This window comes from Loxodonta africana, chromosome 15 (assembly GCF_030014295.1).
Source record: "Loxodonta africana isolate mLoxAfr1 chromosome 15, mLoxAfr1.hap2, whole genome shotgun sequence".
Lineage (NCBI taxonomy): Eukaryota > Metazoa > Chordata > Mammalia > Proboscidea > Elephantidae > Loxodonta > Loxodonta africana.
In genome coordinates this window covers 63,018,901-63,090,989 of record NC_087356.1, presented here as the reverse complement: position 1 = coordinate 63,090,989, position 72,089 = coordinate 63,018,901, and the positions used below count along the sequence as shown (strand labels likewise).

Here is a 72,089-nt window from a genome sequence, read left to right as displayed (position 1 = left end):
ATCTGCAGCCCTTTGCTTTATAACATCATTATGTCACATCAAATCTGCTCCCTGCTAGTGGCTGCGGTCTACATCATGGGGTTGATTGGCTCAACGATAGAGACTGGCCTCATGTTAAAACTGTCCTACTGTGAGACCCTCATCAGTCATTACTTCTGTGATATCCTCCCTCTCATGAAGCTCTCCTGCTCTAGCACCTATGACATTGAGATGACAGTTTTCTTTTTGGCTGGATTCGACATCATAGTCTCCAGTTCAACAGTCCTTGTCTCCTACGCCTTCATCCTCTCCAGCATCCTCCATATCAGGAGCACAGAAGGAAGGTCCAAAGCCTTCAGCACCTGCAGTTCCCACCTTACAGCAGTAGGAATGTTCTATGGATCTAGTGCATTCATGTATCTAAAACCTTCCACAGCCAGTTCCTTGGCCCAAGAGAATGTGGTCTCTGTGTTCTACACTACAGTGATCCCCATGTTGAACCCTCTAATTTACAGTCTAAGGAACAAGGAGGTGAAGGCTGCCATGCAGAAAACACTGAGAAGAAAATTGTCTTGATGCAAATATTATTACCCTTTCTCAGTTTTACAATTAAGTTGTTATAAATACCAGAGGAAAGTCCAGTCCTGGATGAGGAATATCAGTTCTCCACATGGTTGGTGAATGTCTTCCCTCATTCTTCTCTCTTTTTTCGCAGCCTCTCTTATGTCTTAGTATTTACAACCAGCTATTTTCAAGTTCATATTTTCTTTTATTTGCAATCTATTCTCTCTATTCTGAGCCCTTTGCTAAACATTGACTAACTTAATTGTAATTTAACATAAACTTTAAGCATTTATTTTGAGAGTCATTCATTATGTATTACCTTCTATTATTACTACCTTGCAGCAATAGAATTGTTCTATGAATCTGCTGCATTCATGTACTTAAAACCATCCATGGTAAGTTCACTCGCCCAGGAGAACGTGGCCTCCGTGTTCTACGCCACAGCAATCCCCGTGTTGAACCCTCTAATTAACAGTGTAAGGAACAAGGAGGTGAAGACTACCATGCAGAAAACATGAAGAAGAAGAGTGTTTGGTTGCAAAAGTCATTATTCTCTCTCGAGTTGAAAACTGAGCTATAAATATAATGGGAAAGTACTCTAAAGATTTACACACACACTGATAAAGACCAAATATTTCTCAACATGACTGATTAAGTGCATCCACACACCTTTCTCTCCCCTTTTTACTTTCATGTATTTCATGTTTGACTCTGTTTCAGGCTTGCTGATTTCAAGTTTATGTTTTCCTTCTAGGTAGAATCAGCTTTCTCTATCTTTGGCCCTCTCATAAAAATTACCTGTCTGGATTATAATGTAAATTAAATCTAAAACTTTCATCAATGACTTTCAGAGGGATGTTTGATTTAATTTCCTCTATAGAGAACATATTACCTAAACTAATTCTCATAATTCACCCTTTGGTGTATACAAGACAAACAGAGATGAAATTGAAAATCACCAAGAAATAACACACAATCGCTTCTTCAACTAGATTTCTCCTTTCTCTTTTTCTCTTTCTCTCCCATTTTACTTTTACTCTCTACTTACTCCTGCCCAATATCTTCTAAATGGTCCCTTAATTCAATTGCCACCACCACCATCATCAACATAGCATCAAATAGTTTTGAATCCTAGGAAGTCTTCTAAGTGTTTTAGTTAATTTTTTCATTTTCTGAAATGAGAAAACTTTGATTTAAAGAGGTTAAGTAATTTCTCAGGCTTACATAACTGGTAAACTTGCAACATTTGGATTCAAACCCACAACTCATTATCCTCTTTCTCTTGTCTGCTTATCCTAATTATAATTTTCCAATTTCAATCTCCTTTTGAAAATAACTTCCCCTATTATACTATCTCTCCATTCCTTCCAGATGCCCAAGGAGATATTAGGCAATGCTGCAGTCTTTGTTACTCCCTAAATAACTGATTGATCTGCATCTCCCGCCAACCTGACTCAGTAAATCCAATTGGCATGTGGCACAGTGTCTTCCCAGTTTTGCCTGGAACAATATCAGAGATTGATGTAAAAGTATCAGTGGCCATGCACAGCAAAAGATGCGTAGAAATTCTCTTAATTGTTATTTATTATTGCCTTAGAAACAATAGTGTATCAGTATTTGTCATTTTTAAGTATCTTAGGCACTACGGAGCCCTGGTGGTGCAGTGGTTAAGAGCTTGGCTGCCAAACAAAAGGTTGGCAGTTCAAATTCACCAGCTGCTCCATTGAAAACTATGAGACAGCTCTACTCTGTCCTGTAGAGGTGCTATGAATTGGAATCAACTCGACGGCAATAGGTTTGTTTTTTTTTTTTATTTATACTGCATAAGACAGACATGAAAAAGTGAAATAAAATCTATATTTCTCAAGTAGATAGAGATTTAATACTGAAGATTATATTCTCAGTTTTTGTGTTAGTTTTTAAATAATGTGATGAATAGGGATTAGGGAGGCCTACTGGACTATTAACTCCAAAGAGGCAGCAGAATAGATATGACCTAGAGGTCAGAAAACTCGTACTGCTGCTGTCACTATTGTCACCGTGAAAAATGCCTCTCACACACATAAAACTGGTACGTAAACAACAGAAATGTAGACCAGCATTCTAGATACATGGGCCTACATAAACTTGCTTGTCAATAGCACTTCCACCTGAAGGTTGGTTGCCACATCACTCCCACCCCCCAAAGCTCACATGACTGCATTTAATTAGTAAAACAAATTCATACTCAGAACTCTAGCTGCAAAAGGCCTCTGGAATTTTTAACCACTCTGAATAGGAGTGCAGAATGGAGCCATTCCAAAATGTCTACCATATTCACTTTCTCCTGCATGTCCTCTCCTAGAACTGAGAAATCTACCACCAATGAATTTAAAGAAAAATAAACTGGAACCCATTGCTGTCAAGTCAATCCTGAATCATAGCAACTCTATAGCGTAGAGTCGAACTGCTCCATAGTTTCCAACACTGCAAATCTTTACAGAAGAATATCTTTACTACTTAAGGTGAGAAATGCTTCTCTTTTTAATAAAAACTTCAACATTGAGACCCATAAAGCAAAAAAATTGGGTGCATTTGATTACATCAAAGCTAAGAAATCTTATTCAGCTAAGTATCCCCATGGATAAGAGTAATAGATAATGGAATAGAAGAAGATACTTGTTGAGTCTAAAGCTGACTAGTGATTCATAAGCAGAATATACAAGTAAATCCTGAAAATCAACAACAAAAAACTCAACAGAAAAAAATGGCAACATATAATAACAGGCAATGTATATAAGAGAAAATAAAAAATGCTGCCAAATGAAGCGATGTCCAAATACATTACTAGTCAGAGAAGTATAAATGAGATTTCTTTTTGTACCTACCAGATTGGCAAAAACTAGATCTAGTGGACTTCTAGGAATGTAAAATCTTCATGTACTTGTAGCCATAATGGATAGTAATATAATATTAGTTGGGGAATTGTAGTATATGTATTCCTAGAATCTAGCACTTCAAGAACAGGATAGGTATCCCAAAGTAATACCCTTACAGGTCAAAAAGGGGCATGTAAAAACATGTTCACTGTAGCACTATTTGTATAATAAAGTTGTTCAACATCTGTGTGGAGAGTAGACAGATAAAATATGGAGGCACATCATGAAGACTGAAGCAATGAGGTAGCTGTTGACATAGCAACATGGATAGACCTTAGAGATACACTGTTGTGTAAAAAGGTACAACATATAAAACATAATTTATTTGTATTAAAATACATATTAATACCAATATACATTTGTGTGGATCCACAATCTACAGCCATGGAAGCAGCAGTCAAAAAATCAAAAGACACATTGCATTGGGTAAATCTGCTGCAAAGGACCTCTTTAAAGTGTTGAAAAGCAATGATATCACCTTGAAGGCTAAGGTGTGCCTGACCCAAGCCATGGTATTTTCAATCACATCATATGCCTGTGAAAACTGGGCAATGAATAAAGAAGACCAATGAAGAATTGAAGCCTTTGAATTGTGGTGTTGGAGAAGAATATTGAATATACCATGGACTGCCAAAAGAACAAACAAATCTGTCTTGGAAGAAGTACAATTAGGATGTTCCTTAGAAGCAACAATGGCAAGACTGCGTCTTACATACTTTGGACATGTTGTCAGGAGGGATCAGTCCCTGGAGAAAGACATCATGCTTGGCAGGGTACAGCATCAGTGGAAGAGAGGAAGACCCTGAACGAAGTGGATTGACACAGTGGCTGCAACAATGAGCTCAAGCATAACAATGATTGTAAGGATGGCTCAAGCCTGGGCAGTGTTTGGTTCTGTTGTGCATAGGGTGGTTATGAGTCAGAACTGACTCAAAGGCACCTAACAACAACAAATGTATATATGTATATTACACATACCCCCATGCATCTGCCACTTTGTCTTGCTGTGGGAGTATATGTGTACATGTTCTGAAGAAGCAAAGGTGGCCAAATTTCACTAACATACTTTGTACCGGTTTTCAGGATGGGTCAGTCACTGGAGAAGGATATCATGCTTGGTAAAGTAGAAGGCCATTGAAAACAGGAAAACTCTTAACGAGATGGATTGTCACAGTGGCTACAATGGACTCAAGCATAACAACAATTGTGAGGACAGCACAAGACCAGGCAGCATTTCCTTCTGTTGTACATAGGGCCACAGTGAGACAGAAGCAACTTGACAGCACCTAAGAACAAAGGAAATCAACAAGAAAAAGACAATCCAATCAAAAAATGAGCAAGTGACCTGAATAGAATTTCTTCAATAAGTACCTAAAAAGATGTTCACCATTATTAGCCGTTACCAAAACCAAACCAAACCAATTGCCATCGAGTGGATTCTGACTCACGGCAAACCTATAGGGCAGAGTAGAATTGCCCCATAGGGTTTTCAAAGAGTGGCTAGTAATTGGAACTGCAGACCTTTCGGTTAGCCGAAAAAGGCATAACCACTGCACCACAAATGGTCTCCATAGCAGTAGGTTTCGTTTGGACATAAGCTGTTAGGGAGATGCAAATCAAAACTGCAATGAGATACTTCTTCATTCCCACTAAGGTGGCTAAGATAAAAAAAAAAAAACAGAAAGTAACTAAAGTTAGCAATCATGTGGAGAAATCAGAACCCTCATCCATTACTACTGACAATGACACCACTACGATTGGTGTCACCCAGTACAGTAACTGATGGGTGGGCAGGGCAGCCAGTGAAGCCCCCTAAACCCACCACCTTGAGTACAGCAGATCTGTCCTGCCCCACCCTGGCTCCTCAAAGAGCACAAGGTCACACAACCACACTCCTCCTGGTCCACACCCTTTGTCTCCCTGCAGTTTTTCCCCTTTCCCATTGGGCAAGATGAACACGATCCTCTCTTGACTGGCAGGTGAGAGGAGTTGTGATGATTAACTGCACTGGGTTACTGATGACACCACACTAGCAAGCCGGTGCCTTGGGAGCCTCTCCCCTGTGGCACCTGCAAACCCACTGCCACCACTGACCCTGGGGTCATTTTGGTTTCAGTCTCCTGACAATGTCAGAGGGTGAGATCTGAATCCCTCACACCCTCCTAGTGATGCCACTGGCTGGTGGGTAGGAAAAATAATACAGCCACTGTGAAAAATGGCAGGTGTTCTTCAAAAAGTTAAACACGATGATATCTATCATATGACCCAGCAATTCCACTCTTAGGTATATACCAAAGAAACTTGAAAGCAGTGATACAAATAGAAGCTGTACAACAGTGCTCATTGCAGCACTATGCATAATAGCCAAAAGGTGGAAACAACCCAAATGTTCATCAACAGGTAATGGAATACTATGCAGCCATAAAGAGAAATGAAGTTCTGATGCATGCCACAACATGGATGAACCTTGAAAACATTATTGTGAATGAAATAAGTCAAACAGAAAAATACAAATATTGTATGATCTCACTAACGTGAAATGCCTAGAATAGGCAAATGTATAGAGATCAGAGTTTAATAGTAGTTGCCAGGAGAGACAGGGAAAAGGGGCAATCATTGTTTGGGTAGCATTGAGTTTTTTTTAGGAGATGAAAAGTCAGCAATAGATAATTGGTGATGGTTGCACAACATGGTTGATGTAATTGGTCTCACTGAATTGTACACATGAGAAATGTTGAAATGGCTAATGTTTTATCTATGTTTTTAAAACAATAAATAAAGGGAATCTTTCCTCAATCTGGATTTGGAGAGACAGAACAGTACAACTGTGATCCTGGATAATGAGGTTAAAAGATGCCTCTGCTGAAGGAACTGGGGCAAGGTAACCACTGTGGGACACCACAAGAAGGCAATGATTAAACAACACCCCATAAGTCCTGTTCCCTAGAAACACACCACATTTTTTTCCATTTTGTCAGGGAACTTCTGACCTTGTGTACTGCAAGTATATGGTCATTTGTCCAGTCGTGAGGAAAACAGAAACTATCATAGGTCTGCATTCTGGCAGGCAGACAACACAAAGAAGACTCATGTGGAACGGACAGGGGAAACTCCAGGGAAGATTCTGGGAAAATTGGTCCAATTATCTCTCCCCACTCAGTGAGCCAGCTTCCACTTCTAAATATTTCTTAAGCAGTGTTACAGAAGAAATTTATCATTTTTTTATTAAAAAATCCCTGTAGTTATAACAATTAAAATTTTTTTTTCAAACACAAGACTTTTAGTGTATTTTATTATTGTACTTTAGATGAAGGTTTAGAGAGCAAATTAGTTTCTCATTAAACAATTACTACACATATTGTTTCATGACATTGGTTGCAAACCTGACAATTTGTTAACACTGTCCCCTTCTCAACCTTAGGTTCCCCCTTACCAACTTTCCTGTCTCCTCCTTGCCTCTGAACTGGTGTGCCCATTTAGTCTCTCTCTCTCTTTTTTTTTTTTTTATGAGCCTGTCTAAACTTTGGCAGAAGCATGAATCTGAGGAGTGACTTCAGTACTGAGTTAAAAGGGTGTCTGGGGGCCATACTATCAGGGTTTCTCCAGTCTCTGTCAGACCATAAGTCTGGTCTTTTTTGTGAGTTGGAAATTTGTTCTACGTTTTTCTCCAGCTCCCTTCAGGACCCTGTATTGTGTCCCCCGTCAGAGTAGGTGGTGGTGGTAGGCAGGCATCACCTGGTTGTGCTAGACTCAGACTGGTGGAGGCTGTGGTAGTTGTGGTAAATAAGTCCTTTGGACTACTCTTTCCTTGTGTCTTTGGTATTCTTCATTCTCCCTGCTCCAGATGAATTGGGACCAAGGGAGTATCACAGATGGCTGCTCACAGTTTTTAAGAAGCAGACGCTGGGCAGGGCCAAGATGGCAGAGTAGTCAGTCATTTCCAGAGATCCCTCTTACCAAAAAGACTGGAAAAAACAAGTGAAACATTCGTATATATGACAAGCTAGGAGCCCTGAATATCAAAGTTAGGAAATCAGGCTGAGTGGCAGGGGGAGGGAGAAACAGTTTAGCAGTGGCAAAGAGTTTCTGGACCTGACTCGGAGGGACCAGTACCCCTCAGGCATGATCCCCTTGAGGGACCATGGCAGGGATGGCAGTAGCATTTGGGAGAGAATTTTATCAGGGAGAGACAGTGAGACACATAGCCCACTCACACCTCCGGAACTAGAAAAGAATGCCGTTCTTGGCAAAAGCTAAGTACTTGTGATAATTTTTCCATGCCCCCAGCCTCCAAGCTGGCTTTGGTGGATGTTGATTCCCCTGGGCCTCAGATAGGTCCTGCTGTACACCCTGAGCCATTCTTCCAGCCGTGGAGAAGGAATAAATTAACACTTCTGAGAAAAGATAATCTGCCAGCTCCACTAAGCTGGGGAACTAAAGACAGAAGTAGGTCCTGTCCAGACACAAATGATCTGCAGACTTTGAATGCATTTCAACCCTGCATGGACCTGTGTAGGCCCATTTCAGGAGATTAGGCCCTTGTTACTGCAATGCTGTATGGGCTTGAGATCTGACTTCAACTGTTTCAGCTGTGCAGTGGAGAGGTTTTTTTTTTTTTTTGATGTTTGGCACCACTTTGCCTATTAGACAGGGTGTCACCTACCCACATCAGGGACCTGAGGACTGGTGGCTCCACCAACATCACCTATCCACCTGCAACAGGGCTCCAGGGATAAATGGTACCACCAGTCCTTACAACCAAAAGCATTGGGTGCCCATGGTCCAGCAGCAGAACCCACCTACCTGTGTTCTATAGGGAACAGGGATGTACTTTCCTCAAAGACAATCAAGGAACAGTTGTCAGCCCCCTGCCTTGCTCAGAGTGTGATCCCATGCTGCACCAGAAACCTGTGCCTATGCCAATCACACCTGTCCCTCTAAGACTGTAGGACAGAGCCTGTACCACACATTTGATGACCATTTACCTGGACACCTGAGCTGAATCCATACAAGAAAAGTGAATGGACTTCTAGGCCCATAGACCTGGTAACACCTCTACCCATCTGGTGACTGGATGTTAGAGCTTCAAAGGCATAAATAATCAAGCTAGCTCACTCAAGCAGCCTGTTTGGGTATATCAAAACAAATCAGAGTAAGAACCTAGGGTATAGTAAACAAACATAAAATAAATATTAGAACAACTTATAGTTGGCTCAGAGACAACAGTGAATATCAGTTCACATAAAGAAGCAAAACCATGATAGCTTCAACAAGCTCTCAAAACAAACAATCAAAGAGTCTTCTGGATGAACACGTCTTCTTGGAATTACCAGATGTACAATACAAAAGATTAATATACAGAACTCCTTAAGAGAACAGGAGGGAGATCAGGCAAAAAGCAGAACAAGCGAAGGAACACACAGCTAAAGCAGTTGAAGAAATTAAAAAGGTTATTCAAGAATATAATGAAAAATTTAATAAGCTGCAAGAATCCATAGAGAGACACCTAACAGAAATTCATAAGATTAACAATAAAATTGCAGAATTAGAGAACTCAATAGAAGGTCAGAGGAGCAGAATTGAGGAAATGGAAGGCAGAGTTCATGAAATTGAAGATGAAACACTTGTCGCCAATATATTTGAAGAAAAATCAGATAAAAGAATTGAAGAAAATGAAGAAACCCTAAGAATCATTTGAGACTCTATCAAGAGAAATAACCTATGAGTGACTGGAGTACCAGAACAGGGAGGGAAATCAGAAAATACACACAGAATTGTTGACTTGCTGGCAGAAAACTTCCCTAATATTGTGAAAGATGACAAGATATCTATCCAAGATGCTTATCAAACCCCACATAAGGTAGATCTCAAAAGAAAGTCACCAAGACATATTATAATCAAACTTACCAAAACCAAAGATAAAGAGGAATTTTAAGAGCGGCTAAGGATAAACAAACGGAAACCCCGGTGGTGTAGTGGTTAAGTGCTATGGCTGCTAACCAAGGAGTTGGCAGTTCGAATCTGCCAGGCGCTCACTGGAAACTCTATGCAGCAGTTCTGCTCTGTCCTACAGGGTAGCTATGAGTCAGAATCAACTTGGTTTGGTTTGATTTTGGTTTGGGGATAAATGAAAAGTCACCTACAAAGGAGAGTCAGTAAGAACAAGCCCAGACTACTAGGCAGAAACCATTCAGGCAAAAAGGCAATCAGATGACATATATAAAGCATGAAGGAAAATAACTGAAAGCCAAATATCATACATCCAGGAAAACCTTCTCTCAAATATGAAGGTGAAATTAGGACATTTTGAGATAAACAGATGTTTAGGGAATTCATAAAAACAAATCAAAACTACAAGAAACACTAAAGGGAGTTCTCTGGTTAGAAAATCAATAATATCAGATATCACCTTAAGACTAGAATACAGGACAGAGCAACCAGATATCAACCCAAGTAGGGGAAACAAAAAAATAAATCAACACTTAAGAAAAAAAAAATTCAAAACAGGGAAACAGCAATGTCATTATGTAAAAGATAACATTAAAACAATAATGAGTGACTAAAAAATGTAGGCATAGATTTTCATATGGAGAGGACGTAAAGGCAATATAAAGAAATAAAAGTTAGCTTTAAACTTAGAAAAATAGCAGTATATATTGAGGTAACCACAAAGGAGACTAACAACCCTACTCATCATAAATAAAATACAAGAGAAACATAAAGACTCAGCAAAAACAAAATCAACAACAACGAATAAGAGGAAAAGACAATTTATAAACATAAACTACTCAGTACAAATGATTAAATGGAAAAAAAACTGTCAACAACACACAAAAAAGACATGAAAATGACAGCACTAAACTCATAAAAAAAAAAAACAAAAAACTCATACCTATCCATAATTACCCTGAATGTAAATGGGCTAAATGCACCAATAAAGACATAGAGAGTGGCAGAATGGATAAAAAAAAAAAAAGTGGTCCATCTACATGCTGCCTACAAGAGACACACCTTAGACTTAGAGACACAAACTAAAAGTCAAAGTTTAGAAAAAGATATACTAAGCAAACATTAATCAAAAAAGAGCAAAAGTGACAGTACTAATTTATGCCAAAATAGACTTCAAGTTTAAATCCACCACAAAGGATAAGGAAGACACTATATAATGATTAAAGGGACAATATGCCAGGAGGATGGAGGACATAACCATATTAAGTATTTACACACTCAATGACAGGGCTTCAAGATACATAAGTAAACTCTAACAGCATTGAAAACTAGACAGCTCCACAATAATATTTGAAGATTTCAACACACCATTTTCTGTGAGGGACAGGACATCCAGAAAGAAGCTCAATAAAGACACGGAAAATCTAAATGCCACAATCAACCAACTTGACCTCATAGACAGGTACAGAACACTTCACCCAAAACCAGTCAAGTATACTTTCTTTTCTAGTGCACATGTAATATTCTGTAGAATAGACCACATATTAGGTCATAAAGCAAGCCTGAACAGAATGCAAAACATTGAAATATTACAAAGCATCTTTTCTGACTATAAGCCCATAAAACTGGAAATCAGTAACAGAAAAAGCAGGGAAAAGAAACCAAACACATAGAAACTGAACAACACCCTGTTGAAAAATGACTTGGTTACAGAAGAAATTAAGGAATTCACAGAACACAATGAGAATGAAAACACTTACTATCAGAACCTGTGGAATACAGCCAAAGCAGTGCTCAGAGGTCAATTTATGTCAGTAAATGCACATATACAAAAAGAAGAAAGGGCCAAAATCAAAGAATCATCCCTACAACTTAAACAAATAGAAAGAGAGCAACAAAAGAAACCCTCAGGCAACAGAAGAAAGCAAATGATAAAAATTAGAGCAGATTTAAATGAAATAGAAAACAGAAGAACAATTGAAAGAGTTAACAAGACCAAAACCGGGTTTTTTGAAAAAATTAACAAAATTGATAAACCATCAGCCAAACTGACAAAAGAAAAACAGGGGAGGAAGCAAATAACCTGAACAAGAAATGAGATGGGCAATATCAGAACAGACAAAACTGAAATTAAAAGAATTATATCAGATTACTATGAAAAATTATACTCTAACAAATTTGAAAACCTAGAAGAAGTGGATGAATTATTAGAAACACGCTACATACCTAAACTAACAAAAACAGGTAGAACAAATAAATAAACCCAAAACAAAGCAGAGATTGAAAAAGTATTTTAAAAACTCCCATCCCCCCCCCCCAAAAGAAAACCTGGCCCTGACGGCTTCACTGGAGAGTTCTACAAGACTTTCAGAGAAGGGTTAACACCACTACTTCCAAAGATGTTTCAGAGCACAGAAAAGCATGGAATACTCCCAGATACATTTTATGAAGCCAGCATATCCCAGATACCAAAACCAGTTAAACACACCAAAAAAGGAAAATTATAGACCTATACCCCTCATGAACTTAGATGCAAATATCATCAACAAAATTCTAGCCAAAAGAATTCATCAGCATATAAAAAAAAAGTTCACAAGGACCTAGTGGTATTCATACCAGGTATGCAGGGATGGTTCAACACAGAAAAACAATCCATGTACTCCATCATATAAATAAAACAAAAGACAAAAACCACAGGATCTTATCAACTGATACAGAAAAGGCATTTGACAAAGCCCAACACCCATTCGTGACAAAAATTCTCAGCAAAATGCGAATAGAAGAAAAACTCCTCAACATGATAAAGGGCATTTACATGAAGGCAACAGCTGTCATCATCCTAAATGGAAAGAGTATATGCCCAGGCACTTCACCAAAGAAGACATTCAGGCAGCTAACTGATGCAGGAGAAAATGCTCACAATCATTAGACATTAGAGAAATGCAAATTAAAACTGCCATGAGATACCATCTCACTCCAACAAGCCTGGCATCAATCCAAAAAAAACACAAAATAGTCAATGTTGGAGAGGGTGAGGAGAGACAAGAACACTTATACAATGCTGGTGAGAATGTAAAATGGTACAACCACTTTGGAAACTGATTTGGCGCTTCCTTAAAAAGCTAGAAATAGAACTACCACATGATCCAGCAGTCCCATTCCTTCAAATATATCCTAGAGAAATAACAACTTTACATGAACAGATATATGCACACCCATGTTCATTGCAGTACAGTTTACAATAGCAAAAAGATGGAAGCAACCAAGGTGCCCATCAACAGATGAATGGGTAAATAAATTATGATATATTCACACAATGGAATACTAGGCATCGATAAAGAACAATGATGAATCCGTGAAACATTTCATAACATAGAGGAATCTGGAAGGCATTATGCAAGTGAAATTAATCAGTTGCAAAAGGACAAATATTGTATGAGACCACTATTACAAGTACTCAAGAAATAGTTTACACAGAGAAGAAAATATTCTTTGATGATTGCAAGGGTGGGGAGGGAGGGAGGGAGCAGGATATTCACTAATTAGATAGCAGACGAGAACAATTTTAGGTGAAGGGAAAGACAACACACAGTACAGGAAAGGTCAGCAAAACTGGACTAAACCAAAAAAGCAAAGAAGTTTCCTGAATACACGGAATGCTTTAAAGGCCACAGTAGCAGGGATGGGGGTCTGGGAACCACGGTTTCAGGGGACATCTAGATCATTTGGCATAATAAAAATCTATTAAGAAAACATTCTGCATCCCACTTTGGTGAGTGGCATCTTGTGTCTTAAATGCTACCAAGCGGCCATCTAAGATGCATCAATTAGTCTCAACCCACCTGGAGCAAAAGAGAATGAAGAATACCAAAGACACAAGGTAATTATGAGGCCAAGAGACAGAAAGGGCCACATAAATCAGAGACTACATCATCCTGAGACCAGAAGAACTAGATGGTACCTGGCTACAACCCATGACTGCCCTGAAAAGAAACACACTAGAGAACCCCTGAGGGAGCAGAAGAGCATTGGGATGCAGGCCTAAAATTCTCTTAAAAACACCAGACTTAATGGTCTGACTGAGACTAAAAGGACCCCAGAGGTCATAGTCCCCAGGCCTTCTGTTAGCCCAAAATGGGCACCATTCTCAAAGCCAACTCTTCAGACTCAACTGGAGTGTAAGATAGAAAATGATACTGGTGAGGAGTGAGCTTCTTCACTCAATTAGACACATGAGACTATGTGGGCAACTCCTGTCCAGAGGGGAGAAGAGAAGGCAGAGGGGGACAGGACATGGGGAATACAGGGTGGAGAGGAGGTGCATGTTGTCTCATTAGGGGGAGAGCAACTAGGAGTATATAGCAAGGTGTATATAAATTTTTGCACAAAAGACCGACTTGATTTGTAAACTTTCACTTAAAGCACAATAAAAAAGAATTTTTTTTTTTTTGAAAAAAAAAGGGGGAATAAATAAAATGTCAGCACAGTAATTTCAGTGGGTGGGAGCAAGGCTGACTCAGCAAGGCCATGTGCCAGTGACTCTAAAGCCAAACAGTATGGCTTAGTCTACCTAGAATGGGTATGGGTGGAACACAGGGCTAGGTGGGTGGGAAAAAGAAAAGGAAAGAAGGGAAAGAGGGAGACGAAACAAGAAAAAAACAAAACAAAAATAAATATGGTGCTGAGGGAGCCAGCCATTGGGGTTAGGGTGAAATTGAGGTGGCAGTGAGCTGATGCTTCTCTCACCATGTGGCACAGCATGGCCCATCAGGAAAGGGCGGTGGCTGTGCAGGTCCTAGGTGGGAAGGAGAAGGAAAAGGGAGAAGGGGAAACATAAAGAAAATTAAAAATATGGCACTGAGGGATCCAGCCTCTGGCAGTGGTGCAGATCCAGGGAGGCTGTGTGCCAAAGGTTCTCTAGCCGAGGAGGATAGTACAGCCCATAAAGAAGGGGAGGGTGGCTCACAGGGCTAAGTGGGTGGGAGAAAGGAAAGGAAGGAAGGGGGAGAGAGACAAGAAACAACAACAAAAAGACAAACAAAAAATGGCACTGAGGGAGCCATTCAATGACGGTGGTGCAGACCTGGGGAGGCTATGTGCCAGTGACTCTCTAGCTGAGTGGTGCCGCACGGCCCTTCGAGAAAGTTCAGGGGTGGTGCACAGGGCTAAGGTGGGCAGGAGAAAGGAAAGGAAGGAAGAGAGAGAGGGAGAAAAAAATAGAAACCAAAAAAAGAACAAAGCAAGCAAACTAAAAAAATATGACTCTGAGGGAATCAGTTGGTGGGGGAAGTGTAGACCCGAAGAGTCTGTGTGCTAACGGCTCTCTAGCTGAACAGTGCAGTAAGGCCCTTTAAGAAGGAGCAGGGACAGTTCATGGGACTAGGTGTTCAGTGTTCAGAAAAAAAACAAAAAAAACAACTCTAGGACACAGTGATAAAATGGTGAATAAAAATGACAAGCTACTGAATGATTTAGCTGGTCTGAAATTAAATGAGTTCCTTGGAGTAAAAAAAAAAAATAAGAAAGCAGAAATCTGACAGTATTAATGAGGATGGAGTCAAGGCTTGCCTTTGAAGTATCTGCCAATCCTTGAAGGTCAGAAGTCTAGGTTTTCACATATGAACAAGTCTGGGATCCAGGAGGATGGAGGGTGGAGGGTAAGATTTGAGGCCACCTCACCTCCCCACCACCCTCATAAATCCATAACCAAGAAGTGAAAACTGAGTGAATGAACTGAAAAATAATTGCCCATACAGGGAGATGGTGAAGGCGCAAGTTTGCAGGCTGGTCTCAACCTTGGCTCTGGATGGAAAAGGAAGAAAAAAAACAGCTTAAAATCTTTGTTTCCTGAGAATTCCCAACCACAGTCTGCATTCACATGTACATGGACCTGGAACTCACGCTACCTACGTGGTGAAACCGAAGTCTCTGTGGCGCAATCCATTAGCGGGTTGGCCTGTTAATAGAAAGGTTTGTGGTTCAAGCCCAGCCTGGGGCATAAGTCAGGTTTTGGAATCCGTGGTGGCTAGCGGTTAAGTGCTACTGCTGCTAACCAAAGGGTCGGCAGTTCAAATCGGCCAGGCGCTCCTTGGAAACTCTATGGGGCAGTACTACTCTGTCCTATAGGGTTGCTATGAGTTGGAATCAACTAGACAGCACTGGGTTTTGGTTTGGTTTTATGTGGTGAAGGGAGCCCTGTTAGTGCAGCAGTTAAGAGCTACAGCTGCTAACCAAAAGGTCAGCAGCTCGAATCCATCACCTGCACTTAGGAAACCCTACAGGGCAGTTCTACTCTGTCCTATAGGTTTACAATGAGTCGAAATAGACCTTAAGGCAAATGGGTTGTTGTTGTTGCTGTATTATACAATTTATAAGAACCCCTGGTAGTGCAGTGGCTAAGCACTGGGTTACTAACTGACAAGTTGGTGGTTAGAACCCTCCAGCAGCTCCACAAGAGAAAAAATGTGGCAGTTTCCTTCTGTAAAGATTACAGCCTTTGAATCCCTATGGGGAAGATCTACTTTGTCCGATAGAGTTGCTATGAGTCAGAATCAACTCGACGAAACAGGTTTGTTTGTTTTTTTATTTTTGTACACTTTATAAAACCCCAAGGAAAAAAATTTTATTAAGGGGTGGTACATGGTATTATCAATAATGAATTAGAAATGTGGTAAGTGGCTGCATAGGCACAGGGGTGATGAAACCATTTAACTGGAGGAAATCAAACTGAGTTTCTAAGGTCAGAAACAGTCTTCCTGAGGAAGTGAATGAAATTCAGGTGGAGGTATGAAGGAGGTGTGGTCATTATTTGTCTTCCAAGTATTAGAATATCTCTCTTTTTCTGGAGAATCAGCCCTTGTTTTAGTCTTATTTGAAACACCTCCACTAATATGGCAAGGCACTTGCTTCTGGGACTCATGGGAGGTACAGCAGGAACATATCACACAACCTCAGTGGATAGAAGCATCCACTCAGGTTTAGACTTTGAGAGGGCAAAGACTAAGAAAATGTTTTCCACTCAGCAGTTCTGGAATGTAGGATTCTCTGGCCAGTGCAAAATAACCAGACTGCACCTAGACTGTGAACACAGCTGGATGCTAGCCATTTGTGGAAAGATTAAAATACGTCCTACTTTACACTGAAAAAAAATTAAAAGCACGGCTCTTGCCTTGAACGAATTCAAAACGAATCTTAATAATCCTCACTATTCACAATCAGAAGAGAAACCACAGAGCTTTCATCACAGAAAAGTAGACACCCTTTTCCTCAAGTTGTTGACCAGACGGTTCACCAGGGCTGCACATTGGTGGTGGAGACTGTGAATAATTTACCATAATTCATAGTTCCAAAAGAAGATCTGGGGTAAATGAATTTCCTAAATCCAAAGAAAATTAATCACAGATTAAGTGGAATCTGCAGCTGCTGAAGATTGGAACCTGCCTTCAGCATTGGGAGAATGAAGGATGATAATGAGAATGAAAATAAAAGATTCAGATGGTGAGGCTGGTATCACAGTGTTGACTAAAAAGTCCATCTGCTTGTGACAAAGGTGCTGACTAAGGAGAGGTGGAGAAGTGGGGCTAGGTTATTCAAGTCAAAATTAATGGTACTGTAATCACAGGAAAATAGTTGACCCTTCTGCCCTGGTTGGGCCATGGCACCAGCACACCCTGTAACATATGAATCATCAAAAACCAGTCTTTTGATCGTATACACAGAAAACCCTAAGGAATCCTCTAGAAAACTACTGAAACTAATAGAAGAGTTCGGCGGAGTTTCAGATTACAAGATAAACATACAAAATCACTTGGATTCCTCTACATCAACAAAAAGAACATCGAAATGGAAATCACCAAATCAATACCATTCACAGTAGCCCCCAAGAAGATAAAATACTTAGGAATAAATCTTACCAAAGATGGAAAAGACCTATACAAAGAAAACTACAAAGTACTAGTGCAAGAAACTAAAAGGGACATATATAAGTGGAAAAACATACCTTCCTCACGGATAGGAAGACTTAACACAGTAAAAATGTCTATTCTACCAAAAAAAAAAAAAAAAAAACCAAAAGCCATCTATATATACACTGCACTTCCGATCCAAATTCCAAAGACATTTTTTAATGTGATGGAGAAACAAATCACCAACTTCATATGGAAGGGAAAGAAGCCCTGGAAAAGTAAAGCATTACTGAAAAAGAAGAAGAAGGTGGGAGGCCTCATTCTACCTGATTTTACAACCTATTATACAGCCACAGTAGTCAAAACAGCCTGGTACTGGTGCAACAACAGGCACATAGACCAATGGAATAGAATTGAGAACCCAGATATAAACCCATCCACATATGAGCAGCTGATATTTGACAAAGGCCCAGTGTCAGTTAATTGGGGAAAAGATAGTCTTTTTAACAAATGGTGCTGGCATAACTGGATATCCATTTGCAAAAAAATGAAATAGGACCCATACCTCACACCATGCACAAAAACTAACTCCAAGTGGATCAAAGACCTAAACATAAAGACTAAAACGATAAAGATCATGGAAGAAAAAATAGGGACAACGTTAGGAGTCCTAGTTCAAGGCATAAACAGAATACAAAATATTACCAAAAATGACGAAGAGAAACCCGATAACTGGGAGCTCCTAAAAATCAAACACCTATGCTCATCTAAAGACTTCACCAAAAGAGTAAAAAGACCACCTACAGATTGGGAAAGAATTTGTAGCTATGACATCTCTGACCAGCTCCTGATCTCTAAAATCTGTATGAATCTCTTCAAACTCAACCACAAAAAGACAAACAACCCAATCAAGAAGTGGGCAAAGGATATGAACACACACTTAACTAAAGAAGATATTCAGGCAGCTAACAGACACATGAGAAAATGCTCCCGATCATTAGCCATTAGAGAAATGCAAATTAAAACTACGATGAGTTTCCGTCTCACTCCAACAAGGCTAGCATTAATCCTAAAAACACATAATAATAAATGTTGGAGAGGCTGCGGAGAGATTGGAACTCTTATACACTGCTGGTGGGAATGTAAAATGGTACAACCACTTTGGAAATCTATCTGGTGTTTCCTTTAAAAGTTAGGAATAGAACTACCATACAACCCAGAAATCATACTCCTCAAAATATATCCTAGAGAAATAAGAGCCTTTACACGAACAGACATATGCACACCCATGTTTATTCCAGCACTGTTTACAATAGCAAAAAGCTGGAAGCAACCAAGGTGTCCATCAATAGATGAATGGATAAATAAATTATGGTATATTCACACAATGGAATACTATGCATCGATAAAGAACAGTGAGGAATCTGTAAAACACTTCATAACATGGAGGAATCTGGAAGGCATCACGCTGAGTGAAATTAGTCAGTTGCAAAAGGACAAATATTGTATAACACCACTACTATAAGATCTTGAGAAATAGTTTAAACTGAGAAGAACACGTTCTTTTGTGGTTACGACAGGGCAGAGTGAAAGAGGGCGGGAGAGGGTTATTTACTGATTAGATAGTAGATAAGAACTACTTTAGGTGAAGGGAAGGACAATACTCAATACAGGGAAGGTCAGCTCAATTGGACTGTACCAAAAGCAAAGAAGTTTCCTGAATAAACTGAATGCTTCAAAGGTCATCGGAGCAAGGGCAGTGGTTTGGGGACTATGGCTTCAGGGGACATCTAAGTCAATTGGCAAACTAAATTCTATTAAGAAAACATTCTGCAACCCACTTTGAAGTGTGGCGTCTGGGGTCTTAAATGCTAACAGCAGCCATCTAAGATGCATCGATTGGTCTCAACCCACCTGGATCAAAGGAGAATGAAGAACACCAAGGTCACAAGATAATTATGAGCCCAAGAGACAGAAAGGGCCACATGAACTAGAGACTTACATCAACCTGAGACCAGAAGAACTAGATGGTGCCCAGCCAAAACTGATGACTGCCCTGACAAGAAGCACAACAGAGAACCCCTGAGGGAGCAGGAGAACAGTGGGATGCAGACCCCAAATTCTCATAAAAAGACCAGACTTAATGGTCTGACTGTGACTAGAAGAATCCCGGTGGTCATGGTCCCCAAACCTTCTGTTGGCCCAGGATAGGAACCATTCCCAAAGACAACTCATCAGACATGGAATGGATGGGACAATGGGTTGGAGATAGATGCTGATGAGGAGTGAGCTACATGTATCAGGTGGACACTTTAGACTGTGTTGGCATCTCCTGTCTGGAGGGGAGATGGGAGGGTAGAGGTGGTTAGAAATTGGCACAACAGTCATGAAAGGAGACACTGGAAGGAGGGAGTGGGCTGACTCACTAGGAGGAGAGTAAATGGGAGTATGTAGTAAGGTGTATATAAGCTTATGTGTGAGAGACTGACTGGATTTGTAAACTTGCACTTAAAGCACAATAAAAATTATTTAAAAAAAAAAAAAAACCAGCCTCGAGGTATCCTGGACTCAGTGATCAAAGGTCAGTGGTGTAAAACTGAAGCGAATGCTAATTACAAAGAAGCATAAAGGAAGAGCTGATTGTTTGACATCGCATAGGTTATATATTTTTCTGTCACAAAGATCATTATCATTTTGGAAGAAATGAAAGACAGAAAATACTTAGGAAGGAAAAGCTAAAAATAAAAAATTATATGGGGGCATTGAAGTAAATATCCAGCCTAGTAAGGGTAACCAAAAGGAGCTATGGTAGCACAAATGGTTAAGTTCCTGGCTGCCAAACAAAATTGTGGCAGTTCAAATAAACTCAGCAACTTCACAAAGATCTGGCATTCTGCTTCCATAAAGATTACAGCCAAGAAAACCCTATCGGAAAGCTCTATTCTAATGCATGGAGTTGCTATGAGTCAAAAATGACTCGATGACAAAATCAGGTTGACCAAAGAACAAAGAAAAGAGAGGGTGCTAGAGCTCTGATCCATCTGTCAACTCAGCAGGAATATACTAGTCACTGATGAGCCATTTTCCCTGACCAATTTCTTCTAGGAGTGATCTCTTGAGACAACAAAGAATAACAGTATTAGAGACAGAATCAATTCCTTATGTCCAAAATGAGAATTTCTGTTGCTGTAACATGAAAATTGCTAGTCTTGACAGAAGACAAGTTGAGTAATGTAGGAATATGTCTTTCTTTACCTTTCTACACTTTTCTGTGCCCTCTCCTTACAAATCCAACCATGGGTTCTAAAACTTCTCAGATCACCTTGGTTCCGCAAGACCAGACAAACCGTGTTGTCTGGGCTGTACCAGGGTGTGCAGATAGAAACCCAGTCCACAGTTCACAAACAAGGCAGCAACATATCAGCCAGATTCAGCATCCCTAGTTGCTCTGGGACTTGGCCTTGAAACAATAAGGAGAAATGTGAAGAGATCTAGATACACTACAATTTCATCCTCCTTCTGTTTAGTCATCACCAGGACTGAACAAGAGGAGAGGCAGTTCTTAAAACATGCAGTTCTCAAGGCTGCATTAGTGTCTTAGGCTGGGTTCTCTAAAGAAGCAAAACCAGTGAAGTGTGTGTGTGTGTGTGTGTGTGTGTGTGTGTATACAGAGAGAGAGATTTATCCCAAGGATATGGATAATGTGGTTGTAGAGGCTGGAAAATACCGAGTCCATTGCTCAAGCGTCAGACTGAAGGCGTATCTTGACTCATATAGCTGCAGGGGATGAGGAGCCCAAGATTAGCAGGTAAGATGGCAGACCTCTAGCTCACAGGCTACAGAGGCCTACAAATTCCAAGATCAGGAGGTAAGAAAGCAGGCCACTGATTCATAGGCTGCAGAGGATGATAAATTCCAAAACTGGCAGTTAAACTATTAACTCAAGTCTCAGGAACTGGAGGTCAGGTGGAGAGGAGCCAGATGCAGAATTCAAAGCAAGGGCATTGCTGGAACATCCATTTTATAAACTGGAGGCAGGCCACACCACCAAGGAAACTCCCTTCAACTGATAGGCTACTCTCAGCAGATTTCATCATGGAGGAGTTTACATCATTACATAACTGCCAAATTACATCATAACTGCCAAACCACTAAGAATCATGGTCCAGCCAAGTTGACACACAACCATAAGTACCACAGCCCACCCCTTCTCAATTTGGCACAGCTACACATCTCTTTAAACTGTGCATACTCTTCAAATAAAGGCAATTATAAAATCATACTTCCATGTGATTTAATACAACTAACACATGTACAACGGAAAACACACTATATCCATTTACATCTCATATTTTATAATTGAAGAAAACAAAAATATTTCATGCACACCTACAAGGAAGAAATACCCATAACAATTACAGTCGTCATTTATGCAACTGGTCATGTGGTCATAGCTGGCATTTAGAACAACCTTCTTCCACCATTCCATATGCCCTTCGCCCTCAGCAGGCACCTCAGCTGGTCATGGTTGTTTGCCTGATGTGGTGAACCAACCCTTCATTCTTGAAGGGTTTGGGCCGTTACTAGCCTTATTGAATTTGGATTGCTGTACTTTTCCTTTGGCTTTAGTTGGAAACTCTACGGGGCAGTTCTACTCTGTCCTATAGGGTCGCTATGAGTCGGAATCGACTCGACGGCAGTGGGTTTGGTGTTTTTGGGTTTTAGTCACAGAGTATGATACCACTAAGAAACATCCTAAGGGGTTTTCTGTATTCCACACATACTCTACATCTATTATGTAATATCAACTGGATTTCCTCATGGTAATCAGGATCAGTCATGCCAGTCAACACAGTAACTCCCTGCTTTGCCTGTTTAACAAGAGGCATGAAGAACCCAAAGTGGCTGGGTGGACTTCTTAAATCCAGTCCAATGGAATCATTACGGTGTCTCCTGGTAGGAGCATTTCTCCCTTTGGAACTAAGACCTTCACCTGCAGAGCACAGGGTCATGGTGACAAGAAGCAAAAATACTGCATGTGGGTGACTAAAGGTAATAGTGCTGCCATTCCCATTTCGATCCCTTGATTGCTAGACCCATTAATCCTGGCTATGGGAAAAACAGCTAAAAAAAAAAAAAAATTTTTTTTTTTTTTTAAATGGGAAAAACAGCACCATATTTTGGACCCTGGTTCAGAGCATATACAGTCTCCTGGAGAACATTACCCCAACCCTGCAAGGTATTGTCACCTAGCTGGCACAGTAATTTTGTCTTTAGAAGGCCATTCCATCATTCTATCAAACTGGTTGCTTCAGGAGAATGGGGAACACAGTAAGACCAGTGAATTCTATGACCATGGCCCATTACCACATGCAATTCCTCATGCAATTGGCTTGTGACTTCAGGTTGTGTTTGGGCCTGATCTCGTATATCCCACTTCAGTTTAATCATGTGCACATCCCACTTTACGACACTGTGGATCAAACAACATTCAGTTCCTGAGGGGCAATTCAGGCCACATGGTGACTTTGTGGCCATGGTTAACGGTTCAATCTCTACTAAGGCCCAATAACAAGCCAAAAGGCATCTCTCAAAAGCAGAGTAATTATCTACAGAGGATAGCAGGGTTTTCGTCCAAAAACCTGAGGGTCTGCACTGTGATTCACCAACAGGGGCCTGTCAAAGACCCCAGATAGCATCTCAGTCTGCCACTGACACTTCAAGAACCATTGGATCAGCAGGATCATATGGCCAAGTGGAAGAGCAGTTTGCACAGCATCCTGAACCTGTTGTAGAGCCTTTCCTTATTCTTGGCCCCTCCCAAAACTAATAAATTTTTGAATTAGGAGAAAAAATAGGCCAGACTAGCACACCCAAATGAGGGATAGGATGCCTACAAAATTCAAAGAGGCTGACTAGGTGTGGTGCCTTCTTTCCAGTTGTAGGATGTGCCAGATGCAACAACACATCCTTCACTTTAGAAGGGTTATCTGGGCATGCCCCACACCAGTGGACACCTAGAAATTTCACTGCAGTAGAAGGCACCTGAATTTTTGTCAGTTTGATTTCCCACCCTCTGGCAAGCCAGTGTCTCCCGATAAGTCTAGAGTCGTTGATACTTCTTCCTTTCTAGGTTCAATCAGCATGATGTTATCAATGTAATGGATCAGTTTGAGTTTTTGTGAAAGGTAAAGACAATAAAGGTCCCTACAGAGTAAATTATGACATAGGGCTGCAGACTTGAGATACCACTGCAGTAGATCATTGAAGCTGCATTGCTGGTCTTGCCTTCAAAACATGTATAGAGAAAAGGGCATTAAATGAAAGATCAATAGCTGCATGCTAGGTACCAGGAGATGTATTAATTTGCTCAAGCAGTGAAAGCACGCCTGAAACAGCAGCTGCAACTGGAGTCACCACCTGGATAATTTTTGATAAACCACCATCATTCTCCAAGATCCATCTGTATTTTCTACAGGACAAATAGGCAAGTTGAATGTGGATATAGAGGGAATCACCACCCCTGCATTCTTCGAGTCCTTGATGACGACAGTGACCTCTGCAATCCCTCCAGAAATGCAGTATTGGTTTCGGTTTACTATTTTCCAAAGCAGGGGCAGTTCTAATGCCTTCCGCTTAGCCTTTCCTAACATAATAGCTCTTAACCACTTTTCAGGGATCCGATGTGGGGGTTCTGCCAGTTGCTGAGTATACTATTTCAATTATGCATTCTGGAACAGGAGAAATCACTATAGGACGTGTTCAAGGACCCATTGAACCCTTGTGAGATGGAAATTACCAAGAATTCCATTAATACCCTGATCTCCATATGCCCCCACTTTTCCTGGGCCACATGCCATTTTGAGTCTCCTGGAATTAGTGTCCAGTTCAGAGATAAAAAAAAAAAAAAAAAAAAAAACTAGTAGGATCTAGTAATCCTCAAAAAGTTTGATTATTTCCTTTTCCTCAATGAATAGTTATTCTTGTAAAAGGCCATCGATCCTTTTGGGGAAGGCTGGGAAAAAAGTTAACAGTATTGATTTTGGAAGTGCAGTGAGGTCCTTCTTCAAGAGGACCTGGCCTCCTCTTCATTAAAGGGGTTGTGGTTTTGTAAATTGGCTCATGCCTGGGATTGACTGAGGGGTCATGACTATTCTCGCAATTCCAGTTAGACTACAGTTCACTTGACCTAGAATTCTTCCACTTGTACAGTTCAAGTAAATATTTCCCATCTCTTTCGCTACTAGGGACACCATGACTAAATAGCAAATGCCGTAAATCCATATGAGCCAGACTATTCTGATTACAGCCCACTTTGTCTTTGTCAAATGAGTGCTGCCACTTGGCCTTTACCATCATGGGGTCCTATGAGTCCCATTGTCATTAGGTGTCTTAATTCAGTTAGGGCAATTTCTACTGTCAAATTCAACTTACATAAAACAGCAATCACAGCAGTCTTCAAGGACGATGGGGTTCCGTTCACAAATTTGTTCCTCATCATTGTGATAAAAGATGTGTCCCCTGGGCACTGCATGTGTGGGTCTGTGTGACTGACCTGATAAATCCACTCTAACATGCCAATTTACATAATTTCTTTGGATACTGTATTCTATACCATACCGAGGAAGGTCTGGCACTTCAACTTGATTCAGTGCAGGCCACTGCACAATCTACACTTCAGCAAACCAACCAAATAAACTATTGAATGAAGAACCTGTGCTTATTGGCCCAATATCAGTAAAATCAGACTGATCCAACTTTATGTTCCTTGCACTCTCATCGCACGCCCTTATTAACCATTCCCACACATATTCCACACGTTTCTGTTTGAACATATTTGAAAACTCAAGCAATTCTTTTGGAGGATAGTGTACCTCCTCCTGGGTCACCATTTGTACTCCATCTTTTGGGGCCCACTGATATGTACATTAAGTTATAGGTCTAGAAGCAAAAATGGGTGGTGGGGATTTGTTCTGAGAACATTCGACAATGTCTTGCAAGGCATCTGCCTCAAGTAATGCCCCAGGCAATAACTCAGGCTCCTCCTCAGGGGATGACTCAGACAAAGGCTTTCACACAGCTGGATTAATCTCATCAGATACAAGTGGAGGGGCTAATGGTTTTAGTGGGGAAGGTGGTTTAGCAGGTAAAGATGGAATAATCTCTTTAGATGGGAGTGAGAGGTCTGGATCTATTGGCAAGAGTGATTCAACAGAATTTAGGGTATCACTGGCCCTAGCTTTCTGGTTGTTTACCCATATATCCCCATCCCAAGTTTCAGGATCTCATTTCCTCCTAATCAATGCTCTCACTTTAACGTTAGCCATCACTCGAGGTTCGGAATTCAGTTGCCATTGTATTTCAGCCACTCTTATGATAAGACTCTCCGTTTGGTTTTTGGCAATATTAGCTCTGTTACTACAAGAAATAAGACTTTTTTTCAAGGCAAGAGTAGCAACTTTGAGGTCATTTGTGTGGCATTTGAGCTCTGACTCTGAAGACCTGAGTTCACCTCTTTCTTACACCTGATTGTCTAGCAAAAGAAAGATCAACCAACCAGCTTCCTTATACTTCTCATAATGACAAAATTGTAGAAGTGTATCAAACATGCGATCATCAAGAGCCTCTCCTTTCACCAATGCCTGACCTATTAATGATGATGTTTTGCATATTTCTATTCCCACGTCATGGCACTGATTAACAGTGCCCTCTTTACTACTGGAGGCAGAGTCATCAACATCTTTAATATGAACCAGACATGAAAACCAGTTTAGAGAACTCATGCTGTCAATTTTGTTTCTCTAGAACCACTCTCAGTACCAAATATTTTAAATTGGATTCCTAGTAATGCAAAACCAGTGAAGTGTGTACGTATAGAGAGAGAGAGAGAGAGAGAGATTTATCTCAAGCAAATGCTCACGTGATTGTAGAGGCTGGTAAGTTTCAAGTCTGTTGGTCAGACACCGGGCTGGTGGCTTGTCATGACTCACATAGCTGTGGGGGCTCATGAACCCAATATCCACAGTTAAGATGGCAGGCCACTGGCTCACAGGCAGCAGGGGTGACCAATCCCAAGATCAGCAGGTAATCTGCTAGCTCAAGTTCCAAGAACCTAAGGACAGATGATGACAAGCAGATGCAAGATCCAGAGTGAGAGCCATGCTGAACATTCATATATATACAGAATGTTCATTATATACAGGCCACATGCCCAATCGAAGTCTCTTTCAACGATTGGCTGCTCATAGCAGATCTCATCATGGAGTTGACTACATCATTATATAACTGCAAAGCTACATTTATTTTACAGAACTAAAAAACTACATCGTAATGACCAAACCACTAGGAATCACAGCCCAGCCAAGTTGACACACAACCTTACCTTTCACAGTTAGGAAAAGGGACATGAAGAGACATGGGTCATGGGTTACATATGAGGGGATGGTCCTGAACATATCTCCTTCTTTTCCCTATTATACTGGAAAAACAAAAACCTAATTCATTTTTCTCTAGGTTATCCTGAGAGCAATTATGAGCTAAAGGCCATCATGTCTAATTAAGGCTATGACCAGATGTTTCTCTCCAATTGAAAGAAACAAACATTGTCTATCCATAACATTGCAAACATATGATGACTTTTAAGAAGTTTTTCTTCTACAGGTGAATATATCAGGAATCTGACCAGAAATCCAGGAAAGAAGCTTCTTTGGATTCTCTTCAAGGGAGGAGTTACTACTTTAAACAAGTCACTGAGCTGTTTGTGTTCACACATGAAACACACTTTGACTACTCCCATGCACAATTTCACCTCATCTCTGGGACTGCTTGCCCTGAGACAAGGCTTTTAGGTATCTATTTTTCCCTCCTCAATAAATACAAAAATACTGAAATTTTACAGAGTATATTTTCTGAACACTATGAAATTAAATTAGAAATTGATAGGAAAAATATATCTGGGAAAAATGATTAAATATTAAACAGCACATTTCTCTATAACAAATGCTTCAAAGAAGAAGAAAACATAGAGAAAATTGGGAAAAATTTTGAATTGAAAAGTAATGAAAATACAATAAGAATCTATCCAGTGAAATAATGCAATACAAAAATTGAGACAAAAAGTTCTACATAAAGTGATACTCATAGTATTATTAATACTAAAAAAGCATTGGAAAGTGGACACAATTTTAATGTTTAACAATGAGGGAAAACTTGAAAAAATATGATGGATGCCTACTTTGGTGAGTAGTACCTGGGGGTCTTAAAAGCTTGTAAGTGGCCATCTAAGATATAATTATTGGTTCCATCCCATGTGGAGCAATGGTGAATGATGAGAACCAAAGACTCAAGAATGCCCAAAGGACTACATGAACCAGAGACTCCACCATCCTAGCCCAGAAGAAGTAGACGGCGCCTGGCTACCAATACGGACCACTCTGACAGGGATCACAACAGAGAATTCCAGAGAGAAAAAAAAAAGCAGGAGAAAATTTAGAACAAAGTTAAAATTCTTGAAAAAAGACAAGACTTACTGGTCTGACAGAGACTGGAGGAAACCCCAAGACTATGGCTCCCGGCCACTGGCTAACCCAGAACTAAAACCACTCCCGAAGCCCACTTTTCAGATAAAGATTAGACAGGCCTATAAAAGCAAACAATAAAACATATGAGCAACGTGCTTCTTAAGTCCATCAAATATGCAAGATCAAATGGACCACCCTGGCCCAAAAGCAAGATGAGAAGGCAAGAAGGGACAGGAACTGGAAAAATGGACCCAGGAACCTAAGGTGGGAAGGGGGAGCATGCTGTCACTTTGTGGGGATTGCAACCAATGTCACAAAACAATATGTGTATAAATTTTTTAATGAGAAATTAACTTGAGCTGTAAACTGTCACCTAAAACACAATAAAATTAAAAAAATATATAATTCATCTACATGATAAAATCCATGAAAAAATATAATACAAAATATATTTATTGACAAAAATAGAGCTAACATTATAATGACAAGCTAAACAACCTTTTTAACATGGTATATTGAGTATGATCCCACTGAAAGAAAATTTCCAGATGAGATGCTCCATTCCTAATCTCTGAATAGTGGAGTGTACCAGTTAGCTATTGCTATATAACAACCACAAAATCTCATCAGCATACAATAATGAGTATTTGTTCCTCATATGTCTACAAGTTGATTGTGGCAGCACATCTTCTCTGAGCATGGGTGAGTGTTCTACTTCAGGATCTGCTCTACATGAGTTCGTTTTGAGAATCATTTGGGAGGGACAACAGTTATGACAAAGAAGCTCTTCTCCAGGCAATGGCAGAAGCACAAGAGGGCAAGCCTCACTGTGCAAACATATTTCAAGCCCCTGCTTAAATCACATCTGCTAATGTCTCATTGGTCAAATGGGTCACACTGCTGAGCTCAATATCGGTGGGGCATAAGACCATAAGAAGGGTACGGATACATAATACTACTAGAGGAATGAAAAATTGGGACCAAAAACACAAACTACCACCTTTAGGCATAGTATGCCTTTTTTCATGTGTGTTTCTCATTCCAAATTTGCAACAATAAATACGAGTTCCTTCAAGAGTCAGAAAAAGAAAAGAGCATTTGTTAAAATAAACATGTGCAGAAGTGTTTGCTGGATTGAAAATTCTTGTCTTCCTCATACTTTCAGCTATCAAAGATTTTCACTTCACTGTAGGCTGAACCAAACAGATGTGGAGGTGGTATGTCCATCAGGGGAGGACAGATCAGGAGAACAAAATGTCCCCCTCTGTCCACATATCGAGGCACCCAAGGTCAAGGATGCTTCACTCTCCTTCTTCTATTCTATTCCTCTTCTGTGATTGTATCCTCTTGTTTTTACCACTGCAGTGTGCTCTGTTCCACCCTCTTCTAAAAGAATCATTCTTAAATGCCCTTTATACAACTTTAAAAGAAGAGCACTAAACCAAAAAACAAAACAAAACCATTGCCGTGGAGTCAGTTCCAACTCATAGTGACCTATAGGACAGAGTAGAAATGCCCCATAGAGTTTCCAAGGAGCCTGGTGGACTTCAACTGCTGACCTTTTGGTTAGCGGCTGTAGCATTTAACCACTATACAACCAGGGTTTCCAGAGGGGCACTAGACACATATATATGAAGTACAGATTGAGGCGTATGTTATTCAATATGCATATACAATCTGTCAAGGATTCATATGAAATGGCAACAACTGTTCCTTCTAGGGAAGAGAATTTAGGAGAGGAATGACTAGATGGGAGGATGACATGTTTTCATTACATAACCTGAACTATACTGTTAATTTTTTTAACATGTAAAAGAATTTGTCACAATATATTATTTTTTAAATAAACTTAGACAAGAGCCTGTTTTTCTCATCAGAAAGCAGAGTCCCAGGAACATAAAATAATTTGCTTAAAGTCATGAAAAAGCTAGAGGAAGCGCTGATGACTAGATGAAGGAATTCCAGCAGGGAGAGAACTAGGATTTTGAGTACCTCACACTCAATATTCTCAAAAACCCCACGAGGTCAGAAGTATTTTCTCACTTTTAAAAATACAGAAATTAATATTCAGAAACATAAAGTATTGGCCCAAAGGCACACAAGTGCTAACCCACCGAGTCAAAATGCAAAGCTTACAGGATTCACAAGAAAGTTTACTACCTACCTTATATGGCCTATTCAGCTTACTCACCTGACAATCACCCCACAGGTCTCAGAAATCAGTTCCCTTTTACCATTGTGTGATGACTAAAGCCAATCTTTACCCCAACACTCTTAGTCTTATGACCTGTGTCATACCAAAAAAAAAAAAAAACTGGACACTCATCCAAACTTCCCATTTTTCCCAAAAGAAGATAACTTTCCAAAGGAATAACTCTTAAGTTAAAGAATATCCGCAGCACTTAATATATTAGGGATTTAAAAAAACAAAAAACCTTTACCACTAATGAATCATTTAGATCAAAGTGTTCTAATGTATTATATAAAGCTGCACTTCTCTTTACACAATGCCGTGGAATTATAAACCAGTCCCGAGATTAATTCTTTCTCTCCCATATATACCCATATGAGAACTGCTATCTGTTGTTGTGCACCGTTGAGTTGATTCTGACTCATAGGGATCCTACAATACACGGTAGAACTGTCCCATAGCTATCTCTTGTGCCTTAAGATTCAATGGAAACTACCTCTTGCTTAGTGCTGCCCTCATAACTAAAGAAACCAAACCAGTTGCCATCAATTCCAACTCATGGTGACTGCATGTGTATCAGAGTAGAACTGTGCTCCATAGGGCTTGAGATGACTGAATTTTAGGAAGCAGATCCCAGGTTTTTCTTTTCAGGCATCCCTGGATGCACTGGAACTTTACAACCTTTCAGCTAGCAGCCCAATGTATTAACTGCACCACGCAGAGGCTCCAATAACTAACTAGATCCCCAAAATAACTTACTGCTCTTTAGAGCCTCCAGACCCTTACTTGATTACCCTGTGCCACAAAATTTCTCAATCATAGCTCAAACACTCAAACTAACCCTTAAGAAAAAGCTCTAAACCAGACTTTTAGCCTTGAACTATATGTGACTTTTCATTCATCATTTTTTGAAGTCTTAAACCTGAAAAACTACTAATACCTTAGACAGGGTCCCTAGGGTTCCTTCCACACACAATCTCAGGAATGACCATGCTTGCTGCTATCTGGAGCCTAACATACTAGCCTCCCACACACCCCAATCTTCACACACTTCTCTTGTCATTCAGCCAAGATCAACTTAGGAAAAATTTTCACCTACTACCTTCCTGAAAAAAAATTAATGTTCGAAAATTACTTTTTGAGAAGTTAAATGACATTACTGTAAACAAAATCAGATTATGAAAGTGTTAAGGTATCATACCTTTAAAACACAATCTGTAAGGGTGGCAATAGAACAAGAAAACATGGCATAAAATAAAATAGATTGGGATTCAAGAGCCTGGAGTCCAGGGCCAGTTATGGCAACAAATAGTTGTGTGTCCTTGGGCAACATATGCAATATTTCTGAGTCTCCAATGTATGGTCTGTTAAATGAGAAGGCTAGATTTAATGATTTATATGATCCATTCAAGATGAAACAACTTTTGATTTTAGAAACAATCTGCATAAGGTAAAGAACCTCGGAATAGTCAAGGTGAGGTGAGGATTAGGGAAAAAAGGTCTGCGTTAAACCCTCATCCAAAAATAAAAACTTAAAATTCTCTTTCTGATTAGGGGAGAAAACACTAGAGCTTGGACAACTCGGTGAAAACACACACACACACTAAAGCAAAGTATTAGATCTTCTTCAAATATTTCTCCCTCCTCAAGAAAATGTTTTTCTTCTCAAGGTATTCCTCAGGGCAACTTTGACATCCTTATTCCTCAAGCTATAGATTAATGGGTTTAACAGAGGCACCACAATGGTATAGAACAGGGAGGACACTTTCCCTTGGTCAAGAGGCAAAAGGGAAGGTGGTTTGAGATACATGAAAGCCCCAGAACCAAAGAAAAGAGAAACCACAATTATGTGGGAGCTACAGGTACGAAAGACTTTGGACCTGCCCTCAGTGGAGCTAATATGGAGAATGCTGGAGAGTATTAGAGCATAAGAGATAAGGATGGTGACAATGGGCATTCCGATGCCAATGGCTACAACAATAAATACCACCAGCTCATTCACATAGCTGCTGTTGCAGGAGAGCTCAAGGAGGGGAAGGATGTCACACATGAAATGATTGACAAGGTTGTCAGCACAGAAAGTCAAACTCATTATGCTTCCCGTATGGGCCATAGCACCCAAAAAACCCATCACATAGACACCTAACAAAAGGAGAAAACAGACCTGCGGAGACATGGTGACCGTGTACACCAATGGTTTACAGATGGCAACATAGCGGTCATATGCCATTGCTGAGAGAATGAAGCACTCAGAGATAACAAAGAAGCACAGAAAAAAGAATTGAGTCATACATCCTACATGCAAGATGATGTTCTTCTTTGAGACAAAACTCATCAGCATTTTGGGGGTAATGGTAGTGGAGTAACAGAAATCAATTAAAGAGAGGTTAAAGAGAAAAAAGTACATGGGTTTTTGCAGATGAGAGTTCAGCCCAATCAGAGTAATCAAGCCCAGATTCCCCACGACAGTGATCACATAGAAGCAGAGAAATGAGAAGAAGAGAGGGATCTGGAGTCCTGGCTGGTCTGTTAAGCCTGCAAGGATAAACTCTGTCACAGAAGAATTCTTGGTTGCCATTGTCCTCTTGGGCACTCTGTGGGGATAACAGAAAGGAACCACTTAGAGGAAAAGAAATAACAACGCTAACATCGCAGCATGTGTCTCCCCAAACCCTTGCCTTCTTGGGAATGAAATCCACAGAGAGAGACTAAAATTATAGTAGAAAAGGCTTTACTGTTTGCTGTGGATCTGTCCTTACAGCACCAAGTGACTTGAACTGTCCAGAGTACACATGAGGGTAAACTTTGTCTCCAGGTTGAGACCTGTTGCTGCTGTGGAGAAAGGTAACAAAAACAAGGTGAATTACCTTTAGATCTTTAAGTCAGTACCTTTTCTATGTCCTGCCGTCTTGTGTCTCAGCTTCAGTTGCTGAAACCTGGGCCTCTTCTCTGAAGAGAGTCCTGACAGGCAGAAGTCACTGTAATTCTCATCAGAGCTTCCACCTCTCCATCAGGTTCTGGATCACAGCAAGAAGATGACTAGTCAGTAATTTGGAGAAAGGCTGGTCTTGAGAGAGATTTAGAGCAGTTGCCCAATAGAGATTTGTAGTTACCATCAAATTTACACTTCTTGAGAGTATTAAAAAAAAAACTCATTGCGGTCGAGTTGATTCCAACTCATAGCAACCGTATACTACAGAGTAGAACTGCCCCATGGGGTTTTTAAGGAGTGGCTGTTGTTTTTGACCTACCATGCTCTTAACCACTATGCCACCAGGGCTCCATTAGAATATAGGGGAGAAGAATTAGAGAAGTCTCCTTTCTTGTCAGAGCCAGGAGTAGTGCAATTAATTCCTGGAGTGAATTTAACTATGAATAAATTATTGAACGTGCTCTTTTGTTTTCTCAAGAGCTCTTAGCTCCAGTGGCTGTACATTTTAATAATAATCTTTTAAAGCTAACATTTATTTAGCAATTACTATGAGAGGCTATGAACTAAATGCTATGTGACAGTATTATTAATCCAGTTTCACTGAGATATATAACTAGCCCAAAGTGACAAAACTACTGGTTTGCAGCCAGAAGGGGGAACTTAGACAGCCTGACTCCCATGCTTTGTGCTGTTACCTGATAGATCAGGCCAGGCAGGCACCCGTCTTCCTTTAGTTCAGAGCCACAGCGCTATACTCTACTCTTAACCACAATTGTTTTGGGAAGGGAAATGGGGCTATTGAATAGATGGCATCTTTGAGGTCAGAACACTCTTTTCCCAGTTCTGATCAAAGATAAGAACCTATAATTTATTTTGTAGTTCTGCACTGAAGAACACAATTTCTAATTGCTTCTTTACCCAAAGGCTTCTTTCTAGGCCGTAGGGAAAAGAGAGCATCTTTCCCTAACCAGTGGATAACAGGTGATTTAAGTTTTATTTTGAATTACAAATTCTGATAAACTGATTATTAAGACAGAGACTCCCTAAGGATCATCACCTGAGATTACCTTCCCTAAGGAAAAAGAAATGTTTGTTTATACCCTTGATATTTTTTGATTTGGCTTTTATGGACTTAACACTTTCATTCAAGTAACATCTATTCAGCACTATTAAGAAAAAAAATCATTGTGAAAAACATAATTATCATTACCGTTTGCTGAGTGCACAACACTGTACAAGACACAAAACCCTTATACTAATGCCTGGCACCACAATCCAAAAAAACTATCCAAATGTAATCTTGTTCATTCCTCACAATAGTGATACCCATTGACTCAGAGAGACAATATGTTTCAGAGCCCACACTCATGCCTACACCTGTCTGACTTCAAGTCCCTTATTCTTAACCACTAGACTAAACTACCTCTTGATGAGAGCTACTGAAACAGGGTCCTTGCCTTCGTAGATCTGAAAGTCTTCACAGAAATCGAAATAGACTCATTGACTCGCATAAAAAGAAGTGTTTAGAACCAGAAATGGTAGTTTAGAAGAGCACATTCAATAATTTATTCATACTCTCATTCATTCCAGGAATTAATTGCACTACACCTAGCTAACAAGAAAGGAGACTTCTCTGAATCCTCCCCCCTATTTTCTCATGGAATATAAATTTGATGGTAACAAAGAATCCCCATTGGGCAACAGGTCTCAACCTCTGCCAAGACCAGCCTTTCTCTAAATTGCTAACTAGTCAAAATTTCCCTCGACAACCCCTGCTCCCACCCACATTTCCTGAGCACTTCTCTCAACTGACTTTTAAGGTACTCAAAGCTCACAAGTTGAATCCCAGTGCATCAAATTCCCAAGAAAGTGTAACACAAAAATTTATTCTTCTTTGGTTTGCTTTTGTCTCCCTCTGTCTTCCATTTATCACCCCCAAATTCTGCCTTGACAAAAATTATCTATCCTATATCTCAATCTCTCAGACACTTGCTTATTTTCTCTGACACTAAACAAACTCATAAAATTTTAGCCCCTGAAAAACCCAGGAAACAATCTAATCCAGTGTTTCCCCAAATGTGACTAGTCATAACAATTACCTAGGGTGCTTGTTAAAAAGAAATTCTGAGCTCCACCCTGACTTGCTGAATCAGAACTTCCAGAAGTAGGGATATTGTAGCCACATTTTTTTAAACTTCTCAAGGGAACCCAATGCCAGAAACTTATGGATCCACAGGACTAATATTTCTCCTCATCTTACAAAAAGAGAATAAGGTCCAAAGAAGTTTAATGACTTGCCAAAAGCCACAGATCTAGTTTCAGTGTCTAGGTTACCAATAACACCTAGAGCTCTGTTCGTGAGCTTATATGACCATCAGATTGGCTGGAATACTAGGTACAAGTAATAAAAAAATAAAGGATCAGACTCCTGATTCCAGGTATCATGAAGTAGCTTTTATATTACTTGCCCTCTAGCCATAAACAACAATAATATTTGGAAAAATATATATATAAACAGTTCTTTTCAAGCTTTGGAAAGCTGACACCACAGGGCTTCATTCCTTAAGACAAGGCAAGAAACTTAGGTGACTACCACATTTCACCCACCTTTCTCCCTGGGGCAACTTCCAAACCAGGTACAGTGAAGCAGAGCCAAAAAAGAAAACCACAATGGTCACAGGCTCTGTCGTTATATTAAAGAAATATCAGAGTTCAGGGATATTAAGGCACCTGGAATTTGTGAGACAAGGTATTGAGGGGAAAAAGCCACAGAAAAGGACTTTCAAACATCTGCATAATGTAATCCTTTGGGTTCCTCATTGGATCCTAAAGTTTGTATGTTCAGGGCAAGATGTCACAAAGCCTAGCAGAAAACACCTACTAGGGGGCTAATGACTGAACAGAGATCAGAGACATTGCATAGTACTAGGGAGATGATGGGATTCTGACTTAGAAAAAGTGAAGAAACTTTGAGGAACAAGCTTGGTAGAAATATGAAATCCCAGAAAAGCCATAACCTAGAAGTATAAACTAACCCCTTCGAACAAGGGCAAAACTGAAAAGACCTATCATAACAAAGACTCAACCCAAAGCTTAACAGGATGAAGGTGAGCTGCTAGCAAATTAACTGCATCTCAGAACAAAATTCAACATTCCAGAGGAGGATAACATAATCCACAGTCTCTACAACATATCTATGATATTCAGCATAAAATAAAAAAATGGTTAGACATCGTACATGAAGAAAGCAAAACGTCATTAAAAAGTGAGGAAAGAAAGAAAAGACCAAAATGGATGTCAGAAGAGACCCTGAAACATGCTCTTGAAAGTACAGCAGGTACAGCAAATGGAAAAAAAAATGATGAAGTCAAACAGCTAAACAGAAGATTTCAAAGGGTGGCTGGGGAAGACAAAGTAAAATATTATAATGACATGTGCAAAGACCTGAAATAGAAAACCAAAAAGGAAGAACACCTCAGCATTTCTCAAGCTGAAAGAAGTGAAGGGAAAATTCAAGTCTCGAGTTGCAATGTTGAAGGATTCCACAGCAAAATATTAATAACACAGGAACCATCCAAATCAGATGGAAGGAATACATAGAGTCAATGTACCAAAAAGAATTCGTCGACATTCAACCATTTCAGGAGGCAGCGTATGATCAGTACTAAAGGAGGAAGGCCAAGCTTCACTGAAGGCATTGGCGAAGAAACAAGGCTGCTGGAATTGATGGAATACCAACTGCGATGTTTCAACAAAGGGATGCAGCAATGGAGGTGCTCACTAGTCTATGCCAAGAAATGTGAAAGACATATATCTGGCCAACCAGCTGGAAGAGAGCCATGTTTATGCCTATTCCAAAGAAAGATGATTCTAACAAATGAGGAAATTATCAAACAATTCTTAAATTAAGTCTACCTTAATTCATAAAGAGCCCTAGTGGTGCAGTGGTTAAATACTCTGATGCTAACTGATAGGTCGGCATTGGAACACATCAGTCGCTATGCAAGAGAAAAAAGTAGCAGTCCACGTCCTTAAAGACTACAACCTTGGAAACCTGATAGGGTAGTTCTGCTCTGTTCTACAGGGTTGCTATGCGTCGGAATCAACTTGACAGCACACAACAACCTAAATTAATCTATGCATTCAACTAGATCACAAGCAAAACATCAGCCTACTTCTTGGTCAAAATTGACAAAATGTTTCTAAAATTCATGTGAAAATGCAAAGGACCTAGGATAGACAAAATAACTTTCAAACACCAGAAGAAATTTAGAGGACTTACTGTACTAGTTACAGAAATTAAAACAGTGTACTAGTGGGAAAAGGGATGGACACTTAAATTAATGTAGCAGAGTGAAGTGTTCAGAAATAGACCCATATATATAGGTTAAATTGATTTTTTTTTTTTTTTTTACGAAAGCTTCTAGAAGACAACAGGAGAGTAACTTCAAGACCTTAGAGAAGGAAAGGTTTCTTAAGCATAAAAGACACTAAGCAGAAAAGAAAACAAAAAAGTTGAAATTGGTCAAGATTAGAAAATTCTGTGCTTTGAAGCACACCATAAAGAAAGTGAAAAGGCAAACTACAGACAGAAGAAAACACTCACAAAACACAATACATGCATCTGTCAAAGGACTCAAATCTAGGAGACATGAAGAACTCCTACTAATAAATTATCAGCCTAAAACAAATTTCATGTGCCAAAGATTTAAAAATACACTTCAGAGGGTATCTGAATGGTGAATAAGTACATAAAAAGTTGTTGAAAAGCACCACTTAATAAACAAATGCAAATTAAAACCACAATAAGTTATAATTATACACCCATCATAATACCTAAAATTAAAAGGACTGACAACACCAAATATTGAAAAAATGTAGAACATATGGAATTCTCTTATACTGCTGGTTGGAATGTAAAATGGTAAAACTAGTTGGAAAACTGGCAGTATCTAATAAAGTTAAACACACATCTGTCCTTGATCCAGAAATTCTACTCCTAAGCATATAAATCTCAAAAACTAACACATGTGTCCACAGAAAGGTTCACAAATAAAAATTCATAGCAAATTATTCATTGTAACCTAAAATTGGAAATTAGCATCAACAGGAGAATGGATAAATAAACCGGCATATTCACACAATGGAATACCACCCAGCAATAAAAAAGAACAAACTCTTGATTTATGTAACATGGATGAGTCTTGAAAAGAGATAAAGGATTAGTCTTGAAAAGTATACCAGGACCACACTGAGGAGAACTTGGAATGCCAAGACTTAAAGGCCAATGGGTAATATTTAAGAGTCTTAGATAAGAGAGTGACATTCATTGATTTCAATCAACAAATATTAATTCACAAATAATGCACCAGGCACTGTTCTAGTGGCTTCAGACACTATACAAATCAAGACTCTGTGTCTTTATTGAGCTTTTATTCTAGTAGGGAGAAGACAAACAATAAATAAAAGAAACAAATAATTTAAGAAAAATACTAGAGTAAGGGCTAAAAAAAGTAAAGCAAGGAAAAGGCACAGGTAAGGCAGGGGCCAAAGGGCAGCTTGAGAGGACAAATAAAGTATTATAATGACATGTGCAAAGACCTAGAGGTAGAAAACCAAAAGGAAAGAACAAGCTCACCATTTCAAAAGCAAAAAAAACTGAAGAAAATATTCAAGCCTCGAGTTACAATACTGAAGGATTCTATGGGGAAAATATTAAGCAACGTAGAAAGCATTAAAATAAGATGGAAGGGGTACACAGAGTCACTATACCAAAAAGAATTGGTCGACATTCAACCATTTCAGGAGGTAGCATATGACCAGGAACCAATAGTACTGAAGGAAAAATCCAAGGTGCACTGAAGGCATTGGCAAAAAACAAGGCTTCAGGTATTAACAGAATAACAACTGAGATGCTTCAACAAACAGATGCAGCACTGGAAACGCTCACTCATCCAAGACAAGAAATTTGGAAGACAGCTACCTGGCCCTTTGGCCAGAAGAGATTGATTTTTATGCCTATTCCCAAGAAAGGTGATCCAACCAAATGTGGAAACTATCAAACAATATCATTAATATCACACACAAATAAAATTTTGGTGAAGATCACTCAAAAGCAGCTCCGTCAGTATATTGACAGGGACATTCCAGATGTTCAGCTCAGGTTCAAAAGAGGCTGTGGAACGAGGGATATCATTTCTGATGGCAGATGGATCCTGGCTAAAGCACACAATACAAGAAAGTTGTTTACCTCTGTTTTATTGACTATGCAAAGGCATTCAACTGTGTGGATCATCACAAATTATGGGTAACATTGCAAAGAATGAGAATTCCAACAGGCTTAATATCATGCTTATGAGGAACCTGTACTTAGACAAAGAGGAAGTTGTTCCAATGGAAAAAGGGGAAAGTTTGTGGTTTAAAGTCAAGAATGGTGCGTGTCAGGGATGTATCCTTTCACCATACTTAACGAATCTGTATGCTGAACACATAATCTGAGATGTTGAACTATATGAAGAAGAACACAGCACCAAGATTGAAGGAAGACCAATTAACAGCCTGTGATATGCAGACAACACAATCTTGCTTGCTGAAAGTGAGTAGAACTTGAAGCACTTACTGATGAAGATCAAACACCACAACCTTCAGTATGGATTATACCTCAACATAAAGAAAACAAAAAATCCTCACAACTGCACCAATAAGCAACATGATGATAAATGGAGAAAAGATTAAAGTTGTCAAGGATTTCAGTTTACTTGTATCCACAATCAACGCCCATGGAAGCAGCAGTCACGAAATCAAATGATGCATTGCATTGCGCAAATCTGCCGCAAAAGGCCTCTCTCAAGTGTTAAAAAGCAAAGATGTCACTTTGATGACTAAGGTGGTCCTGACCCAAGCCATGTGTTTTCAATTGCCTCATATGCATGCAAAACTGGACAACGAATAAGGAAAAATGAAGAAGAATTGATGCCTTTGAATGATGATGTTGGCAAAGTATATTAAACATACCATGGACTCCTGGAAGAACAAACAAATCTGTCTTAGAAGAAGTACTACCAGGATAATCCCTTGAATCAAGAATTCTGAAAATTTTTCTCCAGCATTTTGGACATATTATCAGGAGGGATCACTCCTGGGAGGGCATCTTGCTTGGTAAAGTAGAAGGTCAATGAAAAGGAGGAAGATCCTCAAAGAGATGGATTGACACAGTGCGTACAACAATGGGCTCAAGCATAACAATAATTGTGAGGATGGATCAGGATCCAGCAGTGTTTCCTTCGGTAGTACATAGGGTCACTATGAGTCAGAACTGATTTGACAGCACCTAACAAAAACCACACATGGTCAAGTTCAAAAGTCTTTGATACATACATTGTCAAATGTACATTTGTTCACAGGCTAAAGATTTAAAAAAAAAAAATTCAGCATCAAAGCCATAATAACTGTGAGGCAGGGCCAAGATGTTGGAGTATTCAGATGCTTCCAGTGGTCCCTCTCAGAACAAAGACCTGAAAAAAAAAGTGAATCGATTTTGTATGACAGTCTAGGAGCCCTGAACATCAAAGGCAATGTTGAGGAATTGGACTTAGTGGCAGGGGGAGGGAGAGAGAGTTCAGAAGCAGCGAGGAGTTGCCAGACCTGACCCAGCAGGAATCTGCATCTCGCAGGCCAGAGCCACTGGCATGAGAACAGTGAAGCAAGCAATGGCATTTGGAACATGTTTTCCATATCAGAAGAGATGGAGTGGCCTCCAGAATCAGCGAAAATTGGCACTTTCTGCAAAAGATAACTACTTTTTATCTAACCTACCACACAGACCCAAACACAACCATTTAGAAAAAAACTTTCTCCCCTTTGCCCATGCCACCTAGTCACCCTCGACAGGGGACCAAAGTTAAGTGATTCCTCCCAGTCCTTACGGCCAACAGCACTGGGCGCCCATAGTCTTCCTCAAAACGCATCCACACAGACACTCTAAGGAACAAGGACATGCTTTCTTCACCAACACTCAGGAGTGGTATTTGGTCCACTGCCTTGCTCAGTTCATGATTCCCTACTGCAGCCAGACACCTGTGCCTACATCAAACACCCCATGTCCCCTAAGACTGTAAGTGAGAGCCTGCACCACACATTTGCTGACCAACTACCTGGACACCGGAGCCGAAAGAATACAAGAAAAGTAAATGGACTCCTTGGCTCGTATACCTAGTAACAGCTCTAACCACCTGGCGTCAGGACGTTAGAGCTTCAAAGGCACCGATGACCAGACTAACTCACTCAAGCAGCCTATATGGGCATATCAAAACAAAACAACAATTTAGGACTCAGTAATAAAACATAAAACAAATAAATAAAATAACTTATAATGACACAGAGACAACAGTCAATATCAAATCACATAGAGAGTCAGACCGTGATGGCTTCAGCAAGCCCCCAAATCAAAGAATCAAGACATTTTCCCAATTAAGAGAAGTTTCTGGAACTATCAGAGGTAGAGGAAACCCTGGTGGCATAGTGGTTGCGGGCTATGGCAGCTAACTAAAGGGCCAGCAGTTCAAATCCACCAGGCACTCCTTGGAAACTCTTTGGGGCAGTTCTACTCTGTCCTATAGGGTCGCTATGAGTTGGAATCGACTCACCGGCACTGGGTTTGGTTTGGTTTACCAGAGGTAGAATACAAAAGATTAATATATGGAACTCTTTAATAGATCAGGAAAGAGATCTGGCAAAATGTAGAACAAACAAAGGAACACAAAGACATGGCATTAGAAGAACTTAAGAAGATTAGAAAAAAGCATAATAACAAATTTAACAGGCGCCAAGAATCGGTAGAAAGACAGCAAACAGAAACTCAGAAGACTAATGATAAAATTTCAGAATCAGACAAATCAATAGAAAGTCATAGGAGCAGAATTGAGGCAATAGAAGTCAGAATTAATGAGATTGAAGATAAAGCACTTTACACCAACATATTTGAGGAAAAATCAGAAAAAGGAATTAAAAAAAAAAAATGAAGAAACCCTAAGAAATACGTGAGACTCTATCAAGAGAATTAGCCAAAGACTGATTGGAGTATCAGAACCAGGGTGGGGAGGGGGGGATAACAGGAAATGCAGAGAGAATTGTGGAAGATTCATTGGCAGAAAACTTCACTGATATTGTAAAAAAAGGAGAAAATATCTATCCAAGATGCTCTATGAACACTAAACATGGTAGGTCCCAAAAGCAATTCACCAAGAAATACTATAATCAAATTTGCCAAAAACAAAACTACAGACAGAATTTTAAGAGCGGCTAGGGTAAACAAAAAGTCAGCTACAAAGGAGAGTCAATAAGACTAAGCTTGGACTACTCAGCAGAAATCATGCAGGCAAAAAGGCAATGAGATGATACATACACAGCCTTGAAAGAAAAAAATTGCCTGCCAAATCATTTGCATTTAGTCCATTTAATCCAGCAAAACTGTCTCTCAAATATGAAGGCAAAATTTGGACAGAAGTTTACAGAATTTGCAAAAACCAAACCAAAATTAAAAGAAATACTAAAGGGAGTCCTATGGTTAGAAAATCACCATTGGATAACAACCCAAGACTAGAACACAGGACAGAGCAATCAGCCCAGATAGGGAAATCACAAAAATAGATCAAAGCTAAAACACTCAAAACAGGGAAACAGAAACATCATTAGGTAAAAGACAACAACATTAAATAAAAAAAAAGGGACTAAACATTGTAGTCACAGATCTTTCACATGAAGAGGAAGTCAAGGAGATATAAAGAAATAAAAGACTGGTTTAAATGTGATAAAATAGTCATAAATATTAAAGTAACCATACAGGAAGCTAACAATCCTACACATCAAAGTGAAAAACAAGAAAAATTTAAAGACTCAGCAAATATAAAAGCAGCAACAATGAAAAGAGGAAAAGACAACACATAAAGAAAAACGATCGGCATAGAAAATTAAGTGGAAAAAAGAAACTGTCAACAACACAAAAGCAAGATCAATGACAGCTCTAAACTCATACCTATCAATAATTATGCAGAAGGTAAATGGACTAAAGGAAAAAATAAAGAGACAGAAAGTGTCAGAATATATTGAAAAACATAATTCATCTATATGCTCTCTACAAGAGATATACCTTAGACTTAAAGACACAAACAAACTAAAACTCAAAGGGTGGAAAAAAATATATATCAAGCAAACAACAATCAAAAAAGAGCACGAGTGGCAATATTAATTTCTGACAAAATAGACTTTAAAGTAAAACACACCACAAAAGGTAAGGAAGGACACCATATAATGATTAAAGTGTCAATATCCCAGGAGGATATAGCCATAGTGAATATTTACTCACTCAGTGAGAGGGCTCCAAAATACATCAAACAAACTCTAACAGCATTGAAAAGCAAGATAAACAGATCCACAATAATAGTAGACTTCAACACACCACTTCAGGTGAAGGGCAGAACAGAAGGAAGATAAATGAAAAAACAAAGGACCTAAATTCCACAATCAACTTGACCTCATAGACATATACAGAACACTCCACCAAGAGAAGCCAAGTATGCTTTCTTTTCTAACAGACATGGAACATTCTCCAGAATAGACCACATATTAGGTCATAAAGCAGGACTTAACAGAATCCAAAACATCAAAATATTACAAAGCACCTTTTCTGATCATAAAGCCATGAAAGTAAAAATGAATACCAGAAAAAGCAAGGACAAAAAAAAAAAGCATGGAAACTGAACAACACCTAAATCAGAAACTACTGGGTTATAGAAGAAATTAAGGATGGAATAAAGAAATTCAAGGATCAAATGAAAATGAAAATAGTTCCTACCACAACCTTTGGGACACAGCAAAGCAGTGTTCAGAGGTCAATTTATAGTGATAAATGTACACATCGAAAAAGAAGGAAGGGCCAAAATCAAAGAATTGTCCCTGCGACTTGAACAAATGGAAGGACAGCATCAAAAGAAGCCCTCAGGCACAAGAAGAAAGTGAATAATAAAAATTAGACCACAATTAAATGAAACAGAGAACAGAAAAACTCTTGCGTTGACAAGACCAAAAGTTAATTGTTTGAAAAGATCAACAAAATCGATAAACCACTGGCCAAACTGACAAAAGAAAAATAGGAGAGGAAGCAAATAAACAGAATAAGAAATCAGATGGGCGATATCACAACGGACCCAACTAAGATTAAAAGAATCATAACAGAATACTATGAAAAATTGTACTCTAGCACATCCGGAAACCTAGAGGAAATGGACAAATTTCTAGAAACACACTACCTACCTAAACTAACATAAACAGAGATAGAACAACTAAATAAACCCCTAACAAAAGAAGACATTGAAAAGCTAATTTAAAAACTCCCAATGACAACAAAAAAAGCCCTGGCCCTGACAGCTTCACTGGAGAATTCTAATAAACTTTCGGAGAAGAGTTAACACTACTACTACTAAAGGCATTTCTGAACACAGAAAAGGATGGAATACTCCCAAACTCATTCTATGAAGCCAGCATAATATAACCCTGATACCAAAAATTACACACCAGTATCCCTCATGAACTTAGACACAGAAATCCTTCACAAAGTTCTAGTTAATAGAATTCAACAACGTATCAAAAAAATAAAAAATAACTCACCATGATCAAGTGGGATTCATACCAGGTATGCAGGGATGGTTTAACATTAGAAAAACAATCGATGTAATCTATCACATAAATAAAGCAAAATATAAGAACCACATGATCTTATTAACTGATGCAGAAAAGGCATTTGACAAAGTTCAACACCCATTCATGACAAAAACTCTCGGCAAAATATGAATAGAAGGAAAATTCCTCAACATAATAAAGGGCATTTATACAAAGCCAACAGCCAACATCATCCTAAATGGAGAGAGTCTGAAAGTGTTTCCCCTGAGAACGGGAACCAGACAAGGACACCCTTTATCACCACTCTTATTCAATATTGTGCTGGAGGTACTAGCCAGAGCAATTAGGCTAGTTAAAGAAATAAAGGGCATCAAACTGGCAAAGAAGAAGTAAAAGTATCTCAACTTGGAAATGATATGCTCTTATACCCAGAAAACGCTACAGAATCCACAAGAAAACTCCTGGAAATAATAGAAGAGTTCAACAAAGTATCGGGATACGAGATAAACAGAAAAATCAGTTGGATTCCTCTATACCAACAAACACAATGTCGAAGAGAAGTCACCACATCAATACCATTTACAATAAGCCCCAAGAAGATAAAATACATAGGGCTAAACCTAACCAGAGACATAAAAGACCTATACAAAGAAAACTACAAGATACTACTGCAAGAAACCAAAGAGACATACTTAAGTGGAAAAACATAACTTTCTCATAAATAGGAAGACTCAATATTGTGAAAATGTCTACCCCACCGAAAGCAATCTATAGATACAATGCAATCCTGATCCAAATTCCAATGGCATTTTTTAATGAGATGGAGAAATAAATCACCAACTACATATGGAAACAGAAGAGGTCCCGGATAGTAAAGCATTACTGAAAAAGAAGAACAAAGTGGGAGGCCTCATACTACCTGATTTTAGAACCTATTATACCACCACAGTAGTCAAAAGAGCCTGGTACTGGGACAACAACAGATACACAGACCAATGGAGCAGAATTGAGAATCCAGACATAACTTCATCCACCTATGAGTAGCTGATATGTGACAAAGGCCCAAATGCTGTTAAATGGAGAAAAGATAGTCTCTTTAACAAATGGTGCTGGAATAACTGGATATCAATCTGCAAAAAAAATGGAAGAAGACCCACACCTCACACCACAAACAAAAACTAACTCAAAACGGATCAAAGACTTAATACGAAATCTAAAATGATATAGCTTGTGGAAGAAAAACAGGGACAATGCTAGGAGCCCTAATACATGGCATAAACAGTATACAAAACTTTACTAACAATGCACAAACACCAGAAGACAAACTAGCCAAATGGGAGCTCTAAAACATCAAACACTTATGCTCATCCAAAGACTTCACCAAGACTGTAAAAAGACAACCTAAGCACTGGGAAAAGAAATTTGGCTACGACAAATCTGAGCAGCATCTAATTTCTAAAATCTACAACACACTGCAAAACCTCAACAACAAAAAGACAAATAACCCAATCAGAAAATGGGCAAAGGATAGGAACAGACACTTCACACAAGAAGACATTCATGCTATTAACAGATACATGAGGAAATGCTCACAATCATTAGCCATTACAGAAATGCAAGTAAAAACTACAGTGAGATACCATCTCACCCCTAAAAGGCTGACATTAACCAAAAAAAAACACAAAATAATAGATGTTGGAGAGGTTGTAGAGAGCTGGAACACTTATACACTGCTGGTGAGAACGTAAAATGGTCCAACCACTTTGGAAATTGATTTGGCACTTCCTGAAAAAGCTAGAAATAGAAGTACCATATGATCCAGCAATCCCATTCCTTGGAATATATCCTGGGGAAATATGAGCCCACACACGAATAGGTATATGCACACCCAATGTTCACTGCAGCACTGTTTACAGTAAAAAGATGGAAGCAACAAAGGTGCCTATCAAAGGACGAATAGAAAAACAAATAATTGTACATTCATACAATGAAATACTGTGCAACAATAAAGAACAATGATGAATCTGTGAAACATCTCATAACATGGAGGATTCTGAAAGGCATTATGCTGAGTGAAATTTGTCAGTTGAAAAAGGACAAATATTGTATGACAGCAATATTTTAAGAACTCAAGAAAAAGCTCAAACATGGAATAAAACATTCTTTGATGATTTCATTGGAGTGGAGGGAGGCAGAGGGGTATTCACTAATTAGATAGTAGACAAGAATTATTTTAGTTGAAGGGAAGGACAACACACAATACAGGGGAAGTTAGGACAACTGGACTAAACCAAAAGCTAAGAGGCTTCTGGAAGACAACAAAATACTTCAAGGGACAGAGTAACAGGGATGGGTATCTGGGGACCATGGTTTCAAGAGATATCTGGGTCAATTGGCATAACAAGAAAATGTCCTGCATCCAATTTGGTGAATGGCATCTGCGGTCTTAAAAACTAGCAAGCAGCCATCTAAGATGCATCAATTGGTTTCAACCTGACTGGAGCAAAGGAGAATGAAGAACACCAAAGCTGCAAGGAAAATATGAGCCCAAGAGACAGAAAGGACTACATAAACCAGAGAGTCTGTCAGCCTGAGACCAGAAGAACTAGACAGTGCCCAGCTAACTCCAATCACAGCCCTGACAGGGAATACAATAGAGAATCCCCAATGAAGCAGGAGAAAGTGGGATGCAGACCTCAAATTCTAGTAAAAAGACCAGACTTAATGATCCGACTGAGACTGGAGGGACCCCAGAGGCCATGGCCCCAGGACTCTCTGTTAGCCCAAAACTGAAACCATTCCCAAAGCCAATTCTTCATTCAAAGATTAAACTGGACTATAAGACATAACAGGATACTGGTGAGGCATGTGCTTCTTAGCTCAAGTAGACACATGAGACTACGTGGGCAGCTCCTGTCTGGAGGCAAGATGAGAAGGCAGAGGGGGACAGGAGCTGGCTGAATGGACACCAGAATACAGGGTGGAGAGAAGGAGTGTTCTGTCACATTGCAGGTAAAGTAACTAGGGTCACATAACAATGGGTGTATAAGTTTTTATATGAGGAACTGATTCCAATTGTAAACTTTCACTTAAAGCAAAATAAAAGTTAATTAATTAAAAAAAAATTTTAAACATAATCACTGCAATAGATCGAAATGTAAAATGTTTAAATTGCTGAGCTAATAATGATACTGAAGAAAAATAACTGGCTACCTTTGGAGGATAACAGGGAAGCAAATCATTTATTTCTTAAAATTAAAAAATGAAGAAAACAATTTTTTAAAAAATACTAAGGAAACATGAGTGATCCTTGTAGTGGTGTAAGTATTCTTCTCTGTGGTGGTGAATACATGAACCTACACAGGTGACAAAATCGCATAGAACTAAAATATACACACAAATGAGTATAAGTAAAACTGGGGAAATAGGAATAAGATCAATGAATTGCATCGATGTCAGTATCTTGGCTGTGATATTGCACTATAGCCTTGCAAGATGTTACCATCTGGAGATATTGTGTAAAGGGCACGTGGAACCTCTGTATTATTTCTTACGACTGCATGTGAATCTACAACTATCTCAAAATAAGTTTAATTTAAAAATCTTCATTGGCAATATTTTATCAGTAATATGTTACTGAATATATTATTGAACAGGAAAATTTCTTTTGAACACATTCCCTTTATGAAACAAAATATATGAGTGAAGACTTCTCAAGAGCCTACATTTTTAAGCTTTTCAACCGTCTGTCAATCAACCCTGTCAGTCTACAGGTGAAGCATGGGGTGAGAAATGTAACATTCCTCACAAAGTTAACATTATTTTGTTGAAACTATACAGCTTGTTTTAGTAAGATCTTTGAATTTGTTTGAAAAACACTGTAGAATAAACATTTCAAATCTAGTTGATTGTACCTAATGATGAATAACTGATGACAATATAGTAGTAACTGATAATGGTGGTGGTCATCACTGATGGCAATGTTGTTGGTAATAACTGCTGTGTGGCGGTGGTGATGCTGATGGGGCTGTTGGTGGTAAAATACTACACTACTGCTATTAGATGCTAAGTTTCCCAACCTGCAAAATAACTCTCCCAACTGAAAGGAAAATTGTCACACCTGAAAAACAAAAACACGATTCCCAACGCAGGTATAAATCAAGATTCTAATTGCTCCCATAGTGAGGAAACCAGTCTCTGGAGAGACTACCTCCCAGGAGAGGTTCTGCCTGTATGTATGTAAAAAGATCCCAAGACTCCCAGTCTCGGTGACCCATTTTTCAAGATTGTATCTGCTGCTTTGAGTAAGTATAGGACTATGTATGTACGTAAATATGTATGTATTATTCTCTCATTTTCTGATATTTCCTGGTGACCGAAACCAAGGATTTCCCTAGAAGCTCCAGGAGACTGTGTTCCATTTTTTGTCATTTGAGGTATTTAAGTGAAGTTCTAAAATAATTGTATGAGAAAAATAATTTCCATGAACTCCTGTTTGTTTGTTTATTGTGCTTTAGATAAAGGTTTACAGAACAAACTAGCTTCTCCTTAAACAATTAGGGCACATATTGTTCTGTGACTCCGGTTATCAACCCGACGACATGTCAACATTCTCCCTTCTCAACCCTGGTTTCTGCCGTATTACCAGTTTCCTGTCCCTCCTGCTTTCTCATCTTTGTCCCTGGGCGGATGTGCCCATTTAGTCCTGTTTTGTTTTATGGGCCTGTCTAATCTTTGGCTGCAGGGTGAACCTCAGGAGTAACTTCATTATGAAGCTAAATGCATGTCCAGGGGCCATACTGTCAGGGTTTCTCCAGTCTATGTCAGGCCAGTAATCTGGTCTTTCTTTGTGAGTTAGAATTTTGTTCTGCATTTTTCTCAGCTCTATCTGAGACCCTCTGTTGTGATCCCTGTCAGAGCAATTGGTGGTAGTAGCTGGGCACCATTTAGTTGTGCTGGACTCAGTCTGGTGGAGGCTGTGGTAGCTGTGGTCCATTAGTCCTTGGGACTAATCTTTCCCTCATTCATCTCCTGTTTCTAATGCAGCCTGTTTACAAACATGCTTCCCTTCATCTCTAACTACTTTTTTCTGTGTGCTGTGTTCTTAGCAGCAGCAATCCTGAGCATCTGATGGCCTGGTAAAACTAAATTTTTCTGTGGAATAGCATTTATGTCTGCTCTGCCCTGAGTGAGCTGTGTTTACTCTGCACTGCTTTGTAAAGCATCTTGACTTCTGGTAATGGTAGATTCAAAGTGGATTTTCTATGTTTCTTATTGTTTCAGGAGACTCAGGTTGGGTACAAGGGGATATGTAAGCTTTTTTAAAATTTATTGTTTCTGGAAGAAAAGTGTGTTCTCCTTTGTAGTAAAACCAATTGCCATCGATTTGCTTCTGACTCATGGTGAAGCTATGTGTATCAGAGAACAACTGTGCACCAGAGAGCTTTGAATGGCTGATTTTTCAGAAACAGTTCACCAAGTCTTTCTTCCAGTATGCCTCAGGATGGACATAAACCACCAAACTTTCAGACAGCAACAGAGAATGTTATCCATTTACAGTACCCACAGACCTCTTTCTCCATTGAAATAAATGGAAATAATATTCAAAAATCTTACTAGTTATTATGATGTTAAATACCTCACTGCCAATAATTTAACACATAAAACTTATAATGCAATGACATGTTCTTGTCTTTGCACCAATCCTAAGGATTAAAAGACTTGCTTGCATGTAAGACGAGGAAATATAGTTAGTACTGGAATTATTGTTAGAGAAATCAACTGAGGCTATGGATTTTTAAAGTGTTACACAGAAAAACCAGGTTACTGTTTTTTTTTTTTTTTAATGTATGTGTACGTATACACATAGAAAAATCTAGAAGGATATTTATTACTAATGTTAGTCTCTCGGTAGTGGGAATATACTGCTTTTTTTTTTTACAAATAAGTAGTTTTGGCTTATTTGTATTTCTAATTTTCTATAGTATACCTATACTTCCTTTGCAATTAAAAAATGCATCAGAAATTAGCAATAAGATCCCTCCTCTGCCCACCTCCAAAAAGTCAATAAATTTAGTAAATAATAAAAAAAGTGCTACACAATGATATCTATAGCAAAATAGCTTACTCCACTGGAGACAAAACAAACTGATGTTCAGAAGTCCTGGATTTAGACCAGTTCTACCTCTTACTGGTTGTATGACCTTGGGTAACTTATTTAACTTTTAGAGCTTTGGTTTCCTAAAGCATTAAAAAAAGAATATAATATCCCTCTCTTTTCATATATCATGCTCATGCTAAGAGATCAAGTAAAAGGCATGTTCAACCACTACTTTGTCTCAGAGTAAAGCTACCAGTTAGAGGCAAGGCAAGAAATTCATGATCAGGAGAACAGGTTTAAGTCTGAGGTTCAAGTACAAGTCATTTCATGTCAAGGACTTCAGTTTTCTCGGTATGAAAATGGGAATTAAAATTCTGTCTAAATACAGTTCTCCCCCACCCAAGAGTTTTAGGAGGAGTTAGTGAGATTGGCTTTTGAAAGAAATGTATAAATTATAAAGCATTCCACACAGGTTAGCAATAAATATGAAGAAGCAATTAAAATAGTGAGAATTTAAGTTTTTATATTAAGAAATACACCTCAGAGACAGGAATATCTGTAGATAGCAATAATAGTCCATGCTTCCTAGAGAACATGTCTCTTATTTGAGAACTTCACCACCAGGGAGATAATTGTGCCATGGTTTTGATATTACAATCTTAATGTTATAATAATGATAATGTAATAAATAATGATTGAGCACTTACTATGGACACCACTATGTGGCAATACCCAGGCTGTACCACACATCAATTAATTCAATCAGAACTTCTGTGCGTAGGACCCAGACATCAATACTTATTAAATACTTCAGTCAATGTGGAGAACCACTGTCTTAGGCCTTCAAACCCCAAGAAAAGCTAAGTACAAATTTCAGCCCCATAATGACAACTCATACTTTTATACATTCTGAATATTTGAAAAAAAAAATTCTAAATATGCATAAACCCATGTTATTTTTACAACCACCTTAGGAATTGAAATTATTTAATTCCTTCATTTTTCAGATGCAGCAATTGACTTGCCAATCAGTGATACAGGAGCAACTGCCATGTTACCCTGACACTGCATAGATTTGAGATAGGTATTCAAATGCTCATATTCAGTGAATATTTGGAAATGGCATAAATGACAGGGAAATCTCATTTCCACAGCAAAACACATCTCCAGCTTCAAAATGTGAACTTTACTACTTCTCTCTTCTAGAGCAAAGGCTATCAAACATTAGACTGCAACAACATCATCTATAGAGTTTGTTGAGCTTGGGCCCCACCCCCAGGATTTTTGATTCAGTAGGTCAGCAGCAAGGCCTGAGAGATGGCATTTCTAATAAGCCCCAGGTGATGTCAATTCTGCTAGTCTAATGACTATGCTTTGAAAACCACTGGTCTAGGATATTTGGAAAACAGAGTGGTAAAACTTCAAGATCCTGGCCCCTTTTCCTCTAATCTTCTTGATCTTTGAACTGCTCAGGTGCTGGTCTTCTTCCCAGCAAACAGCAGGAGTGAGGGGAAGATACATCAACGAGGAGTCTAGAAGTTTATCATTTTGATGAGATCCCAATTATCTATTTTGCCTTTTGTTCCTTGGGAGTTTGGTGTCATATCTAAGAATCCATTGTTGAAGACTAGGTCTGGGAGAATTACCCCTATATTTTCTTCTAAGTGTTTTGTGGTTTTAGGTAATACATTTAGGTCTTTAATCCATTTTGAGTTAGTTTTTTTATATGGTTTGATATATGGATCTACTTTCATTCTTTTGCACGTGGAAATTCACTTGTCCCAGCACCGTTTATTAAAGTTACTATTCTTTCCCCATTTGTTGGATTTGACACTCTTGTCCAATATTAACTGACCACAGATGTGTATGCTTATCTCTGGCTTCTTGATTCCAATCCATTGGTCTATAGGTCTATCATATACAAGCGCCACACTGTTTGGATTACTGTAGCTTTATACGGGGAGTCCCGGGTTACCACTATCCAACTTACAGACAACTCATACTTGCCCTTTAATGTTATGTAAATTTGCCCTCACTTTGAAGTGATTGAACCCAACCCTACTTGCAACAAATTCTTCATCACAGTCACCTTCCCTTGCTGCAATGCAGCTTTTAAATCATTGGAAAATCTTCAAGCCTTTTCTTGCACTAAAGTAACGCTAAATAAAAATTACATGCACCTGTCCAATTTACCTGCACATTCGACTTAAAACATACTTATGAACAGATCTCGTTCATAACCTCGGTATTGCCTGTACTATGTTTTGAGATCAGGAAATGTGAGTCCTCCTATTCTATACTTCTTTTCCAGGATTGCTTTGGCCATTTGAGACCCTTTGCTATTCTGTATATATTTCAGGATTGGCTTTTCCTTTTATGGAAAGAAGGCTATTGGAATTTTAATGGTTATTGTGTTGAATTTGTGTATGGTATTAGGTAATATTGACATCTTGACAATATTAACTCTTCCGATCCATGCCACAACATGGATGAACCTGGAAAACATTAGGCTGAGTGATATAAGACAATCACAAAACAACAAATATTGAATGAGCTCACTAATAAGATAAGCAAATATCTAGAGATCAGAGTTTAGTAGTGGTAACCAGAGACAGAAGACAGATGGAAAAGCTGAAGCATTATTTAGAACACATTGAGTTTCTGTTTGTGGTGATGAGAAATTTGGTAATAGATACTGGTGATTGATGCACAACACAGTTTATGTAATAATTCTCACTGAATTGTACACATGAAAAATGTTTAATTGGCCAATACAGTGTTATCTGAATTTGTACAACAATCACAGAAACAGCCCAGGAACTCTAAGCTTGAGACAAATGCTTAGAACTGGCATCATCAAGGAGAATTACAGCCTTTCATGAGGCTTATCTGTCCCAGCTCCACAGGCTTCCAACCACGGGAGAATGGCTGCAGAGAATCACTCTACTGTGACAGAATTCATTCTAGGAGGATTAACAAATCGGCCAGAGCTCCAGCTCCTTCTCTTCTTCCTCTTTCTAGGGATCTACATGGTCACCATGGTGGGGAACCTGGGCATGATCACGCTCATTTGTCTGAATTCCCAGCTTCATACCCCCATATACTACTTCCTCAGCAATTTGTCATTTGTTGATATGTGCTACTCCTCTGTCATTACTCCTAAAATGCTGGTGAACTTTGTGTCAGAGAAGAACAGCATATCTTATGCGGGGTGCATGTCACAGCTCTACTTTTTCCTTGTTTTTGTCATTGCCGAGTGTTACATGTTGACAGTGATGGCCTACGACCGCTATGTTGCCATCTGCACCCCTTTGCTTTATAATATCATTATGTCGGATCGAATCTGCTCCCTGCTAGCGGCTGCAGTCTACATCATAGGGCTCATTGGCTCAATGATAGAGACTGGCCTCATGTTAAAACTGTCCTATTGTGAGAGCCTCATCAGTGATTACTTCTGTGGCATCCTCCCTCTCATGAAACTCTCTTGCTCTAGCACCTATGACATTGAGCTGACAGTTTTCTTTTTGGCTGGATTTGACATCATAGTTACCAGTTCAACAGTCCTTGTCTCTTATGCCTTCATCCTCTTCAACATCCTCCACATCAGAAGCACAGAGGGCAGGTCCAAAGCCTTCAGCACCTTCAGCTCCCACTTCACAGCAGTGGGAATCTTCTATGGATCTACTACATTCATGTATCTAACACCTTCCAGAGCCAGTTCCTTGGCCCAGGAGAATGTGGCCTCTGTGTTCTACACCACAGTGATCCCCATGTTGAACCCTCTAATTTATAGTCTGAGGAACAAGGAGGTGAAAGATGCCATACAGAAAACACTAAGAAGAAAACTGTGTTAATGCAGATGTTATTATTCTTTCTCAATTTTAAAAGTAAGTTGTTAAAAACACCAGAGGAAAGAGCAGCCATGGAAGAGGAATACCAGTCCTCCACATGGTTGGTGAATGTCTTCTCTCATTCTCCTCTCTTCCTTCTGACCCTCTCTCATGACTTACTATTTGCAACCAGCTGTTTTCAGGTTCATATTTTCTTTTACATGCAATCTATTCTCTCTAGCTGGAGCCCTTTGTTAAACATTTATTAACTTAATTGTAATTTAACATAAATTTTAAACTTTAAGCATTGTGTTTGAGAGTCATTCATTGTTTATTACCTTCTATAGAGAAAATATTACCACCTGTGGCAATGAAATTGTTCTATGGATCTGCTGCATTCATGTACATCCAAGGTCAAGGTCAATTCACTGGCTCAGGAGAACGTGGCCTCTGTGTTCTACATCACAGCGATCTCCATGCTAAACACCAAATTTACAGTCTAAAGAACAAGGAGGTGAAGGCCACCATGTAGAAAGCACGAAGAAGAAGATGTTTGGTTGCAAATGTCATTGTTCTCTCTCGAGTTGAAAACTGAGATATAAATTTAGGCGGAAAGTCCTGTAAAGATTTACACACACATTGATAGAGAACAAATATTTCTCAACACGACTGATTAAGTGCATCCACTCATCTTTTCTTTTCTCTTTTTACTTTCATGTATTTCACGTTTGACTCTGTTTCAGCCTTGCTGATTTCAAGTCTATGTTTTACACCTCGCATCAGTTTTCTCTCTTTGGCCCTCTGATAAACATTACCTATCTGTATTATAATATAAAAAAAATCTAAAACTTTCATCAATGACTTTAAGAGAGGCGTTTGATTTAATTTCCTCTGTAGAGAACATATTACCCAAACCAATTCTCATAATTTACCTTTTGGTGTACATAACACAAACAGATTGAAATTGAAAGTCACCAAGAAATTACACACAACATCTTCCTCAACTAGGTTTCTCCCTTCTTTTCTTTCTCTCTCATTTTCTTCTACTCTCTACTTATTCATACCCGAGATCTACTAAATGGTCCCTTAATTCAATTGCTTTTACCACCATTAATATCATAGCATCAAATACTTTATGAATCCTAGGAAGTCTTCTAAGTGTTTTATTTAATTTTCTCATTTTCTCAAATGAGAAAACTTTGATTTAGAGAGGTTGAGTAATTTCTCAGGCTTACATAGCTGGTAAACTTGCAACACGAGAATTCAAACACACAACTCATTATTCCCTTTCTCTTGGCTGATAATTTGTTTGTACAGCCTATACTTTACCCTAATTAAAATTTTCCAATTTCAATCATCTTTTGAAAATAACTTCCCCTATTTGTTCTATCTCTCCATTCATTCCAGATGACCAAGGAGATATTAGGCACTGCTGCAGCCTTTTTTACTCCCTAAATAACTGATTGATCTGCATCTCCTGCCAACCTGACTCAGTGGCATACTGTCATCCTACTTTTGCCTGGGACAATATCAGAGATTCATGTTAAAGCATCAGTGGCCATGCACTACAAAAGATATGTAGAAATTCTTTTAACTGTTATTATTTCTTTAGAAACCATATTGTATCAGTATTTGTTATTTTTAAGTATCTTAGGCACTATGGAGTCCTGGTGATGCAGTGGTTAAGAGCTTGACTGCCAACCAAAAGGTTGGCAGTTCAAATCTACGAGCCACTCCTTGGAAACACTATGGGGCTGTTCTACTCTGTCCTATAGAGGTGCTATGAGTTGGAATCACTCAAAGGCAATATGTTATAATTTTTTTTCTGTATTTATATCAGTCAGAAATGGTAAAGAGAAATAACAATAGATTTCTCAAGTAGAAAGGGATTTCATACTGAAGATTATATTCTCAGTTTATTTGTTCATTTTTTAGTAATTGGATAAGCAGGAGTTAGGGAGCCCTACTGGACTATTAAGTCCAAAGAGACACCAGAATAGATATGACCTAGAGATCAGAAAACTCCTACAGCTGCTGTCACTACTGCCACCATGAAAAATGACTGTGAGATCCATAAAACTGGTAAACAAACAACAGAAACTTAGACCAACATTCTAGAGAGATGGGCCTCCCTAGCCTTGCTCATCAACAGCAATTGCAGCTGAAGGATGGTTGCCACCTCACTTCCACCTCCCAAAGCTCACATGAGTGCATTTAATTAGTAAAAACTAATTCACACTCAGAATTCTAGCTGCAAAAGACCTCTGGAATTTTCAGCCACCCTGAAAGGAGTGCAGAATGGAGCCATTTCAAAATGACCACCATATCCATTTTCTCCTACATGTTCTCTCCTAGAACTGAGAAATCTACCATCAACAAACTCCTTAAAAAAAAGTAAACCCGAACATGTTGCCATCAATTCTGACTCATAGTGACTCTATAGGGCAGAGTCAAACTACTCCATAGTTTTCAAGACTGTAAATTTTTACAGAAGAATAAAATGTCTTTATTACGTAAGGTGAAAAATGGTTCTGTTTTTAATAAAACCTTCAAAATTGAAACTCATAAAACAAAAAATTTGGGTGAATTTGATTACATCACAGCTAACTAAGAAATCTTACTCAACTAAGGATCACCAGGGACAAGAGTAATAGAAAGGTAATAGAATGGGAGAAGATATTTGTCGAGTCTAAAACTGACAAGTGATTAATAACCACAATATACAAGTAAATCCTGAAAATCAACATTAAAAAAACTCAACAGAAAAAATGACAACACATAAGAACAGGCAATATGTATAAGAGAAAATCCAAAATGCTACCAAACTTATGAAGAGATGTCCAAATGCATTACTGGTCAGAGAAGCATACCTACCAGACTGGCAAAAACTAGATCTAGTGGAGATGTAAGAATGCAAAACCTTCATGCACTTGAGGCCATTATGGATAGTAATATAACATTAGTTAGGGAAATGTAGTGTATGTATTCCTAGGATCTAGCAGTTCTAGGATAGGATATGTATCCCAAAGTAATTCCCTCTCAGGACATAAAGGGCCATGTACAAACATGTTCACTGTAGCAATATTTGTGTGCTAAAGTTGTTCATCATCTAGAGAGTAAAAAGACAGATAAAATATGGAGGCACATCATGAAGACTGTGAAGCAATGAGGTAGTTATTGACATAGCAACATTGATAAACCTTAGAGATACAGTGCTGTGTAAAAAAGGTACAAGATCTAAAACACAGTTTATTTATATTGAAATACATATCAATACCAATATACATTTTTCAAAATATATATACGCACATCTATATTACATATACCCCTATGAGTCTGTCAGTTTGTCTTACCGTAGCGGTGTATGTGTATATGCTCCTTAGAAACAAAGATGGCAAGACTTTCTCTCACATACTCTGGACATGTTATCGGGGGGATCAGTTCCTGGAGAAAGACATCATGCTTGGTAAAGTAGATGGTCATTGAAAAAGAGGAAGACTCTCAACTAGATGGATTGACACAGTGGTTACAACACTGGGCTCAAGCATAATGATCACGAGTGTGAGGATGGCGCAGAACCAGGCAGTGTTTCAAATTGTTGTATATAGAGTCACTATGAGTCAGAACTGACTCAGCAGCACCTAACAACAACAACAGCAACTTAACAAGGAAAAGACAAACAACCCAATCAAAAAATGAGCAAACGACCTGAATAGACATTTCATCAACAAGCACATGAAACAATGCTCAACATCATTAGCTATTACCAAAACCAAACTAAACCCATTGCCATCAAGTGGATTCCAACTCACTGCAACCCCATAGGACAGAGTAGAACTGCCCCATAGGGTTTTCAAGGAGCGGCTGGTGATTCAAATTGCTGGCCTTTAGGTTAGCCACTAAAGGCTTAACCATTGTGCCACGAATTGACTTGATGGCAATCGGTTTGGTTTGAACATTAGCTGTTAAACCAAAAACCAAACCCAGTGCCATCAAGTTGATTCTGACTCATAGTGACCCTACAGCACAGAGTAGAAATGCCCCACAGAGTTTCCAAGGAGTGCCTGGTGGATTTGAACTGCCAAATTCTTGGTTAGCAACTGTAGCTTTTAACTACTATGCCACCAGTGCTTCCCCCTAGCTCTTTAGAGAAATGCAAATCAAAACCACAGTGAGATACTACTTCACTTCCACTAGGATGACTAAGATAAAAAAAAAACACAAAATAACCAACGTTAGCAAGCATGTGGACAAATAAGAACACTTACCCATTGCTAGTGGCAGTGGCATTAAAAGGGTTGGTGTCACCCTGTGCAGTAACTCATGTTCTCACCAGCCTGGTGGGCAGGGTGGTGGGTAAAGTCCTCCTCACCCCCCCGGTGAGTAGAGCAGCCCACTCTGTCCCATCCTGTCACCTATAAGAGCCTGAGGCCACACAGACACACTCCTCCCAGCCCTACCCCCTGTGAATCCTCACAGTTCCTCCCCTTTCTCATTGGACAAGGTGTACAAGCTCCCCTCCTGACTGGCAGCGAGAGGGTTGTGATGAGTAACTGCACTGGGCTACTAATGACACCAACCCTGGTGAGCCACTCACTTCCAGGTCCCTCCCCTTTGGCACCTGCCTGCCCACTGACAACACTGAACCTGGGGTCATTTTGGTGTCACTCTTCTGACAATGGCACAGGGTGAGATCTGTACCCCTCACACACTTCTAGTGATGCCACTGGCTGGTGAGAATGAAAAATGTTATAGCCACTGTTAAAAATGGTACGTTTTTCCTCAAAAAGTTAAACATGATAGAAGCTATCATAAGACTAAGCAGTTCCACTTGTAGCTATATACCAAAGAGACTTGAAAGCAGTAACACAAATAGAAGCCTGTACACCAGTGCTCATTGCAGCACTATCCACAGTAGCCAAAATGTGGAAACAACCCAAATGTCTATCAACAGGTAAACAAAACATGGTGTATACACACAATGGAATGTTATGCAGCCATAAAGAGAAATGAAGTTCTGATGCATGGCACCACATGGATGAACCTTGAAAAACTTATTCTGAATGAAATAAGTCAATCACAATAAAGACAAATATTGTATTATCTCACTAGTACAAAATACCTAGAGTAGGCAAATGTACAGAGATCAGAGTTTAATAGTGGTTGCCAGGAGAGACAGGGAAAAGGGGAAATCATTGTTTGGGTAGCATTGAGTTTTTGTTTATGGGGACAAAAAGTTAGCAATGGATAATTGGTGATGGTTGATGTAACTGGACTCTCTGAATTGTACAGAAATATATATCTATGTTTTAAAACAATAAATAAAAAAAGGGAATCCTTTCTCAGTCTGGTTTTAGTGAGGCAGAACAATCCAACTGCGATCCTGGGTAGTGAAGTTAAAGGATGTCTCTGCTGAAGGAGCTGGGGCAAGGTAACCCCTGTGGGACACCACAAGATGGCAATGATTAAACAACACCCCATAAGTCATGTTCTCTAGAAACACACCACATTTATTTCCCTTTTGTCAGGAACCTCCTGACCTTGTCTCAAGATGTGTCACAGTGCTGCAAGTTTATGGTCGTTTGTCCAGTCATGAGGAGAAGCAGAAACTCTCATAGGTCTGTAATCTGGCAGGCGGATATTATGAAAAAGACTCAAGGGAAAAGGACAGGGGAATCCCCAAGGAAGAGTCTGGGAAAATTGGTCCAATTATTCTCTCCCTACACAGTGAGTCAACTTCCAGTTCCAATCTGTGTACTGCTTTTTTTAATGCAGTGTTTCAGAAATTTATTACTTTTAATTAAAAAATCACCGTAGTGGCAGGAATGCAAAATGATACAACCATTTTGGAAAATGATATGGCACTTCCTTAAAAAAAGAAAGCTACAAATAGAAATTCCATATGATCCAGCAATCCCACTCCTAGGAATATGTCCTAGAGAAGTAAGAGTCATCACACAAATAGACATATGCACACCCATGTTCACTGCAGCATTGTTCGCAGTAACAAAAAGATGGAAACCTAGATGCCCATCAACACAACAATGGATAAACAAACTGTGGTACGTACACACAATGGAGTATCACAGAACGATAAAGAACAACGATGAATCTGTGAAGCATTTCAGAACGAGGATAAATCTGCAAGGCATTATGCTGAATGAAATAAGTCAATCACAAAAGGACAAATATTGTATGAGACCACTACTGTAAATACTCATGAGAAGGTTTACATACAAAGAGAAATACTCTTTGATGGTTACGAGGGAGGGAAAGGGTGGAGATACAAAAACACATAATAAACAATAAAAAAAAAAAAAGGTAAAGGAAAACTTTCGTGAAGCGTAAGATGGTACCTAATACTGGGGAAGCTAGCACAACCTATACAAGGCAAGGTCATGGAAGCTCCACAGACACATCCAAAGTCCCTGAGGGACAAAATTGCTGCGTTGAGGACTCTGGGGACCATGATCTCGGGGAATAGCTACCTCAATTGGCATAGCACAATTTATAAAAAATATGTTCTACATTCTACTTTGGTGAGTAGTGTCTGGGTTCTTAAAAGCTTGTGAGCAGCGACCTAGGATACTCTACTGGTCTCACCGCTCCGGGAGCAAGGAAGAATAAAGAAAACTAAAGATACAAGGTAAGATTAGCCCAAAGAACTAATGGACCACATCTACCACAGCCTCCACCAGACTGAGTCCAGTGCAATGAGATGGTGCCCACCTACCATCACTGACTTCTCTTACAGAGATCACAATAGAGGGTCCCAGACAGAGCTAGAGAAAAACGTAGAACAAAATTCTAACTCAAAAAGAAAGTTCAAACTTGCTGGCCTGAGAGAGATTGGAGAAACCTTGAGAGTATGGCCAGTGGACACACCTTCAGCTCAGTAATGAGGTCACTTCTGAGGTTCACCCCTCAGCCAAAGACTGAACAAGACTAAAGGGGGCACCACCCCTGGGGCAGGGACTGGAAAGCTGCTAATAGAGAACCCAGGGTTGTGAAGGGAAAGTATTGACATGTTGTGGGGTTGTTCACCACTGTCATAGAACAATCTGTGTACTGTTTGTTGAACACTCGTTTGTTCTCTAAACCTTCACCTAAAGTACAATTAAAAAAAAAAAAATCCCCATAGTTATAACAATTAATTTTTTTTTTAAACAGAAGACTTTTATTCTATTTTATTATTGTACTTCAGATGATGGTGTAGAGAGCAAATTAATTTCTCATTAAACAATTAATGCACATATTGTTTTGTGACATTGGTTGCCAACCCCAGGATGTGTTAACCCTGTCTGCTTCTCAACCTTGGGTTCCCCCTTACCAACATTCCTGTCTGCTCCTTGCCACTGGGCTGGTGTGCCCATTTAGTCTCATTTTGTTTGGTAGGCCTGTCTAATCTTTGGCAGAAGCATGAACCTGAGGGGTAACTTCAGTACACAGTTAAAAGTGTGTTCAGGGGCCATACTCTCAGGTTTTCTCCAGTCTCCCTTGGGCCATAATCTGGTCTTTTTTTGAGTTAAAATTTTTTTCTCCATTTTACTCTAACTCTGTGCAGGACCCTTTATTGTGGTCCCTGTCAGAGCAGTTGGTGGTGGTAGCAGGGTACCATCTGGTTGTGCTGGACTTTTTCTGGTGGAGGCTGTGGTAGTTGTGGTCCATAAGTCCTTTGGACTAGTCTTCCCCTTCTGTCTTTGGCTTTCTTCATTCTCCCTTGCTCTAGATGAAGTGGGGCCAATGGAGTATCTTAGATGACTGCTCACAGGTTTTAAGATCTAGAAGCTACTCACCAAAGTAGAATGTAGAACATTTCCTTTAAAAACTATGCTATGCCACTTGAGCTAGATGTCCCCCAAGACAATGTTCTCCAGCCCTCAGCCCAATAATTTGGTCCCTCAGAGAGCTTGGGTATGTCTATGAAGCTTCCATGACCTTGCCTTGGTCAAGTTGTGTTGACTTCCCCAGTATTGTGTACTGTGTTACCCTTCACAAAAGTTAACACTTTTTTTTTTATTGCCTAGTTAGTATTTTCCCACCCTATACTTCCGCTCCCTCGTAGTCAAAACATCAAAGATTGTTTCTTTTTGTGTGTAAATGTTTTCATGAGACTTTTTAATGCTGTTGTTGTTCTTGTTGTTAGGTGCCATCGAGTCGGTTCCGACTCATAGCGAACCAAACACTGCCCGGTCCTGGGCCATTCTTACAATCCTTGTTATGATTGAGCTAATTGTTACAGCCACTGTGTCAATCCACCTCTTTGAGGATATTCCTCTTTTCCTCTGACCCTGTACTCTGCCAAGCATGATAGCCTTCTCCAGGGACTGATCCCTTCTGATGACACGTCCAAAGTATATAAGACACAGTCTCGCCATCCTTGCTTCTAAGGAGCATTCTGGCCGTACTACTTCTAAGACAGATTTGTTCATTCTTTTGGCAGTCCATGGTATATTCAATATTCTTCACCAGCACCAATTCAAAGGCATCAATTCTTCTTCAGTCTTCTTTATTCATTGTCCAGCTTTCACATGCACACGATGGGATCGAAAATACCGTGGCCTGGGTCAGACGCACCTTAGTCTTCAAGGCAAAATCTTTGCTCTTCAACACTTCAAAGAGGTCCTTTGCAGCAGATTTACTCAATGCAATGCGTCTTTTGATTTCTTGACTGCTGCTCCCTTGGCTGTTGATTGTGAATCCAAGTAAAATGAAATCCTTGACAACCTCAATGTTTTCTCCTTTTATCAGGATGTTGCTCCTCAGTCCAGTAGTGAGGATTTTTTTTTTCTTTATGGTGAGGTGCAATCCATACTGAAGGCTGTGGTCTTTGATCTTCTTTAGTAAGTGCTTCAAGTCTTGTTCACTTTCAGCAAGCAAGGTTGTGTCATCTGCATAACGCAGGTTGATAACGAGTCTTCCTCCAATCCTGATGCCCCATTCTTCCTCATATACCCAGCTTCTCGTATTATTTGCTCAGCATACAGATTGAATAAGTATACTGGAAGAATACAACCCTGATGCACATCTTTCCTGACTTTAAACCAATCAGTATCCCCTTGTTCTGTCCAAGCAACTGCCTCTTGACCTATGTAAAGGCTCCTTATGAGCACAATTAAGTGTCTTGGAATTCCCATTCTTCACAATGTTATCCATAATTTGTTATGATCCACACGGTCTAATGCCTTTGCATAGTCAATAAAACGCAGGTAAACATCCTTCTGGTATTCTCTGTTTTCAGCCAGAATCCATCTGACATCAGCAATGATATCCCTGATTCCATGTCCTCTTCTGAAACTGGCCTGAACTTCTGGCAGTTCCCTGTCAATATACTGCTACAGCCATTTTTGAATGATCTTCAGCAAAATTTTGCTTGCATGTGATATTAATGATATTGTGCTATAATTTCCACATTTGGCTGGATCACCTTTCTTGGGAATAGGCATAAATATGGATCTCTTCCAGTCAGTTGGCCAGGAAGCTGTCTTCCATATTTCTTGGCATAGATGAGTGAGCACCTCCAGTGCTACATCTGTTTGTTGAGACATCTCAATTAATATTCCATCAACTCCTGGAGCCTTGTTTTTTACCCATGCCTTCAGAGCAGCTTGGACTTCTTCCAGTACCATTGGTTCTTGATCATATGCCACCTCTTGAAATGGTTGAACATCAACTAATTCTTTTTGGTATAATGACTCTGTATTCCCTCCATCTTCTTTTGATGCTTCCTGAGTCATTTAATATTTTCCCCAGAGAATCCTTCACTATTGCAACTCGATGCTTGAATTTTTTCTTCAGTTCTTTCAGCTTGAGAAACGCTGAGCGTGTTCTTTCCTTTTGGTTTTCCATCTCCAGTTCTTTGCACATGTCATTGTAATACTTTGTCTTCTCAAGGCACCCTTTGAAATCTTCTGTTCAGTTCTTTTACTTCATCAATTCTTCCTTTTGCTTTAGCTGCTCGACGTTTGAGAGCAAGTTTCAGAGTCTCCTCTGACATCCATCTTGGTCTTTTCTTTCTTTCCTGTCTTTTCAAAGACCTCTTGCTTTCTTCATGTATGATGTCCTTGATGTCATTCGACAACTCATCTGGTCTTCAGTCACTAGTTTCAATGTGTCAAATCTATCCTTCAGGTGGTCTCTAAATTCAGGTGGGATATACTCAAGGTCTTATTTTGGCTCTCATGTACTTGCTGTGATTTTCTTCAGTTTCAGCTTGAACTTGCATATCAGCAATTGATGGTTTGTTCCACAGTTAGCCCCTGGCCTTGTTCTGGCTGATGATACTGAGCTTTTCCATCGTCTCTTTCCAAAGATGTAGTCAATTTGATTTCTGCGTGTTCCACCTGGTGAGGTCCATGTGTATAGTCGCCATTTATGTAGGTGAAAGAAGGTATTAGCAATGAAGAAGTCATTGATCTTGCAAAATTCTATTATTTGATCTCCTGCATTGTTTCTATCGCCAAGGCCATATTTTCCAACTACTGATCCTTCTTCTTTGTTTCCAACTTTCCCGTTCCAATCATCAGTAATTATCAATGCATCTTGATGCATGTTCGATCAATTTCAGACTGCAGCAGCTGATAAAAATTTTCTATGTCTTCGTCTTTGGCCCTAGTGGTTGTCAATTCAAAATGCCAACACCAGTCCATTTCAGCTCACCAATGTCTAGGGTATCGATGTTTATGCGTTCCATTTCATTTTTTACGATTTCCAATTTTCCTAGGTTCATACTTCATACATTCCAGGTTCCAATTCTTAATGGATGTTTGCAGCTGTTTCTTCTCATTTTGAGTGATGCCACATTAGTCAATGAAGGTCCCAAAAGCTTTACTCCATCCACGTCATTGAGGTCGACTCTACTTTGAGGAGGCAGCTCTTCCCCAGTCATCTTGTGAGTGCCTTCCAACCTGAGGGGCTCATCTTCCAGCACTATATGAGACAATGTTCCGCTGCTACTTATAAGGTTTTCACTGGCTAATACTTTTCAGAATTAGACTACCGGGTCCTTCTTAGTAATCTGTCTTAGTCTGGAAGCTCAGCTGAAACCTGTCATCCATGGGTGACCCTGCTGGTATCTGAATACTGGTGGCATAGCTTCCAGCATCAGAGCAACACACAAGCCCCCCCAATACCACACACTGACAGACACTTGGGGGGGTTGTTGTTGTTAGGTGTCATTAAGTAAGTTCCAGCTCATTGCGACCCTATGTGCAACAGATTGAAACACTGCCCAGTCCTGCACCATCATCTCAATCGTTGAGAAGATTGAGCCCATTGTTGCTGACCCTCTGCTTTACCAAACATGATGTCTTTCTCCAGGAATTGATCCTTCCTGGTAACATGTCCGAAGTATGTGAGACCTAGTCTCACCATTCTTGCTTTTAAGGAGCATTCTGGCTGTACTTCTTTCAAGACATTTATTCATTCTTTTGGCAGTCCATGGTATATTCAATATTCTTCACCAATACCACAATTCAAAGGCATCAATTCATCTTTGGTCTTCCTTGTTCATCATCCAGTTTTCATACGCATATGAAGCAACAGAAAACACCATGGTATGGGTCAGGGGCACCTTAGTCCTCAAGGTGACACCTTTGCCTTTCAACACTCTAAAGAGTCCCTTTGCAGCAGATTTGCCAAATGCAATGCATCTTTTGATTTCCTGACTGCTGCTTCCATGGCTGGTGATTGTGGGCCCAGGGGAAATGAAACCTTTGACAATTTCAATCTTTTCTCCATTCATCATGATGTTGCTTACTGGTCCAGTGGTAAGGATTTTTTTTTTTTTTTTTTATGTTGAGATGTAATCCATACTGAAGGCTGTGGTCTTTGATCTTCATCAGTAAGTGCTTCAAGTCCTCTTCACTTTCAGCAAGCAAGGTTGTGTCATCTGTATATTGCAGTTTATTAATAAGTTTTCCTCCAAACCTGATGCCCCATTCTTCATCATGTAGTCCAGACTTTCAGATTACTTGTTCAGCGTACAGATTGAATAAGTATGGTGAGAGGATACAACCTTGATGCACACATTTCCTGACTTTAAACCGTGCAGTATTCCCTTGTTCTCAAACAACTGCCTCTTGATCTATGTAAAGGTTCCTCATTAGCACAATTAAGTGTTCTGGAATTCTCATTCTTCACAATGTAATCCATAATTTTTATGATCCACACAGTCAAATGCCTTTGCTTTGTCCATAAACACAGATAAACTTCTTTCTGTTATTCTCTGCTTTCAGCAAGGATCCATCTGTCATCGGCAATGATATCTCTCTTTCCATGTCCTCTTCTGAGTCTGGCTTGAATTTCTCTGTCAATATACTGCTACAGCCACTTTTGAATGATCTTCAGCAAAATTTTATTGGTGTGTGATATTAATGATATTGTTCAGTAATTTCGGCATTCAGTTGGATAAACTTTCTTGGGAATAGGCATAAGTATGGATCTCTTCCAGTCAGTTGGCCAGGTAGCTGTCTTCCAAATAACTTGGCACAGATGAGTGAGCATTCACTTGTTGAAATATTCCAGTTCGTATTCTTTCAATTCCTGGAGCCTTGTTTTTCACCAATGTGTTCAGTGTAGTTTGGACTTCTTTCTTCGGTACCACTGGATCCTGATCATGTGCCACCTCCTGAAATGGTTGAAAGTCCACCAGTTCTTTTTGGTATAATGACTCTGTGTATTCCTTCCACCTGTTTTTGATGCTTCCTGCATCATTTAATATTTTCCGCATAGGATCTTTCAATATTGCAACTGGTGGCTTGAATTTTTTTCTTCAGTTCTGTCTGCTTGAGAAATCCCAAGTCTGTTCTTCCCTTTTGTTTTTTTATCTCCAGATCTTTGCATATGTCATTGTAATACTTTACTATGTCTTCTCCAGCTGCCCTATGAAATCTTCTGTTCTCTTTTACTTCATCATTTCTTCCTTTTGCTTTAGCTACTCCACATTGAAGAGCAAGATTCAGAGTCTCTTCTGACATCCATTTTGGTATTTTCTTTCTTTCCTGTCTTTTTAATGACCTCTTGCTTTCTTCATGTTTGATGTCCTTGATGTCATTCCATAACTGTTCTGGTCTTCAGTCATTAGTATTCAGTTTGTGTCAAAACTATTCTTGAGAAGGTCTCTAAATTCTGGTGGGATATGCTCAAGGTCATATTTTAGCTCTTGTGGACTTGTTCTAATTTTCTTCCATTTCAACTTGAACTTGCATATGTGTAAATCTTTTCATGAGTTTTTTATAGTGGTGGTGTCATATCGTATTTGTCCTTTTTTTGATTGACTTATTTCACTCAGGATAATATACTCCACATTCACGCTTTTTATGAGATGCTTTGCAGATTCGTCATTGTTCCTTATCATTGCATATTATTTCATTGTGTGCATGTACCATAGTTTGTTTATCCACTCATCTGTTGAGGGGCACTTAGGTCGTTTTCACCTATTTGCTATTGTGAATAATGCTGCAATGAACGTTGGAGCCAATATGGCTATTTGTGTGACAGCTCTTATTTCTCTAGGATATATTCCTAGGAGTGGGATGGCTACATCAGGTGCTATTTCTACCTCTACCTTTTCAAGGAAGTGCCATATCGCTTTCCAAAATGGTTGTACCATTTTACATTCCCACCAGCAGTGCATAAAAGTTCCAATTTCCCTGCAGTTCCTCCAACATTTGTTTTTTGTTTCCTTTTTATTAGTGCCTGTAATGTGAGGGTGAGAATGTATCTCATTGTAGTTTTGATTTACATTTCTCAAACAACTATGATCATGAGCATTTCTTCATGTGCATGTTAGCTGCCTGATTGTCTTCTTTGGTAAGTTGTCTATTCATATACTTTGCCCATTTTTTTGAATCGGATTATTTGTCTTTTCGTTGTAGAGGTGTTGGATTTTCCTATAGATTTTAGAGATTAGAACTTTGTTGGATTTGTAATACCCAGAAACTATTTTCCGGTCTGTCAGTTCTCTTTTTACTCTTTTGCTGAAGTCTTTTGATGAGCATAAGTGCTTAATTCTTAGAAAATCCTAATTATCTAGCTTATTTTCTGGTGTTTGTGTATTGTTAGTTATGGTTTGTATCCTATTTATGCCGTGTCTGTCTTTTTCCCATTGAATGGACTCTGGGCCTCTGTTGAATAACAGGTGACTGTAAGTGGATGGGTTTACTTATGGGTTTTTTATTCTTTTCAGTTGGTAAAAGTGTTTGTCATTGAACCAGTACCAGGCTGCTTTGACTACCATAGCTGTATAGTAGGTTCCAAGGTCAGGTAGTGCGAGTCCTCCTACTTTATTCTTCTTCTTCAATAGTCCTTTACTTCTCTGTGGCATCTTTCTTTTCCACATAAAGTTAATGATTAGTTTTGCCATCTCTTTAAAGAATGCTGCTGGATTTAGAATGGGATTGCATTGTATTTGTAGATTGCTTTGAGTAGAAATGACATTTTCACAACATTGAGTCTACTTATCCATGAGCATGGTATGTTTTTCCATCTATGTAGGTTGGTTTCTTAAAATAATATTTTGATTTCTTACAATAATATTTTGAAGTTTTCTAATCTTTGAATAGGTCTTTTATATACCTCATTAGATTTATTCCTAAGTATTTTATGGAAACCTTGGTGGGGTAGTGGTTAAGAACTACAGCTTCTAACCAAAAAAGTTCGGCAGTTCAAATCCACCAGGCACTCCTTGGAAACCCTGGGGAGCAGTTCTAATCTGTTTTATAAGGTCACTATGAGTCAAAATCGACTTGACTAAACAGCAGTGGGTTTTTGGTTTTTGGTTATTTTATTTTTTAGGGGCTATTAGCTATGTGTCAGAATCAACCAGACAGCAATGGGTTTATTATGAATGATATTGCTTTCTTGATTTCCTTTTCATAGTTCTTTTTATCAGCGTATAGGAATCTAACTGATTTTTCTAGGTCTATCTTGTATCCTGCTACTCTGCTGAATCTTTCTATTAGTTCCAGCAGCTTTCTCATGGAGTCTTTTGGGGTCTTTATGTAGTCGTCATATTAGAGAAGTTTTCTGGCAGGGAATCTTCAGTGATCTTCTCCGTGTTTTCTGTTGTCTCGACCGGTTCAAAAGCTCTACCCACAAGCAAATTTTTCCTTTTTGTTATAACCCACATCAGTCTTAGGGGTTCTTCATACATTTCTCTGATATTTCTTCCAAAAAAAAAGTGGTATTCAAGAATTTGCTTCTTATTAAGGATGGAATAAAGAAATTCATAGAATCCCATGAGAATGAAAACACTTCCTATCAAAACCTTTGGGACACACACCAAAAGCAGTGCTCAGAGGCCAATTTATATCTATAAATGCACACATCCAAAAGGAAGGAAGGGTCAAAATAAAAGAATTATCCTTACAACTTGAAAAAATAGAAAGAGAGCAACAAAAGAAATCCTCAGGCACCAGAACAAAACAAATAATGAAAATTAGAGCTGAACTAAATGAAATAGAAAACAGAAAAAAAAAATTAAAACAAGTAACAAGACCAAAAGCTGGTTTTTTGAAAAAATGAACAAAATTCATAAACCACTGACCAAACCAACAAAAGAAAAACAGGAGAGGAAGCAAATAACCCGAAGAAAGAGATGAGATGGGCAATATTACAACAGACCCAACTGAAATTAAAAGAATCATATCAGATTACTATGAAAAACTATACTCAAATTTGAAAACCTAGAAGAAATGGATGAATTCTTAGAAACACACTACCTACCTAAACTAACATAAACAGAGGTAGAACAAATAAATTGACCCATAACAAAAGAAGAGATTGAAAAGGGAATCCAAAAGCTCCCAACAACAACAACAAAAAAATGCCCTGGTCTGGACGGCTTCACTGCAGAGTTCTACAAAACATTCAGTGAAGAGTTAACACCACTACTACTAAAGGTATTTCAGAGCATAGAAAAGGATGGAAACTACCAAACTAATTCTATGAAGCCACCATATCCCTGATACCAAAGCCAGGTAAAGACACCCCAAGAAAAGAAAATTATAGACGTATATCCCTCATGAATGTAAATGAAAAAAATCCTCAACAAAATTCTAGCCAATCGAATTCAACAACATATCAAAAAAATAATTCACCATGACCAAGTGGGATTCATACCAGTTATGCAGGGATAGTTCAACATTAGAAAAACTATTAATGTAATCCACCACATAAATAAAACAAAAGACAAGAATCACATGATTTTATCAATTGATACAGAAAAGGCATCTGACAAAGTTTAACACTCATTCATGATAAAAGCTCTCAGCAAAATAGGAATAGAAGGGAAATTCCTCAACTTAATAAAGGGCATTTCTACAAAGCCAACGGCCAGCATTACCCTAAATGGAGAGACTCTGAAAACATAACCATTGAGATTGGGAACCAGACAAGGACGCCCTATATCACCACTCTTATTCAACATTCTGCTGGAAGTCCTAGCCAGAGCAACTAGGCTAGGTAAAGAAATAAAGGACACCCAGATTGGCAAGGAAGAAGTAAAAGTATCTCTATTTGCAGATGACATGATCTAATACACACACAAAAAAACCTAAGGAATCCTCCAGAAAACTACTGAAACTAATAGAAGAGTTCAGCAGAGTATCGTGATACAAGATAAACATACAAAACTCAGTTGGATTCCTCTACACCAACAAAAAGAACATCGAAGAGGAAATCACCAATTCGATGCCATTTACAGTAGCCCCCAAGAAGATAAAATACGTAGGAATAAATCTTACCAGAGATGTAAAAGACTTGTACAAAGGAAACTACAGTACACTTCTGCAAGAAACCAAAAGAGGCTTACATAAGTGGAAGAACGTAGCTTGCTCATGGATAGGAAGACTTAACATTATAAAAATATCTATTCTACCAAAAGAGATTGATACATTTAATGCAATTCTGATCAAAATCCCAAGGACATTCTTTAACGAGATGGAGAAACAAATCACCAACTTCATATGGAAGGGAAAGAGGCCCCAGATAAATAAGGCATTACTGAAAAGGAAGGATAAAGTGGGAGGCATTACTTTACTTGATTTTGGAACCTATTGTACCACCACGGTAGTCAAAACAGCCTGGTACTGGTACAACAACAGATACATAGACCAATGGAGCAGAATTGAGAATCCAGACATAAATCCATCCACATATGAGCAGTTGATATTTGACAAAGGCCCCAAAACAGTTAAATAGGGAAAAGACAGTTTTTTTTAAAAAATGGTGCTGGCGTAACTGGATATCCATCTGTAAAAAATGAAACAAGACCCATATCTCACTCCATGCACAAAAACTAACTCGAAATGGATCAAAAACCTACATATAAAATCTAAAACGATAAACATCATGGAAGAAAAACTAGGGACAACGTTAGGAGCCCTAATACATGGCATAAACATTATACAGAACATTATAAAGAATGTAGAAGAAAAACTAGATAACTGGGACCTCCTAAAAATCAAACACCTATGCTCATCCAAAGACTTCACCAATAGAGTAAAAAGACTACCTACAGACTGG

At 39.1% G+C, this 72,089-nt stretch overlaps 3 protein-coding genes across 3 annotated transcripts in view; 2 read left to right on the top strand and 1 right to left on the bottom strand.

Annotated features, from left to right (window-relative positions):
* Positions 1–868, top strand: part of LOC100656745 (olfactory receptor 8A1) — a 1,591-nt gene extending 723 nt beyond the window's left edge. The window contains exon 1 of the mRNA XM_003422607.3: positions 1–868. This exon is cut by the window's left edge and continues 723 nt beyond it. Within this exon, the coding sequence (XP_003422655.1) occupies positions 1–555 (555 nt within the window). The 3' untranslated portion in view covers positions 556–868.
* Positions 869–31,352: 30,484 nt separating this feature from the next.
* Positions 31,353–33,000, bottom strand: LOC100656459 (olfactory receptor 8B12). Its single transcript, XM_003422606.3, has one exon. The coding sequence runs from the start codon at positions 32,601–32,603 to the stop codon at positions 31,671–31,673; it is 933 nt and encodes a 310-aa protein (XP_003422654.1). The 5' UTR covers positions 32,604–33,000; the 3' UTR covers positions 31,353–31,670.
* A 20,060-nt stretch (positions 33,001–53,060) lies between these two features.
* LOC100675338 (olfactory receptor 8A1-like) lies at positions 53,061–54,587 on the top strand. Its single transcript, XM_003422591.3, has one exon. The coding sequence runs from the start codon at positions 53,658–53,660 to the stop codon at positions 54,585–54,587; it is 930 nt and encodes a 309-aa protein (XP_003422639.1). The 5' UTR covers positions 53,061–53,657.
* Positions 54,588–72,089: the final 17,502 nt, after the last annotated feature.

Coding starts and splice junctions, on each gene's coding strand:
- LOC100656459 (XM_003422606.3), bottom strand. CDS start 32,603: ATGGCAACCAAGAATTCTTCTGTGACAGAGTTTATCCTTGCAGGCTTA.
- LOC100675338 (XM_003422591.3), top strand. CDS start 53,658: ATGGCTGCAGAGAATCACTCTACTGTGACAGAATTCATTCTAGGAGGA.